Source organism: Tamandua tetradactyla, chromosome 9 (genome assembly GCF_023851605.1).
Source record: "Tamandua tetradactyla isolate mTamTet1 chromosome 9, mTamTet1.pri, whole genome shotgun sequence".
Taxonomy (NCBI): Eukaryota; Metazoa; Chordata; class Mammalia; order Pilosa; family Myrmecophagidae; genus Tamandua; species Tamandua tetradactyla.
In genome coordinates, this window is record NC_135335.1 from 15995876 (window position 1) to 16067964 (window position 72089).

Sequence of the window (72089 nt, forward strand, 5' to 3'; positions counted from 1 at the left end):
AGGGGGACTGGGGGGATGGACCCAAAGGGGGATCTTGAGCAGATGGAGACAGTGGGAGGGACTTGTGGAGATGGTTAGGTGGGTGCTTGGGGACAGTGAGGGCTGCTGTTAGTGCAGCAGAACAGCCCTGCCCATGGAAGTGGGTTGTCTGGGCCTTCTCACGTTGGTCAGATGCCAGGATACCCCTGCCTGACCTGAGAAATAGGATCTGTTGTGACAGATGGGACCCTAACCCCCCACACTGCAGTGCTGGCTTGTCCCCTGGCTGCTGTGGTTGGAGCCTGGTTCCCTGTCCCTGAGCTCTGGTTGGGGGAGACTTTATGGGGGCAGGGGATGTCCCCAGGTGTCCTTTCAACTTTTAGAAGAACCCTTAGAAGAAAATGTAGGGAAATAACTTTTAGATGTGGATTCCTAGATCTTGTACCCACAGCATGAGCATTGAAAAAGAAAGAAAGAAATGGGAACTGCTCAAAAGTAAACACTTTTGTGCATCAAAGAACTTTGTAAAGAAAGCAAAAAGGCGGCCTCCACAGTGGGAGACAATATTTGGAAATGACATATCAGATAAGGTTCTAGTATCCAGAATCTATCATAAAGATGTTGTTCAACACAACAACAAAAAGACAACTCCATTACAAAATGGGCAAAAGACCTGTACAGACACTTCTCAAATGAGGAAATGCAAATGGTTAAAAGGCACATGAAAAGATGCTCAATTTCCTTGACTATTAGGGAAATGCAAATCAAAACCACAAGGAGATATCATCTCACACCCACCAGAATGGATATCATCAAAAGAACAACAAATGAGAAATAGTGGAGAGGATGTGGAGAAAGAGGCACACTACTCCAGTCTTGGTGGAATGTGAAATGGTTCAACTGCTGTGGAAGGCAGTTTGGTGGTTCCTTAAGAAGTTAAGTATAGAATTGCCGTATGATCCAGCAATCCCATTGCAAGGCATCTGCTCAGAGGACATGATGGCAAGGACACAAATGAACATTTGCACACTAAAGTATATAACACCATTATTTAAGATTGTCAAGAAATGGAAACAGCCCAAAAGTCCATCAACATATGAGTGGCTAAACAAGCTGCAGTAAATACATACGATGCAATTATATGTAACTGTAAGACATAATGAAGTTATGAAGCATGGAACAGCATGGATGGATGTTGAGGATGTTATGCTGAGTGAGATTAGCCAGAAACAAAAGGACAAATAGTGTATGGTCTCACTAATAGGAACTAACATTAATGAGTGAATTTGGAGAATTTCAGTTGAGAACAGAGATTATCAGGAGATAGAAATAGGGTAGAGATTGGGTAATTGGAGCTGAAGGGATGCAGATTGTGCAACAGGACTGATTGTAAAAGTTCAGTAATGGATAGCACAGTACTACCTGATTTTGGCAAATAATGTAAGTATGCTGAAGGAAGCTGAATGTGAGAATGATAGAGGAAAGAGGGCTGGGGGCACATAGGAAACCAGAAGGAAAGATAGACAATAAACACTGAGATAGTATAATGTAGAAATGCTTAGAGTGGACAAAGATAGTGACTAAATGCACAAATTAAAAAGTTTTTGCATGAGGAAAAAAGAAGTATTCTTTCTACTGGGCCTGGTGATTAGAAATGTTAGGCATGGAGGAAATGCTGTGAAGTAGGCATGTTTGTTCTGAGAGGATTCCCCAATTGCAATATTTATTTCCAGTAATGTTTTTGCAGTGGTAACCACAGTAATCAAAAATCAATGTTGTGCTGGTTTAAAAAGACATATGCCCCCTAGCAAAACCACATTTTGATCAAAATCTCATTTCATAAAGGCAGAATAATCCCTATTCAATACTGTATGTTTGAAATTGTAATCAGATCATCTCCCTGGATGATGTGATTTAGTCAAGAGTGGTTGTTAAGCTGGATTAGGTGATGACATGTCTCCACCCATTTGGGTGGGTCTTGATTGGTTTATTGGAGTCCTATAAAAGAGAAATGTTTTGGAGAATGGGAGATTCAGAAACAGTAGCACCACAAAGCAGAGAGTCCACAAGCCAGTGACTTCTGGAGATGAAGAAGGAAAACACCTCCCGGGGAGCTTCATGAAACAGAAAGCCAGGAGAGAAAGTAGCAGATGAAGCCTTGCTCACCGTGTGCCCTTCCAGCTGAGAGAGAAATTGTGACTGTGTTCGCCATGTGCCCTTCCAGATAAAAGAGAAACCCTGAATATCATTGGCCTTCTTGAACCAAGGTATCTTTCCCTGGATGCCTTTGAATGGACATTTCTATGGACTTGTTTTAATTGGGACATTTTCTTGGCCTTGAAACTAATAAACTAGCAATTTATTAAATTCCCCTTTTTAAATGCCATTCTGTTACTGGTATATTGCATTCCGGCAGCTAGCAAACTAGAACAGTTGTTAAAACAGAAATAGTCTTGGGGCTGGGGGACTTGAATAAGATCTAATTGTCAAATTTCCATTCAGTAAAAGAGAAGAACTGTCCTTGAAACCTACGTAAATTTTTCCTGGATTTATTCTTGGAAGAAATAAAACAATTGTATATTTTCCAGAGCTTGATGCTTCTGAAGATTTTGAACAAATCTTCAGATATTGTGCAAAAAAGCGATTGGATTTACTCTGACTAGAAGACAAAGGATCTGTGCCATATCAGAATAAAATTGCTTGTTGAGGTTTGGGTTGACCTTATCATCCATTAATTTAGAAGACTTTTTGTAGTCACTTCCGTTAAATAAGGAACCAACTATTGTGTCCCAATAACCTATTTAACATGGTGTTCAAACTTGACAACTTTTGACATATTTTGCCCACCACAAATCAAACCCTAAAGGTTATCTTTTATTTAAAACTGCTACAAAGGATTTGTTCCTATTAATATTATTTTTCACTTGAACACCAGTGTTTATGGCAGCATTATTCACAATAGCCAAGAAGTGGAACACAGAAGTCCATCCAAAAGTGAATGGGTCAGCAAAATGAGTCCATGCACACAACAGAATGTCGTTGGCCATGAGAAAAGATGAAGTGATGAGATGTGCTACGACATGGAAAAATCCTGACATATCATGTTCAGTGTGACAAGGAAGACACATAGGGACAAAAACGCTATGATACTTGTAAGTGTTTACTAGAAATGGTAAATTCACAGAGATAACAGATTCCAGATGACCGGGGGAGGGTGTGATGGTGGGATGGAGAAGGGAGGATATTTGCAAATTTAAAAAAAAAATTAAGTTGATAAATCCGTTCCATGTTCACTTAACATTTCTTTGTGGGCAGAACCTATTTATTGAGAATTAAAAGTGAAATAGAAATGAAAGTAATCAGTATCACTAGGGTAAAACACCCTATTCCCCCTCTTTCTTCTGTACTGTACCAGGTTTCAATAAATAGAGTTGCTATTCTCACTTGGGTGTAGACCTTATTCCCACCTCCATCCTCTGTGCTTTTCCATATATCAATAAAGAAGTTTCCATATATCAATGAAGAAGTTTCCCCATATATCAATAAAGCACCACACTCCATTAGCCAGCCCCAGCCTCCGCTATTAAACAGGGCGCTGTCCTGCCTCCAGGATATACACAATGTCACACAGTTACAGTCTTTACGCTCTGAGGGGACATCACTCTTGCCACCTGCCCATGCCCTTGCCTAAATAAATGTGTAAATACTGCCCAAAAGGGAAGCTGAAGCAGACAGCACCAGTGTGCCCACCGGTGCCTCTGAGAGGGGTCATCTGAGCCCCTGATGATAAAGAATGAATCCACCCCTCTAAATAGGGGCTGGGTGAGTCCCTTCTTCTAAGGTGACAAATTGGTAGTTCTGAGCATGAGAGTTTATGTGCTGAAGACTTCCATTTATTCCAAAAAGACAGATTATGCTCATTCTGTGGTGGGAGGAAGCCTACTGCTCATCCCCATTAATGCTTGAGGTGCACGTCAATAGCGATTCTACCTGGAGATTCAAAGGCCTGACGTCATCAAGCAGGTTTCTACAAGAGAATGTCCTGCCTTCTCTTTCTATACATTTTTTTTTCGGGTTTTTTTGTTTGTTTGTTCATTTATCAAACATTTTTTTCTATTTTTTATTTTTTTGTCTTTTTTTTCCTTTAAATTTTCTTAGAACTAAATATTCATAGCCGAGAAATGAAAGCATGGTCCTATCCTGGCCAAGGTAGCAAGGGGTCTAAGAGGCTGAAGGGAGACCCTGAGGGGCCCCACTTTGCTACTCCAGAGATAAAGGGTGTTAGGAAAGGGGGTCAGGAAAGGGGGTGGGGAAAGAGTGTTAGGCATAAAGTGGGGGGCCAGAGACAGGCTTAGATGAGCAGAACCTTCGCTTCTTCATACTTCTCAGCCTGGTAGAAGAAGGGGATGCAGGAATTATCGCCCAGGCCATGGTGATGCTGGGGGTATTGCGTCTCACGTAGCAGTTGCATTTTCTGCTGGGCAGTGGGAGTCTCGGGAAGAGTTTGGCCTTGGAGGGCCTCTCCCTGAACAGATCCCACATCATTTGCCAGGTGCCCCTCGGGAAGGTCCTGTCCATTGTCGGCTCCAAGCTCCTGGGGGGCTGGGGCCGCTGTTGTGTCCTGACCAGCAGGGTTCTGGGCAGCTGGCAGAAACATGCCGTGCTGTCCTTTGCCCTCACCGACAAGTGTTTTGTTGAGCTCCTGCATCTCGAGCAGTTTCCCCGTCGTGTCTTCCTGGTCATTTGCTGAGCAGCTAATGTCCTCCTTTACACGGTGATGCTCCTTCAGTACTGCCCTGTGATTTTGGTAGAGGGCAATGCACCCACCAGTTGTGTCTATCTCTCCAGATAGCTGCAGGCAGCGATGCTCCAGCTCTTCCATCCGATCCTTCAAATCTAGTTGATCTTGCATAATTTCAGCCAAGCAGTGCTGCAGCTTCTTCATAGCCCCTTGCAGAGCCTGATGAATGTCCCCTGATACACTTTCCCCACCGGTCCCGGAGGGAGGGGACGCCTCTGGCTCACACTGAGATGAGGTCACCTGACGAGCCAGGTGCCGGCAGCGTAGCTTTTGCTCCTTGAGCTGCCTGCGAAGACGTGCCTCCTGTTCTTTCGCACTAGCTAGGGCCGATTTCAAAGGTGCCACCATGGCCTCTCGACTGTCTAGGTCTTCAGGGATGCTCAGCTGTGGACGCTGCTCGTCTTCATCTGCTTGCTCGCTCTCTACGGCACTTCCTTCCCCAGGCAGGGTCATGAGGCCCAGCTGGGCCTGCAGTTGTTGGTTCTGTTGGGTGGCAGCGTCCAGGCGCTCCGGAGTCCCCTGCAATTCCTGGCACATCATCTCAGCCGTAGCCTTGCTCTGAACTTCCTCGTACTGCAGCTTTTCCACTCGCTGGGTCTGCAGCAGTAACTGCTTTTGCAGCATCTCCCTCTCGGTGGCTAGCTGCTGATAGGCAGCCACGAGCTGCCGACAGGCAACTATAGACTGCTGCAGGTGGCTGAGGTACTGGTCACGCTGGTCTTGCAAAGCCTGAGCCTCTTTGCTCTTGAATTCCATGGTCTCTTTGAGTTCTGCCAGGTGTTCCTGCAGCTCTCCCAGCTTCTTGGCCAGCTCTTTCTTAAGATACTGTTCTGAATGCAGGGCACTGGTCACCTCCATGTTTTCATTGCCCAGCCTGATCAAGCCAGTCTGCAGTTCTTCCAGCTGCTCCTTGAGCTCACGGTTTTGGGACAGAGCGCGTCTGATGGTGACGCGGTCACTCTCCATGGTCTCCAGGATGTGTTGGCGATGTGCCGCCTGCTCTTCCCAGAGCTTGGCTTCCCGCTCCAGCTGCAGCAGCCTTCAGCTCCTGCTCCTGATTCAGACGACTTAGGCCCTCATTGTCCTTCACCTGGGCCTGCAGCTGCCCTGCTAGGTGCTCTAGTTTCTTCTGCAGCTCGCTAGCCTCGGCTTGCAGCCGCTGTTCCATCTGGGAGGGCCCGGCTGGGGGCTTCTGGGGTGGGGTTGCCCGCTCCTCCGGGGTCTGCCGTAACTGCTGGTTGTCGTTAAGATGTCCAGGTTGCAGTGGTGGCGGTTTTGCAAGTTCTCTCATCTGCAGCTTCTTGTGCAGCTCGTCCATCCCTCGCTGCATGGCTGACTTTTCCATGAGCAGGACCCGAAGTTTCTCTTCTAATTCTGAGTTACGTTGCTTCAGGGCCTCATTGCTTTTGCTTTGTGTCCAGAGCTCTCCTCTCAGGTTCTCATGTTCTTCAGTTAGCTCTTGGCTGGTCTTGTGTGCCTGCTTCTGCTGAGCAGAGACAGCACACAGTGTCTGCTCCAGCTCACTTACCCGTCGCCTTGAAGACTGCAAACGATTTCCAAGATCCTCTGCCTCTCCTGCTTTCTGTCTGAGAGCCTGTTGAGTGTGCATAAGGGCTGTGTGTAACTCAGAGTTCTCAGACGCTGGCGTCCCAATTGTCTGAGTGTGTTCTTGCAGCTGTTGAATTAGAGCTCCTTGCTCCTTGATGAGGTTTTGTTCGAACTCTTGTTTGACGATCTCCAGTTGATCCAAAGCATCTTGTTTTTCTTGGTTCAACTCTTGTATCTTCTTTGTGAGTTGATTGTGTGTAGGACTGCTGGACTCCAGGCCTGGTGATAGGTCTTGGTATCGGCTCTCCAGATTCTTCATGTTGGATGAGGACTCAGGCAGGAGCCCGTGAAGGGGTCGTGAAACCTGTTGCAGGCTCTCAGTAGATGACACGGTCTTGCTTTCCCCCGAGGGAAGAGGACTACTTTCGGCATCATAGTTCTCAGGTGATGCCATGCCACTAGTACATGGAGAACTAGCACAGGCGAGATGGGCACTGGCAGGAGGGGTGGTGTCATCGGCAGGTGAAGCAGGAGTGGCGCTGTCTTTGGGCGCATCCTCGGGCGAGTGGCCACCAGATGTTGGTGTTGCAGGGCCAACTTTGGCCTTTTTTTTCTTCTTGGCTCTTGGTGGAACGGGGAGATTGTTTCTCAGCTGAAATTCACGTAACATTTTTCTGGCCCTAGCCAACTTCTGCTGTCGGGTTTCTTCCGACATCTCGGGAAGGGGAGTCGCGCGGAACTCTTTTCCGAGCGCCGCCAATTTCTGCCGTCGGGCTTCTTCCGACATCTCGGACAGGGGAAAGGGTCTTGGGAGCTCCATCATCTAATCCAGCAACCACTGTGGACTTGCATCCACTAGCTACGGCAGCGATGTGGCACTGAGCCAGGGGAGGGAGGGACCAGGGGGGTGCTAGGCAGCATGGAATGTGGGCGTGGCCTCACTCTCCCAGCCTATTGGGCGATGAGAAGATGGATAGGGAAAGGGGGCGGGGCCTGGAGTGTGAGCTCACAATGAAGGCCACCTGCAGAGTCGTCTCCGCCCACTGTGGGGTGAGGGCTGGGACCCTTGTCTCTGCACACCTGAGGGGTGGGGCCAATAGCTGTTACCTCCCACCCCAGTGGCGGGGCACAATCGCTCCCTCCTCCCATTCCTGGGTGGGCTCCCCTCAGGATGGTTTCAGTCTCCATCTTGGCGGCTCTTCATTTCCCATGCTGGGTGTCAGTTTCTCCACAGACCTGAGGCCCTTCTCTGCCTCTCTCCCTGGACCCTCCTCCACCTCAGACTTGCCCGAGATGGGGACCACGTCCTGGATCCGGAGGTAGGCGGTGATCGAGAGAGGGGAAGGTTCAGCCCTGCACAATCCTTCTCCTACATCCGCAGCAGATCCAGCCTTTCTTGCCCATCCCCAGCCCCGCTCCACCCTCCGCCTGACTCTCCCTCCCAGTCAGAAACCCTTCCTCAGGGGGTCCGCACTGCCCCTCATCCCTGGGGTGCATCACCACCCATCCCGGCTGCATCCAGTGCCCGCTGTTTCATCTCCCCACCATCTCACAGCTCCCCTTTCTCCAGCGCAGACTTGAGGCCTCACTAGCTGTTCTGGTTTGCTAGCTACAGGAATGCAACATACCAGAAATGGAATGGCTTTTAAACAGAGAATTTAATAAGTTGCTCATTTGCGGTTTTAAGGCCGAGAAAATGTCCCAGTTAAAGCAAGTCTACTGAAATGTCCAATTTAAGGCAGCCATGGAAAGATACCTTGGTTCAAGAAGGATGATGAAGTTCAGAGTTTCTCTCTCAAGTGAGAAGGCACAGTGTGAACACAGTCAGTGTTCCTCTGTCATCTGGTAGGGCTCATGGCGAACACAGTCAGGGTTCCTCTCTCATCTGGAAGGGCACATGACGGACATGGTGTCATCTGCTGGCTTCTTCTCCTGGCTTCCTGTTTCATGAAGTTCCCCGTAGGCATTTTCCTCCTTCATCTCTGAAGATCCCTGGCTGTGTGGACTCTGCTTCTTGTGAGTATGTCATTCTGCTCTGCTCTCTGTGAATCTCCTTCATTCTCCAAAATGTTTCCTTTTTAAAGGACTTCAGAAAATAATCAAGACCCGTGTGAATGGGTGGGGACATGTCACCACCTAATCCACCTTAACAATAACTCATGATTTAATCCCATCTCCAGGGAGATGATCTGATTCCAGTTTCAAACATACAGTATCGAATAGGGATTATTCTAACTTTATGAAATGGGATTTTGATTAAAACTAGACTTTTCTAGGGGGCTTACATCCTTTCAAACCTGCACAGTCGTGCAACTAGGGGAAGGAAACTTCAGGACTGTATGTTTACTGAAATGTCAGAAACAAAGACAAGTCACTCATGTGGACTAACCATAATATACAAAGTTGGTGAACTGAAGTGGAGAACTTGGATTATCACATTAGGGCCTACGTAAAGAGTCCTAGATTGTAAGCTCTTACAGCACTCACATCTAGTCCAAAGGTGCAATTGTTGTCTCTAAATTCTTAGATACTGAGCTGTTTGTATATAACCTGTTCATTCCCAGAAACATTGGGTATTTATGTGACAACTGAGACTCAGAGTTAGAGCTCTGAAGCTAGGAAAGTCAGCACTACCCCATACAGGAACTGTTTAAAAAGTTGAAAAAGGGATCAGACTTCATCTAGAGATATGAATGAAGCTGATCTGGATAGGACTAAGGTGAATCAGAATGCAGGGGAAAGGATCACATCACCCACATTTTAAAACTTCAACTTCTATGTGAGAGGAAAGGGAGAGATGTTTATTTGGTGCAAAATTTATATTTTGAGGGGTGCATGGGTGGTCCAGAGATAGAATGCTCGCTTTTCATGTGGGAGACCCAGATTTGATTCCCAGATCATGCACCCCAAAATAAAAAAATTTCCATTATATTTTGTGCAGTGCATTACCTAATTTAACTTGTATGTCAGTTTAGCAGAACACCATAAGTACATGGAATCTTGAATAGGGCATGGGATGTCATTGGTTTGTCCAGGTTAGTGTGATGCCCCAATTTATCCCACAGTAATTTCAGCAGTAAATAAAGTAGTATTTGCAAAGTCCCTTCAGGAAATGTGGAGAAACGGGAAAATTCAAATTCACCATTTGGAGAATTCCTGATACTTTTGCAAGCAGTGGGAACAACCATATCAATAGGCCAAGCCCTTAATTTTGGGGTTCATCCCTATGAAGCTTAGTCCTGCAAAGGATAGGCTGAGCCTACTGATATTTATGACTAAGAGTCAGCCCAGATTTTTGTTTGTTTTGTTTGTTGCTCAGATGTGGCCTCTCTCTCTAAGCTGATGTGGCAAATGAACCCATTTCCCTGGCCCTCTACACGGGACATGACTCCTAAGGGTATGGCTCTCCCTGGCGATGTGGGACAAAAATCCTGGGATGAGATGGGACCTAGCATCAAGGGATTGAGAAACCCTTCTCAACCCAAAGGGGGAAGAGAGAAATGAGAGAAACTAAAGTGTCAGTGTCTGAGAGATTTCCAACAGAGTCGAGAGGTTTTCCTGGAGTTTATTCTTATGCATTATATAGACATTCCTTTTAGTTCATGGAGTATTGGATTGGATGGAAGGAAGTACCTGAAACCATGGTGCTGTGTCCCAGTAACCATGATTCTTGAAGAAGATTGTATAAAGATATAACATTTAAAATGTGACTGTGTGATTGTGAAAGCCTTGTAATCTGATACTCCTTTTTTTCAGGGTATGGACAGATAAGTAAAAAATATAGATGCCAAATATATAAAATAATAGGGTAGATATGGGGTAAAACAAATTGGGTAGATGAAAATACTAGTATTCAATGAGAGGAATGGGTAAGTGGTTTGGGTTTTTTCTTTTTTCTTTTTATTTTTATGGAGTGATGCAAATGTTCTAAAAATGTTCATGGTGATGAATACACAACTATATGATGATAATGTGAACCATTGATTGTGCTCAAAGTAATGAAGGTTTGCATGTGAAGATTTTTCAAAAAAAAAAATTAGAAAACAAACCTTGAAATGTTCAAAAATCAGAAAAACTCCAGGAAGGCTGTCATGGTCAGGTTCATGTGTCAACTTGGCCAGGTGGTGGTACCTGTTTGTCTGGCTGGGCAAGTGCTGGCCTGTGTGTTGCGATTAGGACATTTCATAGAATTAAATCATGATCATGTTGCTGCATCCACAGCTGATTCCATTTGTAATCAGCCAGGGGGAGGGTCTTCTGCAATGAGTGATGCTTAATCCAATCACTGGAAGCCATTTAAGGAGGATTCAGAAGAGACAGGCTGTCTTCCTGCTTTGGCTGGTCAGCCTCTCCTGTGGAGTTCATCCAGACCCTCCATCGGAGCCATCAGCTTCACAGCCTGCCCTGCAGATTGCGGAGTCTATGTTCTCACTGCTACATGAGTCACTTTTATTAATTTTATATTTACAAATATTTCCTGTTGATTGTGTTTCTCTGGAGAACCCTAACTAATACACAGGCCCAAATTTTCGTGGAGAATTAGAGGCTACTCCCTGTCGAACAGAGCTGCAACTTCACACCCAGCACCCCATGTCCACGTGCCCAGCATCCCATGTCCACGCACCCAGCACCCCACGCCCTCCCGCCAGCAACCCATGCCCTCACGCCCTGCACCCCCCCACACCCTCGCGTCCTGCACCCCATGCCGTCATGCCAGCACCCCGCATCCACGCACCCTGCACCCCATGTCTACGTGCCCAGCATCCTGTGCCCTTGAGTGCACCAGCCCACGCCCTTGCACCCAGCACCTGGTGTACATGCTTTGAGCACCCCGTGTCCACGCGCCCTCGCCTGGCTGACGGGCAGGTGGACTCTGCTGCTGAACTTACCCTGGCCTGAGGCCAGCCACACCCAAGGAGGAGGCACTGCCCGAGCTGGGGACGGGCTGGAGGTGGCTGGCGCTCCCCACCACAACTCCCTGGGGCCTTCTCATTCTTCTTGAGATTCCGGATGCAAACTGTGAAATGCCAAGCCGGGGTCCCCAAGGGCCGCGTAAGAACCTCCTCGCCCGAGCAGCAGTAGTGTGCCCCTAAGACTCCCAGCTCCCCCGTGCAGCCCAGGACCCATCACCACCCCCACAGGGGAACCCCCCCAGGTCCACCGGGTACTCCTGGGCCCTGAGCGGTCAGCACGAGGACAGGCTGAGAGAGCCGATGCTGGAGCCCCTTCGCCGAGGACCCCAGCCCCTCAGGCCTCCTCAGCTTTGGACTCTCTTCGCCCAGCTCCCGCCAGCGCCGGGGACCGCCAGGGACGGGCCATGAGCCTCCCCTGCATGGGACGGTAGGCCCCAGCGGGGTCTGCGGGCAGCACGTCCCCGCAGCAGCCGCCGGGTGCCCAGTGCCCCAACATGGGCCCCAGGGCCGTCACACCCGCAGCCCGGCCCTGCGCCTCGGGCCTTCGAGGTGAGCGTGCGGGCGAGGGTCAGCCGCCCCCAAGTCAGCCTCCGCGGGGCCAGGCTGGGCGCGCTCCCGAGAGGCAGGCGGCCGAGCCCAGGGGCCCGAGGGTGCTGGCCGGGGCAGCGGAGGAAAGCCGGTCCCCAGGCAGGTACCACGCACGCAATAGGATGGGTCAGGGAGTGCTGTGCTTGTCATGTCCCCAAGCCTGTAGATCGGGGTAGAGCGAGCTCTGACCTCTAGAATATCCAGGAATTTTGCATCTGGATGGTCTGCAATTTTCCTTTTTGGATCATTTTCTATTTTCCAGTCAAGGTTATGCTAGCTTCAGAAAGAGAATTGGAACTTTTTCTTTTCATCAGAATAGCTTATATTGCATGAGAACTGCTTATTCCCTAAATGTCTGAAAGGATAACCCATGGAACCATTATTTAGAGGCAACTCTCAGGTAATACCAAAAAACAAAAAACAAAAAACAAACAAACAAAAACCCTAGTTATTGTCCTGTTTATTCTTGCTAGTTTTCTTGAGTCAATTTTATTAATTGATACATATATTTAAAATATTTTTATTGGGATTTTCATATTTTAAACACCATGTCTGTTGTATTCTACTCTTGCTTAGTTATACTTTCTTTCATTTTCTTGATTCTGTTTGCCATGAGTTTCTTTACTGATTACCATTTCTTTTCCCCAAAAAGACCAGCAGTTGGATTTATTGATCAATTTTGACGTTTTTTATTTTCAGGATGATCAGCTGTTTCCCCAGGTGTGTTTTGTATGTCATGCACTTTGACCAAAGCTGGATAGTTAATTCATGGATTTTCATTCTGATTTAATGACAAATTTACATCCACCAGCCTGCCTCTGGAGCGGTTCTGGACACATCCCGGAAGCTTTGCTGTGTATAATGTTCATTTTCGTTATTTCCTGAACACCTGTGAGCACAACAGTGCCAGCCTCTTGGGCCCAGTGGCTGTTTCATGAGATTTATTTCAAATATCTATGGGCTGAGAGCCTCTCTATGAGTGACACGGGTGGGTAGCTCAGCAGGGCAGAGGAAGGCCCTGACAGTGCCTGCCCATCCTGCCTGTCACTCGTCCTGCCTTTTACCTGTCCTGCCTGTCACCATTTCCTGCATGTCATGCGTCCTGTCCATCTGCCTGTTAAGCCCATCACCTCTCTTGCCTGTCACCTGTCCTGTCCATCCTTTCCTTGCACCCATCCTGCCCACCATCTACCCTGCCTGTCAACCGCCATGCCCATCACCTGTCCTGCCCGTCACGCGTCCTGCACATCACCTGTCTTGCCTATCACCCTGTCCTGCCTGTCATGTGTCCTGTCCATGCTCCTGTCCTGCCCATCACCTATGTTGCCCATCATCTGTCCTCCCTGTCACCTATCCTGTCCATGGGCCCATCCTGTCACCACTCTTGCCAATCACCTGTCCAGTCCACCACCTGTCCTACATGTCACCCATCCTGCCCATCACCTGTCCTGCCTGTCACCCATCCTGACCATCCACCCGTCCACCTATGGCCTCGCCTGGGTCTGGAATGAGCCACTGGACTCTCTGGCCTCTGCCTCCCATCCGAGGGCGCCTCACTCCCCATTGTCGGGGTCAGTGTGAGTGAGTGGCCCCACTCAGCATGCCAGTCCCCTGATGTGTGGTGACCACACTGCGCTGCCTCATTTCTCATTTGTCTCATTCACATAAAAAAAGCGTGGGCGCTACAAGAACCAGTTTTTGGAATTATTGCGGTTTTATTAAGGGCCCTAGTACATGAACAATTTTGATGAAGATTTAATGTATGCTTGCAAGAAAGTGTATTCTATATATGATACAGTATCTTCCAGGCCACCTTGTCCAAACCTGGTGTTAAACTTGTTCTACATCCTTCATCCCGCAGAATCATGAAATTCCCCTCAGCAGTCCAAAAGATGTTTGTCTTGTTTTATTTTTTATTTTATTTTATTTCATTTTTCAAAACCTGCAGCACCAGACTTTTATCCTTCCCGGTGAAGCCAGGCCCTTTCTTCCCTGGCGCTGTGCCCCTGCCCACGGCAGCCCCCTCCTCTTTCACAGGTTCCGGCTCCTTATTTTCTTCTGACTCTGGTGGATTTCTGGATTTCCTTCCCACTGCTGTGGCACATCGGGTCCCCAGGTGTCTTCTCGGAGTCTAAGCACCGGAACGGGGCCATGGCTTCCCTGGTGAGGGACCCCCCCCTTCGAGCCCTGCGGGCACGTGTGTGCAGGTGTGTGTGCGCGGGGTGTGCACAGCGTGCTGCCCTCTGGGCTCCCACCCATCCGCCGCGTCCCGCCGTTGGCGCCCCTCGCAGGCCGCACGCTGAACCCCGCGGGGCCCACCGGGTCCCCCGGGCGGGGCGGCCGAATGAATAACGGCGAGCGGACCCCAGGGAATCGCGACCGCATCGGTCCAGGGGCAGCGGGCTGGGAGGCTAAGCCGCACGGCCTCGCTTCCACCTCGCCTATTTCTGTGCCGAGATCGCCGGGTCGTGCAGCTGGGCGGTCGCTGGAGCACTGGAAGACCCCACGAGCCCGCTCCGTTGCCCCTTCCCCACCCGCGTCCCGCCGAGAGGGGCTCGCGCCGGGCGGGGAAAGAGGTCCGGGGACTGAAGGGCAGGCGCCGGAGCCGCAGCGGAGCCAGCGGGTCTCAGGTGCCCGCTGCACGCGGCCCCTGTAAGGGGAGTCTACGGAGCCGGGCAGTGACGTCAGGGAGGTGCTGGGGGCGGGGCCTGTGCGGCGCGAGCCAGGAGGCGGGGTGGGGCGGGGCGCGCGGGGCGGCTCGGCCTGACTGACAGGCGCTCGACCCAGGACGACCCCGCCCGGAGGGTCTGGGCGGCCCGACCCCAGAGTGCTACGCGCCGCGGCACCCCCCGCCCGTCCCGGCTCGCGGCCGTGAGGGGCGGGACTCGCCCTCTGCACGAGGCGGCGGCGGCGGTTGCGGGAACTTTGCGGGCGGGTGTCTAACGGCTGCGCGGGTCGCGCTGAGGGCCGGCGGCGGCGAGGAGCGCGCGGGGCTGCAGGAGCGAGCGAGGTCGCGCCGCCGGCCGGCCCGGCCCTCCGCCCAGCGCCCCGCGCCCCGGGGCTGTCCCCCGGCGCGGCTGAGGCCCCGCGGCCACCGCTGAGACCGGCCTGGCGGGGCCGAGGAGCCTTGGCGGGACGGTCGGCCGCCCCGGAGCCGCGGTCCTGCCGGGCGCCGCCACCGTGGGCTGCGGCTCCTCCAGGTGAGTGCCCGCCGCGTGGGCTGGGGACGGGGGGCGCGGGCTCCGGACCCGGAGCTCCAACCCCGAGTCCGGACCCCGAGGGCCGCTGCCCCGCCCCGAACTCTGGTCCCCTGTCCGCCCCGGCCCGGAACCCGTGGCCCCGGATCCTGAACACTGGTCCTGAATCTGGCCCTGAAACTGGACAGGTCGGGGCCCCTGAACCCTGGGCTCGAATTTTCAGCCAGTTTTCCCCAGTTCCTTCCCCACATCCTAGTCCTGGCCTCAGGACTCCGAATCCCGACCTAAGCAACCACCCCTGGTCTCTGACCCTTGACCACAGCTCCCGACCCCTGGGACTTGGGTCAGTCTGGGTCTTGAACCCCAAGTCTGGTGGCCTGGATTCCAATCCCCAGCCCAAGACCTTACTCTAACCCTTGGCTCCCGACCCCACATGCTGACCCCTGACCTCTGACCCCTGCCTCCTCCTAGCTGCATAACCCCTCTTGCCCAGCTGGCTGCCCAGCCTCCCAGACTGAGCAGTGTCCCAGGGGGAGGGCGCTGCTGGGCCTCATCAGGCCCATCCTGGCTACCATGGGGCGGGGACAGTCGGTGTCCAGAAGCACATTTCCGCAGGACCCTGGCAGGGGCGTCCTCACTTCACCCTTCCCACATCTGGTGGTAGCTGCAGTGTCCCGTGGGGTCAGCTGGTCCTCCTGCTCGTTCTTCTAGGGACATAGGTTGTATTCTAAACAGTGTCCTGAGTCAGGGATGAAGCATTAGCACCATATTGAACTCAGGGGTGGAAATAAACGTGTTTTAGGTTCAGCCACTTAGATCCTCTTGGCTTATCCTGGATGGTGTGGGTGGCTGCAGGCGAAACTACAGTGGGGGCAGCAGGCCTGGGCTGAGAGCGGTCCAGGTCGGTAGAGTCAGGACATCTGTTTCGCCTCCTTGCATCCTTAGGAGTCCTTTCTCAGGTGGTTTGGCAGTGCGCCTGCCTGGCAGTGAGGACAGAGAAGGCTCCCGGTAGCTCTGCTGGCCATCGCGGCTCCCTGCACTGGTCCTGTGGCCACCTCTGCTCCACGTAAGAATGGCAGGAAAGCCTCCTGATGCCATGTGAAGTGTTTGTCTGATGAGTGCTTGATTTTAATTACTCATTACTTCTTAAATTTTTCCAGATTAAGATCTTGTCATTTTAATAACTTAGTTTTCATATGAAAAGTGCGACTTTATATGTTTAGCTTACAGTTGTGCTTGGCCTCTTAAGTGGAAAGGGTACAGGCTTTCTCTTTTTTTTTGACTTTTTAAAATTTTTTATTAACTTTTAGAAAAGGTATTACAAGAAAGAAATTCAAATATTCTTAACATATGCTTATTCCATTCTGCATATATAATCAGTAATCCACAATGTCATCACATAGTTGCATATTCATCATCATCATCATTTCGTAGAACATTTGCATCAATTCAGAAAAAGGAGAAAGACAACAGAAAAATAAAATGAAAACAGAAAACAAATTATACATACCATAGCCCTTACCCCTCTGTTTCATTGATCACTAGCATTTCAAACTAAATTTATTTGAACATTTGTTCCCCCTTTATTTATTTATTTATTTTTGACTGCCAAAAATCTTTAATTTGTTTATTTTTTATTTTTTTACTGTCATTTCCTATGATTTTTTAATTAATTTTTTAAAAAAAAGTCACAAGAAAGAAATGCAAACATTCTTAACATATGCTCATTCCATTCTCTATATATAATCAGTAATTCATATTATCATCACATAGTTGCATATTCATCATCATGATCACTTCTTAGAACATTTGCATCAATTCAGAAAAAGAAATAAAAAGAAAACAGAAAAAAATTTATACATACCATACCCCTTACCCCTCCCTTTCATTGATCACTAGCATTTCAAACTAAATTTGTTTTAACATTTGTTCCCCCTATTATTTTACTTTTATTCCATATTCCTCATCTGTTGACAAGGTAGATAAAAGGAGCATCAGACACAAAGTTTTCACAATCTCACAATCACACAGTCACATTGTGAAAGCTGTATCATTATACAATCATCTTCAGGAAACACGGCTCCTGAAACACAGCTCCACAGTTTCAGGCAGTTCCCTCCAGCCTCTCCATTTCATCTTGACTAACAAGGTGATATCTATTTAATGGCAGCCAGAGTTTGTTTCCTTTCTGAATCGTGAATCTAATGCCTTTCTCATCTTAAGCACATGAATCCTGATTATTTACAATGTGAAATTCAAGCCCAAAAGAGTGACTTAAAAAATATTCCGCAGCCAGGCTACCACCAACAAGGCTTTTGAGCCACATTTCCTATCCTGATGCATATAATCTGGCCTCATAAAACTCCCTGGAGTTCCTAAAGTACTTGGACTCTCATGCCCCTTGTTCTTGCTCATGGCTTTCCTTCTGCCTAGATTGTGCTTCTCTACTCTAATGTCCTTCATTGCTTGATGGGATCCCACCCACTCATTCTTTATGGCCCATTTCACATGTTCTCTTCCCTGCAACTCCTTTCCCCATTCACCCTACTCCACAGTGAAAGTTAGTGGTTTTCCTAATACTCTGATCAAACGTCCTTAAAGGTTTCTTCTTATACTGTGGTTTGGTTTGTTGTGTGTGTTTGCCCTGGCACTGTATTGTGTGCCTCTCACTACCTGATATGTAGTAAAAACTGAATAAGACTTATAAAAATGATTTCCCCCAATGTTGCTTTTAGATAAAGTAGTAGGCCTTGATTTAGGATTCTGCATGATTGTCCAAGTGGAATTTATTTAATGAGTGCCTATGATGTGGTAGTCAGGAAAGACAATGCTACAGAAAATAAGGGAATCACAGTTCCTGTCCTTATGGAGTTTCCGTTCTGATGGGGGAGAGGGAAAAGGCGAGTGAACAGACGCATTACTGTGTTTACCTATCTAGGATGGTTAATTGGTGTTTCCAGAATGTTTTGACCTCTTTTTTCCCTCTCTTTCTCAGTGTTAGAGATTGATTTTATGGAGCTAACCCTGGAAGAGATTATTGGCATTGGGGGCTTTAGACAAGTCTATTGTGCTTTCTGGATAGGGGATGAGGTTGCTGTGAAAGCAGCTCACCATGACCCTGATGAGGACATCAGCCAGACCATAGAGACTGTTCGCCAAGAGGCCAAGCTCTTGACTATGCTGAAGCATCCCAACATCATGGCCCTTAGAGGAGTGTGTCTGAAGGAGCCCGTCCTGTGCTTGGTCATGGAGTTTGCTTGTGGAGGGCCTTTGAATTGAGTGTTATCTGGAAAGAGGATTCCCCCGGACATCCTGGTGAACTGGGCTGTGCAGATTGCCAGAGGGATGAACTGCTTACATGATGAAGCAATTGTCCCCATCCTCCACCACGACCTTAAGTCCAGCAACAGTGAGTATAAAGAGCTGGGGCTGTAGGAGTTAAGAGCAGTTTCAGACTTGGTCCATGGATGCAGTTGGAGTGGATTCCAAGTGAAATCCTAGTGGATTGTAAAATTCCTTACTTCAAAGCATTCCATCCTTGAGTTGAGATGTAGGGGTAGAATGGGTACCAGGAAAAATGGATTTAGGAAGAAAGGAATAAAACACCTGAGGAAGTGGGAGAATTCTAAGCTCATAATTACAGGCAATACTGGGAATGTGTAATTCTGATGTGCTATGCAAGAAGACATGTAGATTTATTTTTTCACTTGAGAGGAGTGCATCTGTAATCACAAAAGGGATTTCCCTCTGGGGTACAACAATGGGTAAAACAACCCCATACTACCTGTTTCTATTTCTATATAAGGGTCTCAAATTGTACCAGTCAGAGGAGGCAGTATAAGAAGAGGAGATTGTGAAGCAAACCTCAGGTAATGATGCCAGTTTGGAGAGCATGACCTGGCTGGTAGCCCAGGGATGATATTAATTGATTCCCATAACTACCTGGTGGTTAATCGCAGGGAATTGAGAAGTAACTGTTTCACGAACACCCAGAACTCATAAACTGGATTGTAAAACAGGTTTTAGACGTAATTAAATGGTGAGATTGTATAAAGTTCAGTGTCCCACCATGGCTGAATCAGAGGGATTGGGAATATGCTTCTTTTGTGTGATAATTTGTGCCCTCTCTCACCTAAACTGAATGGCAGGGAGGATACAGTTGCTTCTGGTAGATGCTTAAGATCACTATGAGCAATCTTTCCCAGAGAAAAGGGCATTTGAGTTGAATGAGTTTGGGGGTGGCAGGGGCCCCAGGGATTTCACTCTCTCCAGATCCTTTGCTTTGAGCTGAGAAATCCTTCAGATTGGTTTCATTATGAGCTATTTCTGTTGATGCTGTTGTGAATCTATTTACTTTAAAACATATATAGTATTGTGTTTTCTTTGTTAGAGAATTTGTAGGTTTATAGAAAAATCATGCAGAAAATATGACTTTTCTATATAATCCTCCCCCAGCACACAGTTTTTCTAATTATTAACACTTTGAATTAATGTGGAAACTTTATTATGATTGGTGAAACATTATTGTTATAATTTTGCTCTTAACGGTAGCCCCTAGTTTACATTATGGTTCAGTGTGTTGTACTTATTCTAGAAACTTATATGTACTCTAAAATTTCCTCTTTTATCCACATTGAAACATATGATTCAGTAATGCTAATTAATTGCATTGATGATGTGCTGCCATCACCACCATCCATTACCAAAACTTTTCCATAGTGCTAACTAAAAACTCTATACTAATTAAGCAGTAACTCCCCATCCCCTACCCCGTGGACCTTTTGCTTCTTTATTCTCTTTTTCATTTATCTCTGCCCTAATCTTTGTTATTTCTTTTCTTTCACTTGCTTTGGGTTTAGTTTGCTCTTCTTTTTATAGCTCCTTCATTTGTGAGGTTGGATCTCTGATTTGAGGTCTTTGTTCTGTTTTAATGTAAGCATTTAGAGCTATAAATGTTCCCTGTCAGCATTGCCTTTGCTGTATCCCATAAGCTTTTGTATGCTGTGTTTTTGTTTTCATTTACCTCAAGATATTTCCTGATTTCCCTCATGATTTCTTCTTTGACCCATTGGTTGTTTAAGAGTACACTGTTTAATTTCCACATATTTGTGAATTTTCCATTTCTCACTTGGTTATTGATTTCTAGCTTCATTCCATTGTGCTCAAAAAGATGCATTATATGATATCAGTGGTTTTGAATTTGTTGAGACCTATTTATTGAACTTTTGTGACCTAACATATGATTCTATCCTAGAAAATGATTCAGGTGCATGAGAGAAGAATGCATTTTTGGCTGCTATTGGGTGAAATGTTCTGTGTAAGTTTATTAGGTCTAGTTGTTTTATAGAATCATTCAAGTCTTCTATTTCCTTATTGATCTTCTGTCTAGATTTTCTACCCATTATTGAAAGTGTATATTGAAGTCTTTTACTATTAATGTAGAACTGTCTCTCTCTCCCTTCAAATCTGTCAATTTTTGCATCATATATTTTCATCCTCTATCATGAGGTGCATGTATATATTTATAATTGTAATGTCTTCTGATTGAACTGACCCAACTATCACCAGTATAGTTGTGCTGATTTGAAACTGTTATATATCCCGGAAAAGCCTTGTTCTTCTAATTCTGATTCAATATTGTAGAGAGGGACATTTTGATTAGGTTGTTTCCATGGAGATGTGGCACACCCAATTGTGAGTGTGACTTTTTGATTAGATGGAGATGTGAATCCACCCATTCAAGGTGGATCTGGATTAACTTATTGGGGTCTTTAAGGGAGGTCATGGAGAGGGAAAGAACTCAGAGCCCACAGAGGCACTGTTCTAGTTTGCTAGCTGCCAGAATGTGATATACCAGAAACAGAATGGCTTTTAAAATGGGGAATTTATTAAGTTGCAAGTTTATAGTTCTAAGGCTGTGAAAATATCCCAATTTAAGCAAATGTATAAAAATGACCAAGTTAAGTCACCAAGGAGAGGTTACCTTCACTTAAGAAAGGCTGATGAAGTTCAGGGTTTCTCTCCTAATTGGAAAGGCACACAGTGAACATGGCGGCATCTGCTAGCTTTCTCTCCAGGCTCCTGGATTCAAGAAGCTTCCCTGGGGTCATTTCTCTTCTTCATCTCCAAAGGTCTCTGGCTGTGTGGGCTTTCGTGGTTCTCGTGGCTGATGGCTGATGGCTCTTGTGCTGGTTTGAGAAGATGTATGTCCCCTAGAAAAGCCACGTTTTAATCTAAGGCCCATTTCGTAAAGGCGGAATAATCCGTATTCAATACTGTATGTTTGAAACTGTAATCAGATCATCTCCCTGGAGATGTGATTTCATCAAGAGTGGTTGTTAAACTGGAATAGGTGATGACATGTCTTCATGGCATTTGGATGGGTCTTGATAAGTTTCTGGAGTCCTATAAAAGAGGAAACATTTTGGAGAAGGAGGAGATTCAGGAGAGCAGAGCAGAACGACATAGCCATGAGAAGCAGAAGCCACCCAGCCAGCAGTCCTTGGAAATGAAGAAGGAGCATGTCTCCCGGGGAGCTTCATGAAACAGGAAGCCAGAAGAAGCTAGCAGATGATGCCGTGTTCACCGTGTGCCGTTCCAGATGAGAGAGAAACTCTGACTGTGTTTGCCATTTGCCTTCTCCCTTGAGAGAGAAACCCTGAACTTCAGCAGCCTTCTTGAACCAAGGTATCTTTCCCTAGATGCCTTTGATTGGACATTTCTTTAGACTTGTTGTAATCAGGACATTTTCTTGGCCTTAGAACTAAAAACTAGCAACTTATTAAATTCCTGTTTCATGAAGCTTCCCCGGAGGTGTTTTCCTTCTTTAATTCCAAAGGTCGCTGGCTGGTAGACTCTCTGCTTCTTGTGGCTATGTCATTCTTTGCTCTCTCAGAAATCTCTCGCTTTCTCCAAAATGTTTCCTCTTTTATAGGATTTCCATAAATTTATCAAGACCCACCCAGATGGGTGGAGACACGTCTCCCCTAATCCAGTTTAACAAGCACTCTTGATTAAATCACATCTCCAGGGAGATGATCTAATTACAGTTTCAAATGTATTTCAGTACCCCAGTACTAAATAGGGATTAGAAGAAATGGGTACCTGTACAAAATGGGATTAGGATTAAATCATGGCTTTTCTAGGGCACATACATCCTTTCAAACCAGCACAGGTAGTATTTTAAATGTTGCTGTCAAAATGATTGATAACTAGAAATGTGCATGGTCCGGAGGACTGCGTGGTTGCTGCTGCTGCTGATGACAGCTGCTGTAAATCCCACAGAGTGTTGCATTGGCTCCAGACATTTGTCTGTGGATGGGTGTTTGACTGGGATTGTATATGTACAATATGAAGATCAATGACACCATTATTCTTATTCCACTGTGTGTGTTACTTGAGCATCATTTTAGATATATTGTGACACTTTTTGCCCTTTGTCTCCAGCTTGGGAGTTTTAACTTCTTTGTGGTTTGTAGACTTGGGACATTGTCCTTCCTTCCTTGATCTTTCAAGAGAGTTGAATTTTGTTCATCCATTTGAGGACGTGATACTAGGAATTATATGTGTTAGTTGACTCTGAACTAATTGAGGAAAGAGTTTGTATATATGGTCTCCATCTTACTTCTGCCTTCCAATTGAGTGCATCTAATTGGCAGAACCAATTTGAATCTTGAATCCTAGAGGCAAGAGAGTCTGAGAAGTGTAGTTTTTAGCTTTCTGGCCTTTGTTCCTCTAAAAGGCATGCTAGAAAGCCTTTGGAATGGGTGATTATATACTTATAAAAAGCCCGTGCTTATAAAAATTGATTGATGCGTGTCTGCTCCGTCAAACTGGGGAAGACCAGTTACTTGATTGTGAGCTAAGGAGCTAGTAAAAGATGGTTTCTTAGTGAAAGATTGTTCTTTTGCAGTGAGGCAAATAAATTGGGGGATTTTGTATAGTAGGTAGCTTGGTTTGAAGGCATGGGGCAGATTAGCAGTTAATAGTGGTGATCAGAACATCCATTAATGTCAAATAAGGTGATAGAAAAGAGCTTTGGAAAATGAAAAGCCTTACCCAAAGTGAAGGTAGTGTTATTACTCTTATTCTTCTTCTAAATAAGTACTTTCCTCCTTGTAGAAAATGCAGAAGAGCATAGAGTAGAGAACTGTTTCTGTCTTTCCATTTTCTTACTGGGCATTTGCTCATGTTTGCTTTCCCCTAAATAGCATTCTAATAAACATATTGCTTGTTGTGTACTTTTTTCCTCCACTTGTCAGTATTCCCCAATAGGCCACTTTTTTATGTAAATAAATATTCTCCTACCACAATATATTTAAAGGTTGCCCAGTATTCCATTTTGTTAGCTAAGCCAAACCCCTCCATAACCATAATAATAGCTAATGCTTCTCTCGAGTGCTGTCTATGGGTCAAGTACTGTCTAAGCATTTTACATGGATTCTTATTTAGTCCTCATAGCAACCCTAGAGAGTAAAGAGTATACGTCTCCATTTTACAGATGAGGAAAGCAAAGCTCAGAAAGAATCAGTCATTTCTCTCAAGTTTCACTGCCAGTATGTTTCAAGGCCAGAGTGTGAACCCAGGTCTGACTCCTCAGCTTGTGTTCTATTCACTACACTCTATTGCCTGTACACTCCTGTTTTACAGCTGGGGTCTCTCACTATGTTATTTGTACGGTCCAGTGGTGCTTTTAAAAAAGTTGTATTGTGATAGATTATACTAAATGTAAAATTTACCATGAGTGACATTTAGTACATTTACAATGTTGTGCAACCATCACCAAGTTCTAGAACAGTTTCATCACCCCAAAAGGAAATCCCATACCTATAAAGCAGTCATTTCTTATTCATCCCTCCCCTAGCACTAGGCAACCACTAATCTGCTTTCTGTCTGTGTGGATTTGCCAGACTCCAGATGTTTCATATAAATGGAATCACGTAATATGTGGCCTTTTGTGTCTGGCTTCTCTTATGATGCTTTCATGGTTCATTCAAGTTGTAGCATATATCAGTACTTCACTCTTTTTAATGGCTGATATTCTGTTATATGTGTATACCACATTTTGCTAATCCATTCATCAGTTGATGGACATTTGAGTATTGCTTTAGTTTTATATGATTAACAATAATATTACTCTGCCCATAACACTCTAGCAGTCATATTTCATTAATATGTGATTTATCTCCTGCATATACTCTCTTTAAATTTCAAGCAACTGAATTTTATGACTGGAAGAGTACAGTTGAGTGGTAAAATTGTTTCTTAGGTAACCTCCAGTATGTGTGGAGCATATAAAAAACAATGTGTGAATTGTTTTTATATTAAGCACATGACCACTTAAAAGGTATGGGGTTTCCTTTTAGGGTGATGAAACTGTTGTGTAACTTGGTGACAGTCGCACAACATTCTGAATGTACTAAATGTCACTCATGGAAAATTTTATGTTTAATGTAGCCTATACAATTCAGTTTTTGTTTAAAGCACTGCTGGACCGCAGAAAATACAAATACAATTTGAAAAGCCTTCCTCTTTTCAAATATCAACTCTTAAAAGTTCTCACGAGGTGTCTTTGCTTCTTTAGCTCCCTCCTCTTCCTTTAGGGATACTCTTCCCATATGCCAAACTGGTTTCCCCTTTTCCTCTAAAGTACACAGTCTGTACTTTAGAGCCATCGTGTCTGTGTCACACTCACCTTTGCTATAGGAATACCCTTGCTTGTAGGGCTTCCTTAGCCTCACCTCTCTGCCTGTCTACACCCTACCATCTTTCTGTGCTCAACTCAGTCAAGCCTGGCTACTTCTCTTTCCTAGTAGCCCATCCTTTGTCGTCACTGTAGGTACTCATTCATTGCTAAACACTTATTACCTGATAGAATTTAGAAGAATATTAGAGTGACAAGGCTGTAGAGTCTGAAGTCCAGCAGTTGCAAACTCTAGTGCCTCTCAGCCAGTGTAAATAATTTGTGAATAACAGGCATCAGACAATAGGGCTTGGTGGGAATGTTGAAGTGAGTGCATGCTCCACCTAAAGGCATTCACAGGCCGGTGAAAAATGCAACAAAGCTCGGTGCTGGCCTGCATTATCAGGTTGCATGTATTGGTCTCCTCTTTTTGTTGGCTGTGATTTGAAGAACATCCCCTGTGGTCCAAACAGATTTGCATCTTCAGCGTTGAACATAGTTCTGGGTACGTAGTAGGGCCCTCAATAAATGTCTGTAGAATGAATGACTAGAAATGAGTGAATGAAATATCACTTGAGGTGGTCTACTTATGGCATCTCAAAATATAAAAATTCTCCTTCTCTTATCTTAGAATGTGTCTCATGCCTCAGTTGCATAGAAGTTGCTTTTCATCCTGATTATAATCCCCAGGCCCTTGATCTTTCCTGACTGAGTTCATCAACTGTTTGGGATGCCAGAACCTAGCATTTCAATAGTGCATTTGTTACCAACCTTGAATGCCCCTACCCCGTTCTCTCTCAGCACCCTTCCTGGATGCCAGCCCTAACTAATTCTCTCTGGCTGCTGTCTCTACTGCTGTTGCCTGGCTGCCAGGTGTTGCCGGATTAGGCCACTCCATGGTGTTGCCTGGGCCCATTACCAGTCTCTTCCATCCAACTCAGTGCACCTTTTGTTCCCAACTTGTACCTTCCCCGATATGCTCCACACAGTGCCCCGCTTAGTTGAGTTGTTTGGTTGGTTGTTATGCTCATGTTCAGAGACCCACTTAGGGCTCTGAAGGTGGCTTTTGCATCCCCCTTCTTAATTCTGCACTCAAATGTGCTTTGCGCCTGTCTCCAATCTTCTCTTGGAGTGCCTAAGGTTAGGAAGACTTTCTTTCTTGGAGTCTGAGAAGGACAGTGCTTCTACCCTTTCCTTGGCCTCAGGCAACAATGTTCTAAGGTCAGTAGTAAATTTTGGCTGAACTCTGACCAAAGCCCCTCTTCTAGTTTGCTAGCTGATAGAATGTAATGTACCAGAAATCGAATGGCTTTTAAAAAGGGGAATTTAGTAAGTTCCAAGTCTAGAGTTCTAAGGCCTTAAAAATCTCCAAATTAAAGCAAGTCTATTAAAATGTTCAAACCAAGGCACCATCAAGAGGTTACCATCCCTCAAGAAAGGCCGATGAGTTCAGCATTTCTCTCTCAAGTGGGAAGGCACGTGGCGAACGTGGCAACAGTCTGCTAGCTTTCTCTCTTTGCTTCTTGTTTCATGAAACTCCCTGGAAGGTGTTTTCCTTCTTCATCTCCAAAGGTCACTGGCTGGTGTGTTTCATACCCATAACTGATTGAGTCACATCTCTGCAGACAACCCTATCAAGTTTCCAACCTATAGTACTGAATAAGGATAAAAAAGTGATATCTATTTAATTAGTAAGAATAACCTCCAGGATAACCTCTTGACTGTTTGGAATCTCTCACCCATTGACATGTTATTTTATCTCATTTTGCTCTTCCCCCTTTTGGTCAAGAGGGTTTTCTGAATCCCTTAATGATGAGTCCCAGCTCATTCTAGGATCTCTGTCCCACATTACCAGGAAGGTCCACACCCCTGAGAGTCATGTCTCATGTAGAGTGGGGGAGGAGGGCAGTGAGTTTGCTTGTTGTGTTGGCTGAGAGAGAGAGGCCACATCTGAGCCACAAAAGGGGTTCTTTTGGGGGTGACTCTTAGGCCTGATTTTACGTAGGCTTAGCCTTTGCTTTGTGAGGTTAAGTGTCATATGAACAAATTTCAAGATTGAGGGCTCAGCCTATTGCTTTGGTTGTCCCCACTGCTTGTGAGAATATCCAGAATTCTCCATTTGGGGAAGTTGAATTTTCCCTCTTTCTTGCCATTTCCCCAATGGTACTTTTCTGCCATCTTTCTTAAGCCATCTGACCAACTAATCTAAACAAAATCATCTTTAGTATGCAATTCTATTTCTAAAATTCCATTTCCTACTACTGAACCTAAACTTTTCTATTTTTGCTTACAGCAGAGGGTCTGAGATGCTCAACTAGTGTCATGAAACTGTGACCCTCCTATCCTGTCTGCCACCTGGAGGTTTGGGATGCCAGGGAAAAGGAGTCACTCTGAATCTTTGATTATAGAGGGAGTGCTGGGTTTCTTTAGTGTTACTTGCCCAGCAATCTGAGTGCCTGCCTGTCTTTTGTCTTTTCCTGGAGACAAGAATAGGAAGGCAAAGAGGAACTGGACAGATTTTTTTTAAATAGATGAGATAGAGAAAGGATATTTTTGTTGTTGTTGTTTTAATCAGCCCAAGCATTTGAAGGACCAAACCCATTCAGGATGCTGGAAGCCCAGGGTGGGGAGGGGTGTATGGGGGGAGTAGGGATGAGGGTGTGGAAAAAGGAAGATTTGTCCATTAGATTGAGGGAGTGGCTGGCAGTATTTTCTTTTGTGCCTCTAGCTCTGTAGCTGCTTGTGATCCCTCTTTTTTGCTGATTTTCTGAGAAGCATGTAGGACATAAAAGACCTTTAGCTCATGTCCTTTTGATTTGTAATAATTCAGTAGCCGTGAGCAGGGGACATGCGAAAAGGACTGCGAAATGTGGCTTGAGGAACCTGCCAAAAGTCTCTCCCCTAAAATGCCCCAAAAATATCTTTGTGGTATCTAAAGTACCACTGTCACAAATTGCTTTCTTTAGATAAGGGAAGAGTTTGAGCTATCAGGGAATCTTCTTAAAAAGCAAAAACCTCTGAGACATAAAATGAAAGCCTATTAAGAGTTCCTCAGTGGAAGGAAACGTAGAACCACCTGAGGGTGGACAAAACCCTAGTCAGAAACCATGAGGTAACGCAGTAACAAACAGGGCTCAGAACTCATTTGAGTGTTTTCTTTTAACTGTTTGCCTAGACGAAGGTGACGGTGGAACTAAGGCAACATTTTTCTAGTTGCTCTTCTGTCTTCAGGCGATTCCTTTTTCCACATTCTTCATCTGGACTTGAATGGCAGGGGTGAGGAGAAAATCTTTCTTTCTTTTCTGCAGTCCTCTGTACAGAGCTCTCTGAATTCCGGGTGACTCAACGTCTGGCCCAGAAGAGGTTGTTCTTGCTTGGGACATTGGGAACCATTTGTGAAAACGGAGGCTTGGCCTTCACATGTCCAAGTCATCAGCTAGCTGCTCAGTCAGGCGGAGCTCCTTGGCTTAGCTTTCAGCACTTTATTCAGTTAGTGTTCTTGCTCCCACGAAGGTGCGCTTTTTGCTGGGATTGTTCTGGGGGTGAGGGGCTGCCTCAGCTGCTTCCTGAGAAAGCCAGGATGGCTCCCACGTTATAGAGCTTTGATGTGAGAACTTGGGAGACAGGGCCCAGGGCCTAATTAGTCCTAGCTTCTCCTTCCTGGGATGTGTTCACAGAGAACATCAGGGATGTGAACACGTGTGTGCCCTCTAACCTCACCAACTTGTTGGCCAATTCTCAATGAATGAAGGTGAATTCCTGGGTTAAGGAGAAGTCTCTGTCCTCAAAGGACATTCTTTCTTCCTTTTAAGAAATATTAATTTTTTTGAGGTATCACTTATATACATAAGAGGTATCCATTTCAAGTGTACAATTAATTCAAGATATTCCTTTATTAAGAGCTAGGTAAAATAACATTGAAAATCTGCCATGCCCTCCGCTCCCTGTGGTTGGTGAGGAGTTACAGCTCTGGGAAACCCTGGCAGACAGGAAGCCTACACGGTCACTCCTCACAAGGGTAAGCTGTGATCTCATAGCTCTTCTGGAATCAGGCGGCCTGGTTTCCAGTCATGGCTTACTGTTTGTGACCTTGTGAAATTTCACAGCACTGTATTTCGGTTTCCTCATTCATAAAATGAAAAAGGCAATTACACCAACCTCATAAGGTTTTTGTGAAGATTAAAGAACATAATGCAAAATAGTTGGCCCAACACTGAATCTCTTGAGTCTTTAAGAAATGATGGCTCTTGTCATCAGTCACGGAGATGAATAATGGAGCTCATAGTGAGGGCAGGAGGATGACAGGAGGGCTTGATAGCTAGTGGTTTCCTTGTTATTAATGCAGCCTCTCTGATTTCTTCTGTATTCTTTTCCCTGCCCAGTGTAGATCCTCCAGAAGGTAGAGAATGGAGACCTGAGCAACAAGATTCTGCAGATCACTGACCTTGGTCTTGTTCGGGAATGGCCCCGGACCACCAAGATGAGTGCGGCAGGGATGTACACTTGGATGGCCCCTGAGGTGATTCGTACCTCGATGTTTTCCAAGGGCAGCGATGTGTGGAGGTAGGGCCTGGAGGTGCAAGCACAGGGTTCTCGTGTCTATTTTAGCTGTGCACACACTTGACAATTTGAAGAATTTGAGGTCACAAAGGATCCCACCCCCAAATAGGTCTAAGTGACCTGAACTACTCAGATCAGTCTGTGCTAATAACCACATTGCCTGGCCACAGTTCCCAGTGCTTTTACCTACAACATTTCCTCCATTGCTGTGGAAAATGTGACCTTTACACAGGCCTCAGTGTTGCTTTCTGGGAAAGACCCGTGAATTCCAGGGCAATGTGTTTTCTCATCTCTGGCCAGCAGGATAGTGAGAGCATCTTAACACTCCTGGAGATCCTCACCAGGATTGGCCTGGCTTGCTTAGCAGCAGTACTGAGTTTTTAGTGGCTGTAACTGTTTTTAGCGACTTGGGAAAGGGATCAAGTAAATATCCTCACTGTAAGCTCTTGGGCACAAGACAATTCTTTTTGCCATTTCTTTTTACTTGGTGAGCTAATTAATTTTCCTTTCTTGTTATCCAGTTAATCTTTTAGTCAAGGCTCTGTTGGACATTGATTTAGAAATGAGAAAAAAAAGGTTCCAAGCATGCACCAAGGACTGTAGAATTACAGACTAGAAGTGGCTAACAGTCCCCCTAGTAAATGCAGCCAGAGGTCACGAGGACATGAATCTAAAGAATCTTGTCGCCACTGCTAGGACGAAAAGCTAACTACAGAATAAACATTCTCGTGGCTATGAGACTGTCACATCGCCTAGGCAAATAAAGGAGAGATGTATAGATGACCACTGAATTTCAGTCTCTGAAGTTGACGCTTCCTGATGTTGCTTCTGTGTGTGTATGTATGTGTATAAATAAATTATATATAATATAACAATGTAAGTATAAGTAAATATATATGATATAAAATATGAATATTTATTTTAATGACAGGTTTATTGAGATAATTCACATGCCATGGAGTTTACACTTTTAAAGTGTACAGTTCAGTGGTTTTTGGTATATTCAAAAGCTTGTGCATCAGTCTGCCACTATCTAATACCAGGTTATTTTTATTACCCAGGAAGAAACCCCATACCTTTTAGCAGTCACTTCTCACTCCTCACTGCCCATTAGCCCCTGGCCATATCTAGACTACTTTCTGTCTATGGATATGCCCATTCTGAACCTTTTACCTAGCATGTTTTTAAGGTTTATCCATGTTATAGTTCATGTCAGAACTTCTTTCCTTTTTATAGCTGAAGAATAAATATTTCATTGTATGGCTGTAACATTTGGATTACTTCTACTTTTGGCTATTATGAATAGTGCTGCTGGGAACATCTTGTACAAGTTTTTGTGCAGACATATGTTTTTAGCTCTCTTGGTGTTCTAGTTCACGATATACCATTCACATTACCAGCTTTTAGAAAGGGGAATTTATTAAGTTGCAGGTTTATAGTTCTAAGGCCATAGAAATGTCCAAATTAAAGCAAGTCTATAAAATGTCCAAAAATGAATCTAGGGGATACCTTGGTTCAAGAAGGCCAATGAAGTTCAGGGTTTCTCTCTCAACTGGAAAGGCACATGGCGAACATGGCATCGTCTGCTAGCTTTCGCTCCAGGTTTCTTGCTTCATGAAGCTCCCCCAGTGGCCGTTCTTTCTTCATGTTCAAAGGCCTCTGGCTGTGTGTGCTCACGTGCTTCTCATGGCTCTCAAGCTTTCTCCAAAATGTTTCCTCTTTTAAAGGAGTCCAGTAAGCTAATCAAGCCCCACCTGGAATGGGTGGAGTCACATCTCCCTCTAATCAAAGGTTAGTACCCATGATTGAGCATACCATGTCTACAGGGAAATAATCTAATCCAGTTTCCAGTCTGTAGTGCTGAATAGAGATGAAAAGAAAGGCTATCTCTACAAAATGGATCAGAATTAAAACATGGCTTTTCTAGGGTACCTCATCCTTTCAAATCAGCACACTTGGGTATGTACTTCATAGCAGAATTGGTGTGATATATTAACTGTATTTGTCTTTTTGAGAAAATACCAAACTGTTTTCCACAGTGGGTGTACCATTCTCATTTTACTTTCTTATCAGCAGTGTTTAATGGTTCCAATTTCTCCACATCTTTGCCAACACTTATTTTTGTCTGTCTTTTTGATTATACCCATCCTGGTGGGTCTGAAGTGGTGTCTCGTGGTTTTGATTTGAGTTTCCTTAGAAATTGATGATGTTGAACATCTTTTCCTGTACATATTGGCTGTTTGTGCATCTTTGAAGAAATGTCTGTTCAGATCATTTGCCCATTTTTAATTTTTTTGTCTTTTTTTATTGTTAAATTGTAGTAGTTATTTATATATTTTGGATATAAGTCACTTATCAAATATATGATTTGCAGATCTTTTCTCTCATTTACTGGCTGGCTTTTCACTTTATTGATACTCTTCTTTGAATCAGAAAAGTTTTTTGTTTTTTTAGCTTTTTTTTATTGTATAGTATAGCATTTATACAACGCAAAGAAATAAAAAGCAGTAGTTTTCAGAGCACTCTTCAAAAAGTGGTTACAGGATGGATCCCAGAGTTTGTCATAGGCTACCATATGATCCTCTCATATTTTTCCTTCTAGCTACTCCAGAATATAGGAGGCTAGAGGGCTTAAATACTTTTTTATCATCGCAGTTGACTTTTTTTTTCCTTCTACTTCTGTGAACAATAACATATATACAAAAAGTTGTAAATTTCCAAGCACAGCACCACAATTAGTTGTAGAACATGTTTCAGACTTTCACATGGTTTGCAACTTCACAATTTTAGGCTTTTTACTGCTAGTTACTCTAAAATACTGGAGACTAGAAGAGATATCAATTTAATGATTTAGCATCCATATTCATTTAAGTCCTGTCTGCTATATATAATTCCACCATCACCTTTGATCTTTCCAAAACTCTCATTGGGGTAAATTTGGGCTATGGCAATTCTACATTTTTGATATTGGAAGGGTCTGTCACTCATATGGGGTAGGGAGATGGAACTGTCTCATGCTCTGGAGAGGCTTGGCTAGGTTTCAGGACTTATCTGGACCAGGGACCCATCTGGAGATTGTAGGTTTCTGGCAAGTTACTCTAGTGCCTGTAACCCTTGTGGGATCTTATAAGTTGCCCTACGTGTTCTTTAGGATTGGCTGGAATGGTCCTGATTGGGGGTTGGCAGGTTATGATAGGTAGCAAGGTCTTCCTGAAGCTTTCATAAGAGCAACCTCCAGAGGAGCCTCTCAACTGTATTTGAGCTCTCTCTGCCTCTGATACTTTTTTAATTACACTTCTTTTCCCCCTTTTGGTCAAGATGGAATTGTTGATCCCATGGTGCCGGGTCTGGATTCGTCTCTGCGAGTCCTCTCCCATGTCGCCAGGGAGACATTCACCCCTCATGTCATGACCCATGTAGGGTGGGAGGGCAATGATTTCACTTGCAGAGTTGGGTTTAGAGAGACTGAGGCCACATCTGAGCAACAAAAGAGGTCCTCCAGAAATAACTCTTAGGCATGCCTGTAGGTAAACTTCCATACTACCTACATAAGCTTCACAAGAGTAGCCTTATGATTGAGGGCTTGGCCTATTGATTTGGGTGTCCCTAAAGTTTGACACAGTATCAGGGGATTCCCTGATGGCAAGGTTTAATAATTCCGTAGTCTATCTCCCCTCCCTCAGAGGACTTTGCCAATACTTTTTGATTATCTGGTTAATATACTCTAGGATGTTTCCAGGTGTTACCATAATCTACACAGGATTAAAGGACCTCTTTCTCATTCTGTGCTCCCTGTGTTTCAGTTGTTCAAATGAGCTATACACATAGGTTGAAGTAGAGTATGCGCTACAGAAAATTTCAGTTCCAGATCAGATAAACCTTTCTTCCACTGGTCTCAAAGAGTATGTGTGGTTCTAAAGTACAGACACTGCCTTCCTTACCACTATGTTCTGAATTACTTTAACCCCAACGTGTTCGGCTTTGTTCGTATCTCTAAATGTCAAATTATATATATAAAACAGCCTCTCAAAATCCAGATATAATAATCACCACTCCAGACTTAACATGTCTGCTCTAAAAGCTTAGAATCTAGGCCCCTGTTTTGAATCAGAAAAGTTTTTAATTTTGATGAATCCCAGTTTATCTATTTGTTTCTTTGCTTGTGCTCTTGTTGTACAAGGAACTAATATATGGCCATGAAGGTCATGAAGATTTACTCCTGTGTTTTCTTCTAAGAATTTTTATAGTTTTAGCTCTTATATTTAGATATTTTATCCATTTTGAGTTAATTTTTGTATATGATGTGAGATGGGAGTACAACTTCATCCTTTAGCATGTGGATTTCTAGTTGTTTCACCACCATTTCTTGAAGAGACTGTTCTTTCCCCTTACATGGACTTGATGCCCTTGTGAAAAATCAATTGGCCAAAGATATTTGGGTTTATTTCCGGCAGTGTCAATTCTGTTCCATTGGTATATATATCTATTATGCCAGTAACAAATTGTCTTTATTATAGCTTTGTAATAAGCTTTGAAATGAGAAAGTGTGAGTTCTCCAACTTTGTCTTTTCTTTTCAAGATTGTCTTGGCTATTTTGGGTCCCTTGCATTTCTGTGTGAATTTTAGGATCACTGCAATTTCTGCAAAAATGACAGCTGGGATTTTGATAAGGGTTGTGTTTGAATCTGTAATCAATTTGGGGAATACTGCCGTCTTATGATGTTAAATCTGGTCAAGGAACATTTAGATTTATTTAAGCTATTAATTTGTTTCACTGATGTTTTTATAGCTTCCTTATATTGACTCTTACTTTACCACACATTAATTACAGGGGGAAGTAGCTCACGTAAAGAAGAGAATTTTATGTTTTAAAAAATTTCTGACCTTATCTTGTTGGGTTGAGCCATATACTGATATTCAGTAGCTTTTTATTTCCAACACCAACAGTTTTTTGTACTTCAACTTAATACTTTTATTGCTTAGCCATATACGAATGAAATTAGTGAATGTGTTAATTAAGCAAAGTTGCTACTCTAAGGAGACCCACAGATATGGTGCTTAAATTAGATAGAAGTATGTTTCCTTTTTCAAGAGTAGTCCAGTCAGTGCAGGCTGGCAGGGCAGTTCTGTCCCATGCAGTCATCCAGGAACCCAGGTTTTTTTAGTTTTTTTGCTCCATCATTCGTCCTTCAGTGCATTGTACATGTCTACGTGATTAAATCTCAATAGCTGTTACTTCTGTGTTCCAGCCTGCACCAAAGGGGAAATAGAGCTTATCCATAGCATCCAGTTTGTCTTTAATTCAGATATGACGTAGAAGGTGTACATATTTCCTCCGTACACATCCTATTGCCAGTAATCGGTTTTGTGGGCACACCTAGCTCCAAGGGAGTTAGACACATGAGCGCCCTAGCTGGCCAACTCTTAGCTAAACTCAGCTAAAATTCTTACAGTAGAGGAAAGAGAGAATATATTTGGGGGAACAGTTAGCCATTTGCCACACTAAAGTTTAGTTTACCCTTCTTTTTGGGAAATCATGCTGCCTCGGTAACATGGTCGTTTTCTACTCCCTATATTCTGCTAGGCAAAGCCTGGCCCTGGAATCCCTCAGGTTTTATTAGCACCCACTCCAAGGGTTTCTGCTGTCTCGGTGATTTGGACCTAGTTGTCTCAGATATCCAAACACATTCTTAGAGGGGAAGAAGAGCCAAAATGCCTAATGTAGGGTCTCCTCATGGTGACAGACATAGCAGGCAGGGAAGGGCAAGGCTGTTGCAGTGTCGACTCTGGTGTCGGAGGAACAGGGCAGGGTCTTTCACTTTTCCTGAGTGTCCTGGTTCCAAAGATGAACCTCCAGTCTTTGCCTTTAAGCAAGATCCTGAGATCAGCTTAAGGAGCCTCTGAGGAGAAGCATTTAATGAAGTTATTCTGCTCTCTGAAGGGAATAGCTTGGAGGTAAACTCCAAGTCAACAGCTGTTGGATGAAGTATCTTGGAAATTGTTACAGGGTCGGTAGTGAGTCTCTAATTTAGAATTATTCCCAGGACTTAAGCCTCCTGATCCAGCTTGGTTGATGAATGTAGTTTGAAAGCATAATTCACCTTGCTGCCTTTAAGCTTTCTTAGCATCTATACTGCAGGATTTCCTTCTTAGACAGAATTTATTGAGCCCATTAGATAGGCTTTTTAATCTCTCAAGGCTACTCATCTGCATGGCTTTGAATGATCTCACATCTTTGCCAGAGGCACAAAGATGTGCCTATTGCTGTACAATAAAGCAATACACATACACCTGTAACAGTACCTACCCCCTACAGATGCTTAAGGGCTGAGCTCTATGTGAAATGCTGTAGCCCTTTTATGTCATTTCCCCCCAACAGTCCCCCAAAGTTGTATAGTATTATTTACATTTTACAGAAGAGGGAACTGAGGCTCAGAGAGTTTGTCATGTGGTTGTGTTTACCCAGGTAATAGAGGTAAAGTTAAGATTGGGGCAAGATGTGCATATCTTGAAATTATGTGCTTGGTGCATGTCACTGTCTCTCTGCTCTTGATCCTGTGCCTTGAGTAGCCTTTTCCAGGACAGTCAGCCCACCATGCCTGGGACGGACCCAGCAGGATGTCCCAGAGAGGGTCAAAGCATGTCTGAGAACTTGGGACAAAACTGATTCTCAATTTGATTTGTCATTCCTTTATTCATTCATGAAATGTGACTGAGTGCTTACTCTGTGCTGGGTGCTGGGCTGAGTTGCAGTACTCCATTGTCCCTTTCTCGCCTGGAACTCATCCAGGGCCCTAGTGCTCCAGGCCTGTCCCCTTGCCAGGTGCCCAGGGTCAGCTGAATTTGTTTTCTTTCATCACGGTTCTCACAGCCTCCTCCACATCCTGTGATGGAGGGTGAGGTGATATCCTCAACTACATACATTTCTGAATTTACTTGTATTGGAAATTGCCGTGAGAAGAGTAATTGCAGAAATTTTTCCCTGTGGTTGTGCTGTTTGGGTACAGCCACAGGACATCATCCCTCAATGCCGTCCTGCCTGTTGTGTGTGGGATGATGTGGAGACCTTTTGTTAATAATTTTAGCTTTAAAAAATTAGGTTAGTAAAACATTGTTCAGAATAGGAAAAAAAAAAAGAGAAAATATGGCTAAACAAAATCACCTAAACCCATGTGTAAAGATAATCTGTATTGATATTTTGGTATGATTTCTCCTCCTGTTTATTAAGGATAGGTCATTCACCTATCCTTAAAATGGGATCATTTTGGTTTGTAAGCTGCTTTTAAAAATATTATAGCACAGACATATTCCCATGTTAATAAACATACTATGTTTATTGTATTAATAAACAGTTGTATTATTAATACAGTAATTTTATTGTATTATTCCTATATTAATAACACAAAAATATATTAATGTATTCATAGGTTATTAAATATATCATCATTTTGAATGAGGGTTCTGTTAACAAGAATAATAATTGTATGTTACTTTACAACTTGCAAAAGTGCTTTCCTATCATTAGTTTGATTGATTTTACCAAAGTAAAGCCACAGTCAGTGTTGTTCCTAGAGTATATATAAGCAAGTATTAGAGATTCTCCAGCCTACTCCTTTCAAAAGTGACCCTTCCGTTTCAGAATGAAGGACCCTGAAGTTGACAGTCATAGGGATAGAGCAGGTTAATTAAAAAAAAAGAGTTCTGGTTCAGCACAGATGAGGAATTGCTGTGCCTTTGGCCATGAAGGGTTTTAATCTATTGGAATGCTTTTTCTTACTTTGAAAAAATAAGAGTCCCTCCTCCCCCACCTCTGACCCTACCAAATGGTTACTGAACCTCTGGGGGCGGTTAATTATTTTTTTTCAGGTCCTCTGGGTGGTTAATAATTGACACAAGTGCACATTCCCCCAGGGGTTGGAGTTAAGCAGTGAGCACTCCTGGGAAATTACTGGTTGCACTGTGGGACCCCATGGTTCCTTTGTTGGGGGTTGGACTCAGAGGCAGTGATTTTGGTGAGTTTGTCCTTCCAGGCAGCTTATAAATGGTCTCAGAAGGTTCTCTTGATCTTCTCAACTGTGGGTGGGGTTGGCGGTGGGCAATATGTTGATTTCTACTTCCCATCTATCTCTGGAGCGTAGATGCATTTAACTTCTGTTTCTCCAGTTTCCTTCTTGAATTCTCTTCAGGCCAAAGAAATACCAGGTCTTCATTTATACCCCCCACCTTTTTTTAAAAAATATTTTTTCACCGAGACATCTTTATACACATACAGTCTATGCAAAGTGCACTATCAATAGTCCACAACATCATCACATAGGTGTACACTCATCACCACCACCTCGTCCAGAACATTTGCATCTCTCCAAAAAAAGAAACATAAAGAAAAACACATATATCCCATACCCCATTAATCCCCCTCACTGACCACCAGTATTTCAATCCACCTAATCTTCCCTCCCCCCTCCCCCCCATTATTCACTTACCCCTTGTCCCCACTTTCCCACTCATCTGTCCATACCCTGGACAAAAGAAAACACCAGACACAAGGCTTCCACAATTGCCCAGTCACAGTGAAAAAGCTACACAGTTTTCCAGTTGTCTTCAAGAGTCAAGGCCACCGGAACACAGCTCAGCAGCTCCAGGCACTTCCCTCCATCCACTCCAACACACCACAAACCAAAAAGGGACATCCTTACAATGGACAAGAGCAACTCCCAGGATAACTTCTTGACTCCACTTGAAATCTCCTAGTCACCAGAACTTTACTTTGTCTCATCTCTCTCCTCCCCTCCCTGACCAAGAAGTCCTCTTAGTTCCATGATGCCAAGTCTCAGCCCATCCCCAGGAGTCATGTCCCACACAGCAGGGAGGGCAGTGAACTCACCTGCTGGGCCAGCCCAGAGAGAGAGGCCGCACCCCAGCAACTTGGCTCCCAGGCACAATTATAAATAGACTTAGTCTATCCTCTGCAGGAATAAGTTCCATAGAAGTGAACCCCAAGATTGAGGGCCCAGCCCACCAAATGAGTTGTCCGCACTGCCTGCGAGGACATCAGGAACTCCCTAGGCAGGAAAGTTTGACATCTCCTTTCTCCCCAGTTCCCCAAGGGGACCCTACAAACACTTCTCCACTCTGCCCAAGTTACTCTGTATAACCCCTGCCTTCTGTTATAAAAACAAAGAGGAATGTTGGCAGAGGGAAACTGAAGATTGGTCCTCCCCTGAAGGGCAGAGCCTCTTCTCTGAATGCCCATATCCCTCAACAGTGCTCTACGTAAACCTCAACACATACTTATTTCAGACCCTTTCTAAGGGGAAACTGGCAGTGTTTGCCAGTCATGGTCATTTCTGGATGTAGAGTAGCAATTACTATTATTTATTCCTTGTAACTGCTCTATGAGGGAGGCATTGCTGTCTTTGTTTTAGGGATAAGGACACAGGTTTAGAGAGGTTAAGTTGCTTTTTCAAGGTCATCAACCAGTAAGCGGTAAAGTTGGCATTTGACTCAGTCTGTCAGAATCTTACTTGGATGCTTACCCCCTCTAGAGCAGCACTTCTCACATTTCTCTTAGCTGGATGCAGAAAAAGGAAACAAGTGAGATAGAGCAGAGCTTCCCTTGGTGAAGGGGGTTGGGCGGGAGAGTAGACTTCCTGGCTCCTCTTCTTCCAGGCTACCTGAGCCATCTGCATGGGACACCAGGCATCGTGGGCTCACGTGTGGAGGCTGTCACAGAAGGGATGCGGGAACACAAGCAGGACGCATGTTTGAATCTTTGAAACACTCGACCATGTTTCCAAGTAGTTAGTACTCAGATACACCCCGTCTTTGCCTACATGGAAGAAAGGAGTTCCCTGGGAACTTTGGTTTTTATTCTGCAGGGAGGAGGGCATTAGCCAAAGAAAGGCAGATATGGGTGAGAGTTGGCCTCACTTGGAATATGGCCAGCAGTGCTGAGGGCTTTTAGAGGTCACTTCATAGAAGCTGCACAGCATGACCATGTTTGGATAAGTCATATTAAAGGGCTGGTAGGAAGTGTCAGAGTCAGCATGTGATTCTTGCTAGTGTTTGGGGCTTACACTAGGGCACCAGGACAGCCTGCAGGACCATCTGGCCATGCATTCCTTCCCATATCCACCCACTCACACACTATATGAAGTCCTGCTCTGTACCAGAGACTGTACTAGGCCCTGGGAATGCTCCCTACCCTTTAGGAACCCATAGGTTGGGAAGCACACTAGCTACAACACATGCAAAGGTTCAGTAATACCTGGGGATATCAAGGAAGGCTTCTTAAAGTGTCCAGCATGGTTCCTGTCAGCTTCAGATTAAAACCCAACTACTTGTCTGGTTGCAAGACCTGCAACCATCTCCCAGGCTTTTTTTTTTTCTGTTAAGGCACAGAGAGAAAACCAGAGCTTTGGGGGAACTTACTGGGCAAAGCCATCATCCAAAGAAATGGGCCAGGCCTCTCCAAGGGTCCGTCTTCAGCGCTGGCGCGTTAGTTGGCATACTGCTCTGCGTTGGCCATGCCAGACTACATAGAGTTGTTTGAGGGCTAGTCCATTCTCTTGATCACTTGCCTTTCTTCATACCGACCCCTCTTTCTGGGGCACGGGCCCTTCCTCCTTTACTTAGCTAATTTCACCTTAGCAGTTAAGGTTTGGTTCAAGGGCCATCTCCTACTCTTAGCCTAGACTGGTTTAGGTGACCCTCCTTTCTGTCTTCAGTATCTCTATCATGACTCATCACTCTCTATTCTGATTGTCTTTTCTGTCCCTCTCACTAATTTCTTTGTGCATAAGGACTGTATGTTTTTTATCCTGTATTCCAGTGCTGGACATCAAACTTGAGGCATAGTAAATATTTGATAGATATTTTGGTTGAGTGAATGAATGAATGAACGAACAGTGGGGCATTTTTTTTAAATACCGAGAAACACCAAACAAATGCAAACATTTGTAACTTTTGATCATTCCATTCTACGTATGTAATCACTGATTCACAATATCATCGCATAGTTGCATATTCATCATCATGATCATTTCTTGGAACATTTGCATCTATTCAGAAAAAGAAATAAAAAGAAAACAGAAAAAAATTCATACATACCATTCCCCCCACTCTTCCCCCTCACTGATCACCAGCATTTGAACAGTGGGACATTTGAGTTGGATCGTGAAAGACAATTAGAAGTTTATCAAGCAGGGAACTTTAGGAGGGCATTCCAGGCAGAAGGACTTGAGAATTGGTCCAGGGTTTACCATGACTTACTCTGTGTATGCCCTTAATTTATGCTGCTAAACCTTTCTAAAATTTGCTTTCGTCATCTGAAAAATAATGTGATAGTATTTATCTTGCAGGTTTATTATGGGAATTAAAGATGATATTTGCAAAGTGCCTTAGCACCTTGCACATACATGTTAACATGTTAAATAGATGCTGGGTATATTATTATCATTTTTAAAATTAATATGACCTTGGGTGGGCCAGTGTTGGTCTGCAGGCAGAGTTCTCGCCTGCCATGCCGGAGACCCGAGTTTGTTTCCCAGTGCTTGCCCATGTTAAAAAAGAAAATATGACCTTTATTACTTATTGTAAACTATTGATGAGTATTATGAGAACTTTGAGATTTGAGTGGAAAATATAAAGAAAACCACTCTTCTGATTGTTCCGAACTTTATTTATGGTTTCTTGTTGTGGCTTATTCTTGAAATAATTGAACACTACATAATTTTGCCTGGTTCTGAATTTGTAGAATAATTATTCCACAAAGGTTTGTAATTCCCCATTCTCTGACTCATACGATATGAGAAAAGAAATTCTCCATGTGGATTTGAAAAGCAGGGAGGGAATAATGAGACTCTCCAAGCTGACATGCTACTCAGCTCTACTGATGTGGTCTGCCCTTGTGAACCTTTCTTTTGTTCCGTAGACAGAGTTCTCTGTTAAGGACTTGCTCATTCTGATTTACGTGGAGAAATCTATTCAACTTAGTGAGCATTTAAAGAAATATTTTATAGGTGTAAAATTCATTTGTTTGGGTGGCCGACTCTATGTTTTTTTGCTCAAAAAAGAAGAAAAGGGATCTATGACTAAAGCTGAAGTTTCCTTAAAGCTGAAAATATGTGATGCTTGAGAATTTGCCTTTTCACCTAGTTTGCAACATCAGCAAGAACAATTGTGGCCTAACTGAGCATGCACTTTGTGCTAATTTCATGGGAGACTGGTCATGTTATTTATGCTTTACAGATAGAAAATTTGAAGCTTAGAAAGATGTAGTAACTTGCCCAAAGTCACACAACTAAGGAATAGTGGAATATGGCTTTGAAATCAAGTACACTTGAGTCAATAGTTTCTGCTTTTAGCTAGTATGTGATATAGCCCCTCTTTTATATCATACCAGTACATCTATTGTGTTCCTCTTCCTTTGTGTTGGGAAGAATATAGGATGCTCAGTTAAGTCTCATAAACTGTTTTATTGAGATTGTAGTTGTGGTTTATTACGTGGCCTCTGTCCTCTTCCTCTCCTTAGCTATGGGGTGCTGCTTTGGGAGCTGCTGACTGGTGAGGTGCCCTTCCAAGGAATCGATGGCTTAGCAGTAGCTTATGGTGTAGCCACGAACAAACTCGCCCTTCCCATTCCTTCTACGTGCCCAGAACCTTTTGCCAAACTCATGGAAAGTAAGTGGCCCGTGGCCTGAGCAAAAGTTGGAGAGTTTGCTTTCCTACTAGTACTTAGTGGATTTGGGCCAGTTGTACAGGATCAGTTACTAAAAGAGGAAATACAGTGTTAGTCACCTGAGGAGGAATCCTATGGGCAGTTGGTAGAGTTACTTCAAGATGATGTCTGCATCCTCCTATGTTAATGTCACAGTTGTCCCTTCTACCAGTCTTCAGTGACTGCATAAGCTAGCTTAGTCACTGAGGCTCATCGTCTAGTATATTATTCTTTAATTCAAAATAAACAGGCATGAGTGCTTTTATTTCAGAACCTCTAATATCTTACATATAGAAATGAACATCTGAGAAGAAAGGAACTCTAAAAGTCATCTAGTCACTCCATCATCTTGTAAGGGCATACTCTAAAGCCAAAAGAAGTTAAGTGATTAGATTGTCACTCCACTAGTTGGTGGCCAAGCCGGGATTAGACAGAACTCAGTTTTCCTGACTCCCACAGTAGTGCTTTTTTTTTTTCATCCTTGCCTTTATTTCGTCCCATTGAGGTGGGGACGAGTAGCTCATTTATTATAGGAAACTGAGGCCCAGAGGGATTGGAATTAAGTAGTTACATGGTAAATTGTGGTAGTAATACTTTACCCAAGAAAACTCTTTGGGCTTGCTTTTCTTATATTTAATTAACAGTCAGAATTGGACGGACACTGGGATTGCTGCATTTTATTTTCTTTTTCACTCCTGACTAATGGTTGTGACTTTGGCCACTTACTTTTCTTCCTGAGTCCTGTTTGGGTTTTCTAAATTCCAATCTCTGTTTCTGGAAGGATAGTGAGAGGTTGTTTTCTGGTAAATGAGGTCACTTAATACCCTAATTCTTAAATTTGCCTCTGTCTATTCATGCTTTCTGTCTACTCACATGTTCCATTCAGACTGCTGCAATCCTGACCCCCATTCGTGACCATCTTTCACGAATATCCTGGACCAGCTGAGTACCATAGAGAGTCTGGTTTCTTTGAAATGCCCAAGAACTCCTTCCACTGCCTGCAGGATGACTGGAAACATGAGATTCAGGAAATGTTTGACCAGTTCAGGGCCAAAGAAAAGGTAAAAAAACATGAAAAGAAAAAAAAAGCATGCATTCAATCAGTGGACCTTCTCCACTGGACCTCTGGACTGAGTTTGCCTAACCGTCCTGATTCTAACTGCAGTGCCTTCCTGCCTGGTTTGATTTAACAGTGCAGCTGTTTCCTTCCAGGTTTTATGTGGAGTGAATTCCCCAGGCCTCAGATGTGATCTATAATGATACAGACCTTTTCTTTTCTTTTTGGGGATGTTGCAGGCATAAGAAGAAAAAGTCATCAGCCCAAACGTCTCTGTAAAAATTATTTACTTAATTGTCTAAACCCAAGGAGGAGCACCATTTGGCAGTTACCACTAGAGTGTATTACCCCACTGGCTGAAAATACAAGAGGCTTCAGGAAAGGTTTCACGGTTCTATATTGGACTACTAGATGATAGTTGACTGGATAGAGGATTGCTCCAATATTGAGAAGAATAGTTATCATAATATCCTGCTTTAGTCTTTTGGTATCAGAATCAGAAGCAGAATATGAGCTAGAAAAAAACATAGGTCTAAAATGGACATTTTTCATGATTTCATGAAAAGGCCTAGCCCAGCCAAACATGAGAGTTCAGAAACGCCTAGCCTACGCCTGCCTTTTTGTTTTGTTGACCATTCCCTGACTAGTTCTAGTTCTTAAGTCCCTTGGTGTCTAGCTAGCAGTCAGCAACTACACAGGTGAAGCTAATCACATGCAATTACATTGCTCATGTTTCAGGGGCAGGTGAGACCATAGCTGGGGATTCAAGGGATGTTCATATAGATGTGGCTAGCCTCCTCTTTTCCTCCTCACTCCCCACTATGGGAATTTAGTAAGCTAATAGCACTATAGTAATATTGGTTGTTAAAATTGTATATGGCTTTATGGTTTGCCATTCCTTTCACTTGAAAGGTCTCTGATTCTTATGGCCACCAATATGTAGGGCAGATGTCATTCTGCTTCTGTCTCGTAGCTGAAGGCCAGTGACTTTCCTAACACTGTATCGCTAGTAAGCGAGGAAGCAGAGCCTCACACCTGGGCCGTCTGATTCCAAATCCTATGTTCTTTCCAGTAGGCATTGTCATTCCCCTAACAAATTGTTTGAAAGTAATTTCTGGAGCAGATTTGAAGAGATGAGACTCATACACCATAGCAGTCCTACACACAGGTCTCTTTTTCAAGTTGTGAATATCCTGCGGGGGCTGGAGTTGAGCTTATAATGAATCATTATGGGTCCTGGTGGGTGGACCTGTACTGACTGTTGAACAGAATGATTCATTCAAAGAGATTGTTCCTATCTCTAGTACTATTCCAACTAGAAGAACCCCCTGATTTGATGACTTTTTTTTTGTTGTTGTTAATTGCTGAATCACTGATTCTTGGTTACCTTTCTTTTGATAAGTGAATTTATAGGGAAACTAGCCAATAAGAAAAGTTGGATTTTGTTACTAAGTACTAGGAAAAGTCAAATCTTTTCTCACTATAGCTAACATTAGTATACTATGTGCTATTTTCTAAGCATGTACTGTATAGGTTATGCTCGAAGTAATTCTTATGTAATGAGTTAATTATCTTATGTAATGCAACTGCTGTTTCGGTGCTGTGCATTTCCTATGACATATGATTCTCTGATTAATTTGCCCATGACCACACAGTTGATGATAGTGAAGCTGGGACCTGAATTCAGGCAGTTTATTCCAGAGCTCTTGCTAGGATGTTTTTCCATTATAAGGCTTGAAGTTGAACAAACGAGAGTGAGATATATATGACCTTTCTCTATAGAAAGGAACCTCTTAAATCATTCTATATATGGGAGATGTGGTTTGCATACTATTGACTCCCATTTAGGTGTTTCACAAGTATGGAGTTTACCATGTTTGAAGGTCTTCTAGGTATATCGTGCCATAGACGAGTACTCCAGAAACCTCCTAGTTTACTGTGTGATTCAGCTTATTCTTCAGCTTGGCTCAAACTACTGCTTCTAAGTATTGTGAGAATGCATTGGTCTCTGGGCTGGGTTTGAGCTTATTGAGGAAAAAGTCTAGTTAGAACCAAACCACTATCCCTTAGACTTGAGTACATGGGAGAGGAGAACTTTGGAACGTTGAGATTAGCTTGAACTTTTCACCTTCTCTGTTAGGCAACAAAATCATCCAACTAAGAATAATTTTTCCTCATCTTCCGAATGTTTTCATTCTCAATGGTGAAAGCAGGGAAACCGAGGATTTGGAGGGTGTCCTGCCTTTATTGAAAGGAACATCTTGCTTTTTAGGTGTGGGTCTCTGGTTAATGACATTAAGTCCTCTTAAGACTTAGCCTCCAACTACCATCTCACTTCAGTCCCACAAAGGGGAACTAGTGCTAATAGTTTGTATTCTAGGTTTTAAAATTTTATACACATCCTTTGTTCTCTTTCCTGTTTTCTCTCCTGTTTTCGTGATTCCATACTCCCCACCCTCTTGCTGAGAACCAGTGCTGTGTTCGTTTATAAATTCATGCAGAAGGATAAAGGAGAAACTGAAAAGAGCATCTTCCCACCTGTATGCTTCCACCCCCATTCTCAGAGCAGAGTGGAAAGGAGCATTCTTGGCTCAGAATATGGGATTCCAAATGCGATTTTTGCCCCACTTGTACTCCTCCAGATTTCTGGCTCCTGCTCTCCTTCTGAGAAGAAAAAGAGAGTTCTTTGTCTGCAATTTTTGAGATTCTCTGTCTGGCTGTCTTGAATTGCTGCAGAGGCACAGCCTGCTCTGGATGACATCTGACATGTTCATTGAAGGTTCATTTCAGGGGTGTGTGGTGGCACAGCAGGTGAGTTTGGTTTTGGCAAAGACTTCAGAGAATGTTCTCTCTTCTTGCTGTGCTCTCACAATCTTTCCAGAGCAAATTATTATCCTTTCGGACCAGATGAAAGTTAAAACCACGTGCCTCAGTGGACTTATTCACCAAATAAACAAAGATTTAGATGGCATGCCTGACATACTTCTTGAACAGCCACCCTGAAAATATATTTGTTTTTATTTGAATGTTAGGCGATGCCTGGAGGGTGAGTCATTTGCAGTGGGCATATTTTAAGTTAAATCACATTAATTTTGCCCTGGTGTCTTTTTTTTAATCCTTTATAAAATGAAAAAAAGTAAAATAGAACTAAGACTATGGAGTTAAAATACATGACTATAGTTTTCAGCCACAGGCAGTTTTAAACAAGTTTCAAGGAGTAGCTGGGAACTTGCAGCTTCCCTCTCTAGGGGTTGGCCTGTGGCTTTCACTACTCTGGCTGCATCCTCAGTGTGCCTGTGTTGTGCCTTCCTTTCCCCACCATCCATGTTGGTTGGGGGTCATTGATCAGTTAAGTACCTGCCTCCTCTCTCCACTGGAGATGTGGAGCATGGAGCACCTAGTATAAGTTCTGCAGGGCCTGGCCAGTCCCTCAGGTTGCCATGAGCACTTGCCCTCTGGGGCTCTCTGGCCTTACCCCCTAACTGCTGTGCAGTCAGTGTCACACTTCTCTCTGATGGTTCCCACCTGTCCTGTAGGAGCTCCATACCTGGGAGGAGGAACTGACGTGGACCGCGCTCCAGCAGAAGAACCTGGAAGAGCTCCTGTGACAGGCAGCAGGAGCTAGCTGAGTGGGAGATCGACATCCTGGAGTGGGAGCTGAGCATCATCATCCACCAGCTGTGCCAGGAGAAGCCCCGAGTGAAAAAACACAAGGGCAAGTGCAGGGAGAGCCGGTTGAAGCTCAAGGATGGCAACTGCATCAGCCTTCCCTCTGGTCAGTGGCCAGGAGCCTGCTGGATGTGAGAACAGAGAGCCTGGTTGTGGGGTGGGGCAAGGGCTTGGTGTGGGCAAGGATCCCTACCTACTCTGTTCCAATAGTGGAGACTGAGCTTTTGGAAACATAAGACCTAGGTTTTGAAAATGGACCTTTGTTGAAATCGGCCATTCTGTTCCATAGAAAGACGCTGGCCTGCTGAAAATCTTGCCCACTTTAGGGGCTTTAGTGACTGTGACAGAACACAGAGAGTGAACTGATAGGTGAGTATGGTCCAGGCTGCTAGAAGCATGGCTGCTCACATAGGCACCTTCCCTTCTAGGCAAACTTGGAGAAGGAAGCTTGTGACTGGGTGGGGTGGGGTGGCAGTTTGCAGATTTCAAGGTGTGTATGTGTGAGACAGGAGAAATCTTGGCTTTGCAGAATAGCTCATGTCAAGGTTTATTTAAATGACTAGTTCTCTGAATGCAGTTGAGTTCATGTTTGACTCATAGGACTTTTTTTTTTTAATTAATTAAAAGAATTAACTAACACAACATTTAGAAATCATTCCATTCTACATATACAATTAGTAATTCTTAATATCACAGATGCATATTCATCGTTTCTTAGTACATTTGCATCAATTTAGAAAAAGAAATAGAAACACAACAGAAAAAGAAATAAAACGATAATAGAAAAAAATAAAAAAAAGAAAAAAGAAAAAAAAACTATACCTCAGATGCAGCTTCATTCAGTGTTTTAACATAATTACATTACAATTAGGTAGTATTGTGCTGTCCATTTCTGAGTTTTTGTATCCAGTCTTGTTGCACAGTCTGTATCCCTTCAGCTCCAATTACCCATTATCTTACCCTATTTCTATCTCCTGATGGTCTCTGTTACCAATGACATATTCCAAGTTTATTCTCTAATGTCGGTTCACATCAGTGGAACCATACAGTATTTGTCCTTTAGTTTTTGGCTAGTCTCACTCAGCATAATGTTCTCTAGGTCCATCCATGTTATTACATGCTTCATAAGGTTATTCTGTCTTAAAGCTGCATAATATTCCATTGTATGTATATACCACAGTTTGTTTAGCCACTCTTCTGTTGATGAACATTTTGGCTGTTTCCATCTCTTTGCAATTGTAAATAATGCTGCTATAAACATTGGTGTGCAAATGTCTGTTTGTGTCTTTGCCCTTAAGTCCTCTGAATAGATACCTAGCAATGGTATTGCTGGGTCATATGGCAATTTTATATTCAGCTTTTTGAGGAACCGCCAAACTGCCTTCCGCAGTGGTTGCACCATTTGACATTCCCACCAACAGTGGATAAGTGTGCCTCTTTCTCCACATCCTCTCCAGCACTTGTCATTTTCTGTTTTGTTGATAATGGCCATTCTGGTGGGTGTGAGATGATATCTCATTGTGGTTTTGATTTGCATTTCTCTAATGGCCAGGGACATTGAGCATCTCTTCATGTGCCTTTTGGCCATTTGTATTTCCTCTTCTGAGAGGTGTCTGTTCAAGTCTTTTTCCCATTTTGTAATTGGGTTGGCTGTCTTTTTGTTGTTGAGTTGAGCAATCTCTTTATAAATTCTGGATATTAGACCTTTATCTGATATGTCGTTTCCAAATATTGTCTCCCATTGTGTAGGCTGTCTTTCTACTTTCTTGATGAAGTTCTTTGATGCATAAAAGTGTTTGATTTTGAGGAGCTCCCATTTCTTTCTTTCTTTCTTCAGTGCTCTTGATTTAGGTTTAAGGTCCATAAAACCGCCTCCAATTGTAAGATTCATAAGATATCTCCCTACATTTTCCTCTGTTTTATGGTCTTAGACCTAATGTTTAGATCTTTGATCCATTTTGAGTTAACTTTTGTATAGGGTGTGAGATACGGGTCCTCTTTCATTCTTTTGCATATGGATATCCAGTTCTCTAGGCACCATTTATTGAAGAGACTGTTCTGTCCCAGGTGAGTTGGCTTGACTGCCTTATCAAAGATCAAATGTCCATAGATGAGAGGGTCTACATCTGAGCACTCTATTCGATTCCATTGGTCGATATATCTATCTTTATGCCAGTACCATGCTGTTTTGACCACTGTGGCTTCATAATATGCCTTAAAGTCAGGCAGCGTGAGACCTCCAGCTTCGTTTTTTTTCCTCAAGATACTTTTAGCAATTTGGGGCACCCTGCCCTTCCAGATAAATTTGCTTATTGGTTTTTCTATTTCTGAAAAATAAGTTGTTGGGATTTTGATTGGTATTGCATTGAATCTGCAAGTCAATTTAGGTAGAATTGACATCTTAACTATATTTAGTCTTCCAGTCCATGAACACGGTATGCCCTTCCATCTATTTAGGTCTTCTGTGATTTCTTTTTTTTTTTTTTTGCCTTCTCCGACTTTCTTTTTTTTTTTTTTTTTTTTTTTTTATTAACGGAAAGAAAAAAAAGAAATTAACACAACATTTAGAAATCATACCATTCTACATATGTACTCAGTAATTCTTAACATCATCACATAGATGCATGATCATTGTTTCTTAGTACATTTGCATCAGTTTAGAGGAACTAGCAACACAACAGAAAAAGATATAAAATGTTAATATAAAGAAAAGAAATAAAAGTAGTAGTAATAGTAAAAAACAACAACAACAAACAAACCAACAAGCAAACAAAAAAAAAAAACCCTATAGCTCAGATGCAGCTTCATTCAGTATTTTAACATGATTACTTTACAATTAGGTATTATTGTGCTGTCCATTTTTGAGTTTTTGTATCTAGTCCTGTTGCACAATCTGTATCCCTTCAGCTTCAATTACCCATTGTCTTACCCTGTTTCTAACTCCTGCTGAACTCTGTTACCAATGACATATTTCAAGTTTATTCTCGAATGTCCGTTCACAACAGTGGGACCATACAGTATTTGTCCTTTAGTTTTTGGCTGGATTCACTCAGCATAATATTCTCTAGGTCCATCCATGTTATTACATGGTTCACAAGTTTATCTTGTCTTAAAGCTGCATAATATTCCATCGTATGTATATACCACAGTTTGTTTAGCCACTCTTCTGTTGATGGAGATTTTGGCTGTTTCCATCTCTTTGCAATTGTAAATAACGCTGCTATAAACATTGGTGTGCAAATGTCCGTTTGTGTCTTTGCCCTTATGTCCTTTGAGTAGATACCTAGCAATGGTATTGCTGGGTCGTATGGCAATTCTATATTCAGCTTTTTGAGGAACCGCCAAACTGCCTTCCACAGTGGTTGCACCCTTTGACATTCCCACCAACAGTGAATAAGTGTGCCTCTTTCTCCGCATCCTCTCCAGCACTTGTCGTTTTCTGTTTTGTTGATAATGGCCATTCTGGTGGGTGTGAGATGATATCTCATTGTGGTTTTGATTTGCATTTCTCTAATGGCCAGGGACATTGAGCATCTCTTCATGTGCCTCTTGGCCATCTGTATTTCTTCTTCTGGTAGGTGTCTGTTTAAGTCTTTTTCCCATTTTGTAATTGGGTTGGCTGTCTTTTTGTTGTTGAGTTGAATAATCTCTTTATAAATTCTGGATACTAGACCCTTATCTGATATGTCATTTCCAAATATTGTCTCCCATTGTGTAGGCTGTCTTTCTACTTTCTTGATGAAGTTCTCTGATGCACAAAAGTGTTTAATTTTGAGAAGCTCCCATTTATTTATTTCCTTCTTCAGTGTTCTTGCTTTAGGTTTAAGGTCCATAAAACCACCTCCAGTTGTAAGATCCATAAGATATCTCCCAACATTTTCCTCTAACTGTTTTATGGTCTTAGACCTAATGTTTAGATCTTTGATCCATTTTGAGTTAACTTTTGTATAGGGTGTGAGAGATGGGTCTTCTTTCATTCTTTTGCATATGGATATCCAGTTCTCTAGGCACCATTTATTGAAGAGACTGTTCTGTCCCAGGTGAGTTGGCTTGACTGCCTTATCAAAGATCAAATGTCCATAGATGAGAGGGTCTATATCTGAGCACTCTATTCAATTCCATTGGTCGATATATCTATCTTTATGCCAATACCATGCTGTTTTGACCACTGTGGCTTCATAATATGCCTTAAAGTCAGGCAGCGCGAGACCTCCAGCTTCGTTTTTTTTCCTCAAGATGTTTTTAGCAATTCGGGGTACCCTGCCCTTCCAGATAAATTTGCTTATTGGTTTATCTATTTCTGAAAAATATGTTGTTGGGATTTTGATTGGTATTGCATTGAATCTGTAAATCAATTTAGGTAGGATTGACATCTTAACTATATTTAGTCTTCCAATCCATGAACACGGTACGCCCTTCCATCTATTTAGGTCTTCTGTGATTTCTTTTAACAGTTTTTTGTAGTTTTCTTTATATAGGTTTTTTGTCTCTTTGGTTAAATTTATTCCTAGGTATTTTATTCTTTTAGTTGCGATTGTAAATGGGATTCGTTTCTTGATTTCTACCTCAGCTTGTTCATTACTAGTGTATAGAAAAGCTACAGATTTTTGAATGTTGATCTTGTAGCCTGCTACTTTGCTGTACTCATTTATTAGCTCTAGTAATTTTGTTGTGGATTTTTCTGGGTTTTCTACATATAGTATCATATCGTCTGCAAACAGTGATAGTTTTACTTCTTCCTTTCCAATTTTGATGCCTTGTATTTCTTTTTCTTGCCTAATTGCTCTGGCTAGAACTTCCAACACAATGTTGAATAATAGTGGTGATAGTGGACATCCTTGTCTTGTTCCTGATCTTAGGGGGAAAGTTTTCAATTTTTCCCCATTGAGGATGATATTAGCTGTGGGTTTTTCATATATTCCCTCTATCATTTTAAGGAAGTTCCCTTGTATTCCTATCTTTTGAAGTGTTTTCAGCAGGAAAGGATGTTGAATCTTGTCAAATGCCTTCTCTGCATCAATTGAGATGATCATGTGATTTTTCTGCTTTGATTTGTTGATATGGTGTATTACATTAATTGATTTTCTTATGTTGAACCATCCTTGCATACCTGGGATGAATCCTACTTGGTCATGATGTATAATTCTTTTAATGTGTTGTTGGATACGATTTGCTAGAATTTTATTGAGGATTTTTGCATCTGTATTCATTAGAGAGATTGGTCTGTAGTTTTCTTTTTTTGTAATATCTTTGCCTGGTTTTGGTATGAGGGTGATGTTGGCTTCATAGAATGAATTAGGTAGTTTTCCCTCCACTTCGATTATGTTGAAGAGTTTGAGGAGCGTAGGTACTAATTCTTTCTGGAATGTTTGATAGAATTCACATGTGAAGCCGTCTGGTCCTGGACTTTTCTTTTTAGGGAGGTTTTGAATAACTAATTCAATCTCTTTACTTGTGATTGATTTGTTGAGGTCGTCTATTTCTTCTTGAGTCAAAGTTGGTTGTTCCTGTCTTTCCAGGAACCTGTCCATTTCTTCTAAATTGTTGTATTTATTAGCGTAAAGTTGTTCATAGTATCCTGTTATTACCTCCTTTATTTCTGTGAGGTCAGTAGTTATGTCTCCTCTTTCATTTCTAATCTTATTTATTTGCATCCTCTCTCTTCTTCTTTTTGTCAATCTTGCTAAGGGCCCATCAATCTTGTTGATTTTCTCATAGAACCAACTTCTGGTCTTATTGATTTTCTCTATTGTTTTCATGTTTTCAATTTCATTTATTTCTGCTCTAATCTTTGTTATTTCTTTCCTTTTGCTTGCTTTGGGATTAGTTTGCTGTTCTTTCTCCAGTTCTTCCAAGTGGACAGTTAATTCCTGCATTTTTGCCTTTTCTTCTTTTCTGATAAAGGCATTTAGGGCAATAAATTTCCCTCTTAGCACTGCCTTTGCTGCGTCCCATAAGTTTTGATATGTTGTGTCTTCATTTTCATTTGCCTCTAGGTATTTACTAATTTCTCTTGCAATTTCTTCTTTGACCCACTTGTTGTTTAAGAGTGTGTTGTTGAGCCTCCATGTATTTATGAATTTTCTGGCACTCCGCCTATTATTGATTTCCAACTTCATTCCTTTATGATCCGAGAAAGTGTTGTGTATGATTTCAATCTTTTTAAATTTGTTAAGACTTGCTTTGTGACCCAGCATATGGTCTATCTTTGAGAATGATCCATGAGCACTTGAAAAAAAGGTGTATCCTGCTGCTGTGGGATGTAATGTCCTATAAATGTCTGTTAAGTCAAGTTCATTTATAGTAGTATTCAGGTTCTCTATTTCTTTATTGATCCTCTGTGTAGATGTTCTGTCCATTGATGAGAGTGGTGAATTGAAGTCTCCAACTATTATGGTATATGTGTCTATTTCCCTTTTCAGTGTTTGCAGTGTATTCCTCACGTATTTTGGGGCATTCTGGTTCGGTGCGTAAATATTTATGATTGTTATGTCTTCTTGTTTAATTGTTCCTTTTATTAGTATATAGTGTCCTTCTTTGTCTCTTTTAACTGCTTTACATTTGAAGTCTAATTTGTTGGATATTAGTATAGCCACTCCTGCTCTTTTCTGGTTGTTGTTTGCATGAAATATCTTTTCCCAACCTTTCACTTTCAACCTATATTTATCTTTGGGTCTAAGATGTGTTTCCTGTAGACAGCATATAGAAGGATCCTGTTTTTTAATCCATTCTGCCAGTCTATGTCTTTTAATTGGGGAATTCAGTCCATTGACATTTAGAGTTATTACTGTTTGGATAATATTTTCCTCTACCATTTTGCCTTTTGTATTATATATATCATATCTGTCTTTCCTTCTTTCTACACTTTTCTCCATGTCTCTCTCTTCTGTCTTTTTGTATCTGACTCTAGTGCTTCCTTTAGTATTTCTTGCAAAGCTGGTCTCTTGGTCACAAATTCTCTTAGTGACTTTTTGTCTGAGAATGTTTTAATTTCTCCCTCATTTTTGAAGGACAATTTGCTGGATATAGGAGTCTTGGCTGGCAGTTTTTCTCTTTTAGTAACTTAAATATATCATCCCACTGTCTTCTAGCTTCCATGGTTTCTGCTGAGAAATCTACACATAGTCTTATTGGGTTTCCCTTGTATGTGACGGATTGTTTTTCTCTCGCTGCCTTCAAGATCCTCTCTTTCTCTTTGACCTCTGACATTCTAACTAGTAAGTGTCTTGGGGAACGCCTATTTGGGTCTAATCTCTTTGGGGTGCGCTGCACTTCTTGGATCTGTAATTTTAGGTCTTTCATAAGAGTTGGGAAATTTTCAGTAATAATTTCTTCCATTAGTTTTTCTCCTCCTTTTCCCTTCTCTTCTCCTTCTGGGATACCCACTACACGTATATTTGTACGTTTCACATTGTCCTTGAGTTCCCTGATACCTTGTTCAAATTCTTCCATTCTTTTCCCGATAGTTTCTGTTTCTTTTTGAAGTTCAGATGTTTCATCCTCCAAATCACTAATTCTATCTTCTGTTTCTTTAAATCTGTCATTGTAGGTATCCATTGTTTTTTCCATCTTTTCTACTTTATCTTTCACGTCCATAAGTTCTGTGATTTGTTTTTTCAGTTTTTCTATTTCTTCTTTATGTTCAGCCCATGTCTTCTTCATGTCCTCCCTCAATTTATCGATTTCGTTTTTGAAGAGGTTTTCTATTTCTGTTCGTATATTCAGCATTAGTTGTTTCAGCTCCTGTATCTCATTTGAACTATTGGTTTCTTCGTTTGACTGGGCCATATGTTCAATTTTCTGAGCGTGATCCGTTATCTTCTGCTGGCGTCTGGGCATTTAGTCAGATTTCCCCGGGTGTTCGACCCCACAGGTTGAAAGATTTTTCTGCGCAGTCTCTCGGTTCTGTTCTTTCTATCCTGCCCAGTAGGTGGCGCACGTGGCACACGGCTGTCTGTGGGTTCCACCAGCGAAAGTTGCTGTGGGTCCCTCAACTCTGGAAAACTCTCGCCGTAGGGGAGGTTCGGCAACCGAAGCGTCTTGGAAGAATGCCAGCCGGCCCGGGGTTCCAAACGCGGGGAGGGTCGCCGGCTGTCGCAGCACAGGAGAGCGTCCGGCCAAATTAGCTAGTCGGCCCGGGGCACCAAGCGTGGCGGGAGGGCGCCAGCTGTCGCAGCCCGGGAGAGTGCACTGTTCCCAGCCGACGGGGGAGTCACGTGTTTGGAAGGGATCCCCTGGTCACTGTTCTCCGCAGTCTGGGGATTTCCGACCCAACTATCTCAGTTGTTCCGGGGGGCCTCGTGTGGTGGGGGCACCAGCCGCCGCGGCCTAAGGGGACCGCCTGTCCAATTCTACCAGCTGGCCTGGGAAGGTGGAAGGGAGGGACTCCGGTCGCTTGCTGTCCCACCCAGGAAAGCCCGTGCCCCTTGGTGATCTCACCGGAGCTGGTTCTCCCAGATAGTCAGCCGTTCCAGGATGGGGTACGCTGTCCCTTTAATCTCCCTCGTGGCTCCGGGAGCTGCTCTGTATTATCTCCACTCCCCCAGTAGTTGTTCTGGAGGAGGAAAGGTGAGGGCGGCAAGGCTGTCGAGGCTGGTGGCGGGGGAGCACGGTGAAGGCGGGGGAAGAGGGCACCGTGTTGGTTGGAGAGCAGCCGGAGCAGGAGGGGGAGGAGGGGGGTAGGGAGGTCGGGCGGCTCGGCTGCTGCGGGGCGCGTGCGCCGCGCGGCGGGCCGGCGGAGAAAGAGAGGTGGTAGGGAGGTCGGGCGGCTCGGCTGCTGCGGGGCGCGTGCGCCGCGCGGCGGGCCGGCGGAGAAAGAGAGGGGGTAGGGAGGTCGGGCGGCTCGGCTGCTGCGGGGCACGTGCGCCGCGCGGCGGGCCAGCGGAGAAAGAGAGGGGGTAGGGAGGTCGGGCGGCTCGGCTGCTGCGGGGCACGTGCGCCGCGCGGCGGGCCGGCGGAGAAAGAGAGGGGGTAGGGAGGTCGGGCGGCTCGGCTGCTGCGGGGCGCGTGCGCCGCGCGGCGGGCCGGCGGAGAAAGAGAGGGGGTAGGGAGGTCGGGCGGCTCGGCTGCTGCGGGGCGCGTGCGCCGCGCGGCGGGCCGGCGGAGAAAGAGAGGGGGTAGGGAGGTCGGGCGGCTCGGCTGCTCCTTCTGTGATTTCTTTTAACAGTTTTTTTATAGTTTTCTTTGTATAGGTCTTTTGTCTCTTTAGTTAAATTTATTCTTAAGTATTTTATTCTTTTAGTTGCAATTGTAAATGGATTTCATTTCTTGATTTCCCCCTCAACTTGTTCATTGCTAGTGTATAGAAACACTACAGATTTTTGAATGTTCATCTTGTAACCTGCTACTTTGATGTACTCATTTATTAGCTCTAGTAGTTTTGCTGTGGATTTTTCAGGGTTTTCGACGTATGGTATCATATCATCTTCAAACAGTGATAGTTTTACTTCTTCCTTTCCAATTTTGATGCCTTGTATTTCTTTTTCTTGTCTAATTGCTCTGGCTAGAACCTCCAACACGATGTTGAATAACGGTGGTGATAATGGACATCCTTGTCTTGTTCCTGATCTTAGGGGGAAAGTTTTCAGTTTTTCCCCATTGAGGATGATATTAGCTGTGGCTTTTTCATATATTCCCTCTATCATTTTAAGGAGGTTCCCTTATATTCCTATCCTTTGAAGTGTTTTCAACAGGAAAGGATGTTGAATCTTGTCAAATGCCTTCTCTGCATCAACTGAGATGATCATGTGATTTTTCTGCTTTGATTTGTTGATGTGGTGTATTACATTAATTGATTTTCTTATGTTGAACCATCCTTGCATACCTGGGATGAATCCTACTTGGTCATGATGTGTAATTCTTTTAATGTGTTGTTGGATACGATTTGCTAGAATTTTATTGAGGATTTTTGCATCTATATTCATTAGAGAGATTGGTCTGTAGTTTTCTTTTTTTGTAATATCTTTGCCTGGTTTTGGTATGAGGGTGATGTTGGCTTCATAGAATGAATTAGGTAGTTTTCCCTCCACTTCGATTTTTTGAAGAGTTTGAGGAGAGTTGGTACTAATTCTTTCTGGAATGTTTGATAGAATTCACATGTGAAGCCATCTGGTCCTGGACTTTTCTTTTTAGGAAGCTTTTGAATGACTGATTCAATTTCTTTACTTGTGATTGGTTTGTTGAGGTCATCTATTTCTTCTTGAGTCAAAGTTGGTTGTTCATGTCTTTCCAGGAACCCGTCCATTTCATCTAAATTGTTGTATTTATTAGTGTGAAGTTGTTCATAGTATCCTGTTATTACCTCCTTTATTTCTGTGAGGTCAGTGGTTATGTCTCCTCTTCCATTTCTGATCCTATTTATTTGCATCCTCTCTCTTCTTTTTGTCAGTCTTGCTAAGGGCCCATCAATCTTGTTGATTTTCTCATAGAACCAACTTCTGGTCTTACTGATTTTCTCTATTGTTTTCATGTTCTCAATTTCATTTATTTCTGCTCTAATCCTTGTTATTTCTTTCCTTTTGCTTGCTTTGGGGTTAGTTTGCTGTTCTTTCTCCAGTTCTTCCAAGTGGACAGTTAATTCCCGAATTTTTGGCCTTTCTACTTTTTTGATATAGGCATTTAGGGCAATAAATTTCCCTCTTAGCACTGCCTTTGCTACGTCCCATAGGTTTTGATATGTTGTGTTTTCGTTTTCATTCGCCTCGAGATATTTACTGATTTCTCTTGTAATTTCTTCCTTGATCCACTGGTTGTTTAAGAGTGTGTTGTTGAGCCTCCACGTATTTGTGAATTTTCTAGCGCTCTGCCTATTATTGATTTCCAACTTCATTCCTTTATGATCTGAGAAAGTGTTATGTATGATTTCAGTCTTTTTAAGTTTGTTGAGACTTGCTTTGTGACTCAGCATATGGTCTATCTTTGAGAATGATCCATGAGCACTTGAGAAAAAGGTTTATCCTGCTGTTGTGGGGTGTAATGTCCTATAAATGTCTGTTAAGTCTAGCTCATTTATTGTAATATTCAAATTCTCTGTTTCTTTATTGATCCTCTGTCTAGATGTTCTGTCCATTTTTGAGAGTGGGGAATTGAAGTCTCCAACTATTATGGTATATGTGTCTATTTCCCTTTTCAGTAATTGCAGTGTATTCCTCACATATTTTGGGGCATTCTGATTCGGTGTGTAAATATTTATGATTGTTATGTCTTCCTGTTTAATTGTTCCTTTTATTAGTAGATAGTATCCTTCTTTGTCTGTTTTAACTGTTTTACATTTGAAGTCTAATTTGTTGGATATTAGTATAGCTATTCCTGCTCTTTTCTGGTTGTTATTTGCATGAAATATCTTTTCCCAACCTTTCACTTTCAACCTATGTTTATCTTTGGGTCTAAGATGTGTTTCCTGTAGACAGCATGTAGAAGGATCCTGTTTTTTAATCCATTCTGCCAGTCTCTGTCTTTTGATTGGGGAATTCAGTCCATTAACATTTAGTGTTATTACTGTTTGGGTAATACTTTCCTCTACCATTTTGCCTTTTGTATTATATATATCATATCTAATTTTCCTTCTTTCTACACTCTTCTCCACACCTCTCTCTTCTGTCTTTTCATATCTGACTCTAGTGCTCCCTTTAGTATTTCTTGCAGAGCTGGTCTCTTGGTCACAAATTCTCTCAGTGACTTTTTGTCTGAAAATGTTTTAATTTCTCCCTCATTTTTGAAGGACAATTTTGCTGGATATAGAATTATTGGTTGGCAGTTTTTCTCTTTTAGTAATTTAAATATATCTTCCCACTGTCTTCTTCCCTTCATGGTTTCTGCTGAGAAATCTACACATAGTCTTATTGGGTTTCCCTTGTATGTGATGGATTGTTTTTCTCTTGCTGCTTTCAAGATCCTCTCTTTCTCTTTGACCTCTGACATTCTAACTAGTAAGTGTCTTGGAGAACGCCTATTTGGGTCTAATCTCTTTGAGGTGCGCTGCACTTCTTGGATCTGTAATTTTAGGTCTTTCATAAAAGTTGGGAAATTTTCAGTGATAATTTCTTCCATTAGTTTTTCTCCTCCTTTTCCCTTCTCTTCTCCTTCTGGGACACCCACAACACGTATATTTGTGTGCTTCATATTATCATTCAATTCCCTGAGTCTCTGCTCATATTTTTTCATTCTTTTCCCTAGAGTTTCTGTTTCTTTTTGCATTTCAGATGTTCCATCCTCCAGTTCACTAATCCTAACCTCTGTCTCTTGAAATCAACCATTGTAGGTTTCCATTGTTTTTTTCATCTCTTTTACTGCATCTTTCATTGCCATAAGTTCTGTGATTTGTTTTTTCAGACTTTCCATTTCTTCTTTTTGTTGATCCCATGCCTTCTTCATGTCCTCCCTCAATTTATTGATTTGGTTTTTGAAGAGGTTTTCCATTTCTGTTCGTATATTCACAATTAGTTGTCTCAGCTCCTGTATCTCATTTGAACTATTGGTTTGTTCCTTTGACTGGGCCATATCTTCAATTTTCCTGGTGGGATTTGTTATTATTATTATTTTTTAAACTTTTTTTATTGTATAGTATAACATATATACAAAGCAAAGAAATAAAAGAGCAATACATTTTCAAAGCACTCTTCAAAAAGTGGTTACAGGACAGACCCCAGAGTTTGTCATGGGCTACCATATGATCCTCTCGTATTTTTCCTTCTAGCTGCTCCAAAACATAGGAGGCTAGAGGGCTTAAATACTTTTGTATCATCACAATTGAATTATTTTCCCTTTTCTTTTTGTGAACAATAACATATATACAAAAAGAGCTATAAATTTCCAAGCCCAGCACCACAATTAGTTGTAGAACGTATTTAAGACTTTGTCATGGATTATAATTTCATAATTTTAGGTTTTTACTTCTAGCTGCTCTAAAATACTGGAGACTAAAAGAGATATCAATTTAATGATTCAGCATTCATATTCATTTGTTAAGTCCTATTTTCTCTGTATAATTCCACCATCACCTTTGATCTTTCCATAGCTCTCATTGCGTTTGTTTGGGCTATGGCGATTCTAAATTTTTGATATTGGAAGAGTCTGTCACTAATATGGGGTAGGGAGATGGAACTATCTGATGTTCTGGAGAGGGTGGGCTAGGTTTCAGGACTTATCTGGACCAGGGACCCATCTAGAGGTTGTAGGTTTCTGGCAAGTTACTCTAGTGCCTGGAACCCTTGTGGAATCCTGTAAATTGCCCTAGGTGTTCTTTTATTTTAATTTTTTTTTATTAATCAGAAAAAGAAAAGAAATTAACACAACATTTAGAAATCATTCCATTCTACACATGCACTCAGTAATTCTTAGTATCATCACATAGATGTATGATCATCATTTCTTAGTACATTTGCATCGATTTAGGAAAAGAACTAGCAAAACAGCAGAAAAAGATATAGAATGTTAATATAGAGAAGAGAATTAAAATAATAATACTAATAATATATATATATATATAAAGGAAAAAGAAAAAAAACAAAAACAAAAGATACAAACACACAAACAAACAAACAAAAAACCATATTTCAGGTGCAGCTTCATTCAGTGTTCCAACCTAGTTACATTACACTTAGGTATTATTGTGCTGTCCATTTTTGAGTTTTTGTATCTAGTCCTGTTGCACAGTCTGTATCCCTTCAGCTCCAGTTACCCATTATCTTACCCTGTTTCTAACTCCTGCTGGTCTCTGTTACCAGTGATATAGTCCAAGCTGATTCTCGAATGTCGGTTCACATCAGTGGGACCATACAGTATTTGTCCTTTAGTTTTTGGCTAGACTCACTCAGCATAATGTTCTCTAGGTCCATCTATGTTATTACATGCTTCATAAGTTTAGTCTGTCTTAAAGCTGCATAATATTCCATCGTAGGTATACGCCACAGTTTGTTTAGCCACTCGTCTGTTGATGGGCATTTTGGCTGTTTCCATCTCTTTGAAATTGTAGATAATGCTGCTATAAACACTGGTGTGCAAATGTCCATCTGTGTCTTTGCCCTTAAGTCCTTTGAGTAGATACCTAGCAGTGGTATTGCTGGGTCGTAATCCATTCTGCCATTCTATGTCTTTTGATTGGGAAATTCAGTCCATTAACTTTTAGTGTTATTACTGTTTGGATAATATTTTCCTCTACCATTTTGGCTTTTGTATTATATATATCATATCTGATTTTCCTTCTTTCTACACTTTACTCCATACCTCTCTCTTCTGTCTTTTCATATCTGACTCTAGTGCTCCCTTTAGTATTTCTTGCAGAGCTGGTCTCTTGGTCACAAATTCTCTCAGTGACTTTTTGTCTATAAATGTTTTAATTTCTCCTTCATTTTTGAAGGACAATTTTGCTGGATATAGGAGTCTTGGTTGGCAGTTTTTCTCTTTTAGTGATTTAAATATATCATCCCACTGTCTTCTAGCTTCCATGGTTTCTGCTGAGAAATCTACACATAGTCTTATTGGGTTTCCCTTGTATGTGACAGATTGTTTTTCTCTTGCTGCTTTCAAGATCCGCTCTTTCTCTTTGACCTCTGACATTCTAACTAGTAAATGTCTTGGAGAACGCCTATTTGGGTCTATTCTCTTTCGGGTGCGCTGCACTTCTTGGATCTGTATATTTAGGTCTTTCATAAGAGTTGGGAAATTTTCAGTGATAATTTCTTCCATTAGTTTTTCTCCTCCTTTTCCCTTTTCTTCTCCTTCTGGGACACCCACAACACGTATATTTGTGCGCTTCATATTGTCATTCAGTTCCCTGATTCCCTGCTTGAGTTTTTCCATTCTTTTCCCTATAGTTTCTGTTTCTTTTTGGAATTCAGTTGTTCCATCCTCCAGTTCTCTAATTGTAGCTTCTGTCTCTTTAGATCTACCATTGTAGGTATCCATTGTTTTTTCCATTTTTTCTTCTTTGTCCTTCACTCCCACAAGTTCTGTGATTTATTTTTTCAGATTTTCTATTTCTTCTTTTTGTTCAGCCCATATCTTCTTCATGTCCTCCCTCAATTTATTGATTTGGTTTTTGAAGAGTTTTTCCATTTCTGTTCGTATATTCAGCATTAGTTGTCTCAGCTTCTGTATCTCATTTGAACTATTGGTTTGTTCCTTTGATTGGGCCATATCTTCAATTTTCCGAGCGTCATCCATTATTTTCTGCTGGTGTCTGGGCATTTGATCAGATCTCCCTGGGTGTGGGACCCAGCTGGTTGAAAGGTTTTTCTGTGGAATCTCTGGGCTCTGTTTTTCTTTTCCTGCCCAGTAGGTGGCGCTCATGGCGGTCGTTTGTCTGCGGGGCAGTCGGCCCGGGAAACCGTGCGTGGAGGCGGGGGTCGCTGGCCGTGGCTTGGTGGAGTGCTGGTCCAAATTGCCCAGCTGGCCTGAGACGCCAAGCGTGACGGGAGGGCCCCGCTATCCAATGTTCCCAGTCAGACCGGGGAGCCACGTGCGTGGAGGGGACCCCAGACGCCAGCCACCCCAGCCGGGAAAACGTGCACCCCTCGGGTATCTCACCGCAGTGGATTCTCCCTACCCGTTCAGCCGTTCCAGAATGGGGTACGCTGTCTTTTTTGGTCTCTGTCGTGACTCCGGGAGCTGTTTCGTATTGTTTCTGTTTCTTTAGTTGCTTTTCTGGAGGAGGAACTAAGACCCGTGCGTCTTACTAAGCCGCCATCTTCTCCGGAAGTCCCGCCCTTGTAAACTTTTGAAACACTTCAAAATTTATGATGTAACTTTTCTGATTCTCAATTCGTATTGACATAAAATTGCAAGTAAAGACCTCTTTAATTCCAAAGGTTTTTGAGAACCTCAGGAAGATAATGTTTATATTTTAGTATCTGTCAACAGAATAAAATATGTAATGCCAAAGGGTATCTTGAATTCAGTAATGTTAACTGAATCTGTGTTTTGTGAATCTTTGTGTCATAGCCCTTTTTTAAAAATAGTGCATATTGAGGAGGAGCCAAGGCGGTGGCTTAGCACCATGTGGGATTTAGTTCATCTTCCAGAAATAACCAGGAACAGTACAGAATAGTTCCTGGGGCCACATCAGTGATCAGACACACAGCACACCCCTATACCAGCCGGACCGGCTGCGAGTCCCCCCAGAACCGTGAGTTCCCAAGCCAAAGTGGTTGGCACCCCTCCCCAACAGCCTGCTTCCCAGAGGGGAAAGGAAAGGGACTTTATAGCAGCAGGGTCTGAGCACAATTTAGCTTCAGATGTGGAATTAATTCGCAAATTCTGACTACTAAAAATGGGTCCCCAGCTCAGGTGAGGCTGGTCAAAGCCTAGGTCACTCATTTTTGCCCCACTGCTAAGGGGGCAGGGCTGATGGAAAAAAAAAAGAAACAGAGGTTTTTGTGCTCTGTTTCTGTGGAGGCTTGGCTGCCTTTGGATACAGCAACAGGATTTCTGAGGCTGCAACTGCCCCAGGCATAGGCAGAAACAAGCTTCTTTAAGAGCTTGTCTGGAGCTGGTACCTTCCGCAGGGGAGGGGTGAGGCCCAGTTCAGGTGGAATCCCTCCCTCAAGGAATTTGGACCCCAGGGCTTGGTAATTTGAAGCCATTAAGGTCAGCCTCCTCTGTCTCCTCTGTCTCCACCATGCCCCTAGCAGCAAGAGTCTGCCAAAGTTAAAGTAGTGCATCACCTTATGCTGATGGCATTCACAGGCAGACAAACACCACATACTGGGCAGGATAAGAAAATCAGAGTCAGGAGACTTCACAGGAAAGTCTTTCAACCTGCTGGGTCTCACCCTCAGGGAGAACCGCCGCGGGTGACTCTTTCTTCCTAACAGGAGGCCAGTTTGGTCTTGGAAAATCTAGCTGAGGTCTCTAATACCAAAGTAGACTGTCCTAAGGGTGGCGGGGGGTGGGGGGAGGTACCATACAGACAGGGTAAGAAACAAGAAAACAAGAACTGAAAAATTCTCCTCTGTTAAATAAGACCTAAGCTAGAGGTCCAGAAAAAGCTGAATTGAAGGTCAAAGAACAGATAGGCAACAAATTCATCCAAGAAGATGACCCTAGGTAAAAGAAGTGAAAACAATCTCCAGAATAAACTGATTAAGGTAATTAAATTCCTACATGCCAGCAAAAAATAACAAGTCACACTAGGAAAATTGAAGATATGGCCCAGTCAAAGGAACAAACCAACAATTCAAATGAGATACCGGAATTGAAACAATTAATTCAGAACATACGAACAGACATGGAAAACCTCATCAAAACCCAAATCAGTGAATTGAGGGAGGATATAAAGAAGGCAGGGAATGAAGAAAAAGCAGAAATCGAAAGTCTAAGAAAACATATCACAGAACTCATAGGAATGAAAGGCACAGTAGAAGAGATGAAAAAAACAATGGAAACCTACAATGGTAGATTTCAAGAGCCAGAAGATAGGATTAATGAACGGGAGGACGGAACATCTGAAATCCAACAATAAAAATAAAATATAGGGAAAAAAGGAAAATTCATTTCCCAGGGACTCAGGGAATTGAATGACAATATGCAGTGCACGAATGTATGCGTTGTGGGTGTCCGAGAAGAAGAAGAGAAGGGACGAGGAGGAGAAAAACGAATGTAGGAAATTATCACTGAAAATTTAGCAACTCTTATGAAAGACTTGAAATTACAGATCCAAGAAGTGCAGCATACCCGAAAGAGAATAGATCCAAATAGATGTACTCCAAGACACTTAGTAATCAGAATATCAGAGGTCAAAGAGAGAGAGAATCTTGAAAGCAGCAAGAGAAAAGCAATCCATCATATACAGGTGAAACCCAATAAGACTATGTGTAGATTTCTCAGCAGAAACCAGGGAGGCGAGAAGACAGATGATATATTTAAATTATGAAAAGAGAAAAACTGCCAACCAAGAATTCTACATCCAACAAAATTGTCCTTCAGAAATGAGGGGGAAATTAAAACATTTTCAGAAGTAGAGAAAGAACAGCAAACTAAACCCAAAGCTAGCAAAAGGAAAGAAATAATGAAGTTTAGAGCAGAAATAAATGAAATTGAGAACAAGAAAATAATTGAGAAGATCAACAATACCAGAATCTGGTTCTATGAGAAAATCCATAAGATTGATGGCAAGATTGAGAAAAAGGAGAAGAGAGAGGTTGCAAATAAATAAATAAGATCAGAAATGGAAGAGGAGACATAACCACTGACCCCACAGAAATAAAGGAAGTAATGATAGAAAACTGTGAACAACTTTATACTAATAAACATGACAATGTGGATGAAATGGACAACTTTCTAGAAAGGCATGAATGACCATCTTTGACTTGAGAAGAAGTAGATGACCTCAGCACACCAATCACAAGAAATAAAATCAGTCATTAAGAAGCTCACCAAAAAGAAAGGTCCAGGACTAGATGGCTTCACATGTGAATTCTACCTAATATTTGAGAAAGAATTAGTGCCAATCTTGCAAAAACTCTTCAAAAAAATTGAAGAGGAAGGAAATCTACCTATCTCATTCTACGAAGCCAACATCACTCTTGTACCAAAGCCAGACAAAGATATTACATTAAAAGTAAACTACACGCCAGTCTCTCTAGTGAATATAGATACGAAAATCCTCAACAAAATTCTAGCAAATCGAATCCAGCAACACGTTAAAAGAATTATACATCATGACTAAGTAGGATTCATCCTAGGTATGCAAGGATGGTTCAACATAAGAAAACCAATTAATGTAATACACCATATCAACAGATCAAAGCAGAAAAACCATATGATCATCTCGATTGATGCAGAAAAGGCATTTGCAAATAGTATTTTTTAAGGTGTGACGTTTTGTTGTATTTTGCAGTTCATCCACGCTAACTGACCGAGCTAGCAGATGCATGCAGTGTGCATACTGGAAAGCAGACTCTGCATCAAGGTTTCTTTTGATGGGAGTGGGCCCAAGCAGATGTGTTTGCAGGCATGACCCTGGATGCTGAGTTGTCTACAATAAAGCAAGTCCCTCCTAATAGGAAGAGTCATTGAAGGTGAGTCTTGTGAACATGGGGTCTGTCTTATGACTGTGTGTACCTTTCTACATGCTGGAAACTATTTAAAAACTTCGGGTGAGGTGGATGCCCTTCAGGCTGATTGTTAGGTCATGAAGCCGTCCCGTCCCCACTGTTCCCAGGGGTCACGGGTCTAAGGCCCTGTGGCCTCCAGGCTGTTAGGAGATTCTTCACAGGGCTCGGCTTTGCGGGAAATACGGTAGGGGAGTTATGCAGAACATAAACGCTGCTTCTCCCGGTTTCCCAGTATGTCACATACAAGTGATTCAAGAAGATAAAGTACAGTGGAGGTCAATTTTGAGAATCACAGGTAATGTATAGATATCTCCATAAGGAGCCAGTTGAAGAAAGAAATAAAGAATAAAGTATCTTTTAAAAATAGAAATATTGCTGTAATCAATTTTCCTTTTCCATTTTCTCTCCTAACCTATTCATTCTTAGTTCTGAAGTGTGCCAAGTCTCAAGGCTGTGAAACTGCACCCCTTTCTCTGCTGGCGGGGCAGCCCTGGTGCTTCCGTCCTCCATCCCCTTTTGTCTCACCATCTCCTCTGGGGCCCAGGTGGATGCTCTGGCCTTGGGTTGGGGCAGCACAGGGTGTGGCTGATATGCCTCATGATGGGGAGACCATGCCATCCACACTGTGTGTCTTGAGGGCCCCTTGCCCTCCTCACCATGTTCACTGCCCTCCCTCACGGCCCCAGGACTGTGAGCGTGAAAGTGTGAGTGTGAGTCCTGCTGTTGGAGCTCGGGTGTCTGCATGGAGCCCAGATGTGCACCGTGAGGCGGTGCCCACGCTGCACCCCTGGTAGGGTCCTCCATCTTGGGGGCTGTGACGTGACCAGGGTCCCTGTGACTGGTGCCCAAGGAGATACCCCAGCTGCATCCCTGGCATGGTCCTCCATCTCGGGGGCTGTGGGGTGACTGGGGGGCTCTGCACCCAGCACCTGAACATACACAGGCTTGCCGGCTCCTGTCCCGGCTGTCAGCATCCTTCACTCATCCCTTCCTCTGCCTCGTGGGTGTCAGGGTGTGAAAGTGTTGGAACCATCACTCATGTACCCACAGAACGGTGAGTGCCTAGGTGGGTTTGCATTAAAGAGTCACCTTTTCCCTTCCAGAGAGCTCCTGTTCTGTGACGTGATGACGGAGTTCATCAGGGCTTGTGTCTACCTGCATGAGACTAGGAGTCCCAGGAGCACTTCATGGTAAGCCCTCGTCAGCATGGGGCCCCAGGGTGAGGCCGCAGGGGCTGGATCTGTGTGCTTTCCCTGGTGAAGTCCATCGCCTTGGTCTGAAAGCTCTCCGTCCCTCGCAGAATGCGATGGCGCTTTAGGTGAAGACCCAACTGCATCTCTACAGCCCTTAAATGGTGGGGTGGAGCCTGCAGTGGGAGGAGCCTGCTGTGTGGAAGGAGCCTGTCATATGTGGTGAAGTCTGCTGTGTGGGTGGAGCCTGTCATATAGGGTGGAGCCTGCTGTGAGGGTGGAGCCTGCTGTGAGGGTAGAGCCTGTCATATGAGGTGGAGCCTGTCATATGGGGTGGAGCCTGCAGTGAGAGGAGCCTGCTGTGTTGGTAAAGCCTGCTGTGTGTGTGTGGAGCCTGTTGTGTGGGAGGAGCCTGACATATGGTCTGGAGCCTGTCATATGGGGTGATGCCTGCTGTATAGGGCAGAGCCTACCATGTCGGGTGAAAGGTGGAAAGCCCAGAGGGACACGGTGCACGCAGGTGACTCTGGGACTTGAGAGGAGTGTGGCACCTTCTGCAAGGCCGTGTGTGGCCACTTGCGATTGGCAGAGTCTGGTGGGGGCCAGCTACGGACAGGCCAGACCGTCTGCTCAGGATAGGTGGAGGCACTTCTGAGCAGAAGCCGCTTGAGCAGGGGTCTGGAAGCTGGTTGCTGGGTGGGAACATGATCGTGTTAATACTCCTCCTGTAGGGAAGCCCCAGCTTCCCTCACAATGGACCGTTTCCTCACCTCTCCTCCCTGCCTCCCCACCCTTGCAGTGTATGCAGCACCCGTGTGGGATCTGTCTTTCTCATGAGGCCTGGTCTGTGTTGTTTGCTCAACCTTGAGCCCAGCAGAGGACTTGACACTGGCAGGAGCATGGCCCCATCTGGGACTGGATGCAGTGATGGACACGAGTGCCAAGACCAGGGTGGGGAAAAGCCTGCTTTTTGGAGGGTGCACAGGGACAGAGGTCCCGCCTTGGGTGCTGGGGCAGTTGGGAGTGGGCCAGGGTTTTCAGTGTTGTTAAATTGGGACATCTGTGCTGGCCATGCAAGGAACTGTCCTCACCCTTCCTGGCCCCCAATCCCAGCCTCACTCGGCCTCTCCCCCTCGTCTGGCCTTACCCCTCCCAGTGCTGAGGCACAACCACAGCGCCCTGGCCTTGGGCAGAGTGCGTCCAGTGCATGGGGCTCGGGGTACATGGACAGGGGCAGTGCCCAGAAGTGCTCCACCTCTTTGTCTGGAGCTCATTCGAGAGTCCGCCCCTCCGCCTGCTCCCTGCTCTGCCGTGCAGCCCTCACCTGCCAGCCCGGCGCTGTCTGTCTCGTGCTGGACGTGGTGAAGTGGATCCTGCACTCCAAGGCGTCTGGGAGGGCTGGGCCCCACTGGCCCTGGTGGTCACCCTTCCCACCCCAGCCCACTGGCCTCTGCCTATCAGAGGAGGGAAATTGAATTTTTATAAAACTAATGGTGGTGGAGCAGTGTTTTTTAGCTGAGTCTGATTCAAAGAATAGGCCGTTAATTGAGAGAGAAAATTGAAATGCATTTGTCTTGTATGTAAATGCCGCCACACATATGAATGGGGTCAGTGTCCTGACCTGTTCCCAGAATGAAGTTGACTCTTCAGAGGCAGCAGGTGGGGTGGGGGCCCTCACCTGAGCCCCCAAGGCCAGGCCCTGCACGGTTTTGGCCCCCACTTTGCCAGGAGGTTGCACCAAAGCTGTGCTCTGGCCCCGAGTCCCGGTCATCGCACCGTAAGTGACAGGGCGAGTCTTGTTGTCTTGTGGGTACCTGCCCAGGGCCCCCACTCACCTCCCTGGCCTGTGAGCTTGCCAGGCACCTGCCGCCTGCATGTCCCTGGGAAGCCCGACACTGCGGGGGTCAGGGGATTTCTGCAGCCATCGGGACAGTGCACCAAGGCCTAGTTTAGACCATGTGGTGTCCCCCGTGGCCCCCATCCCCAAACGGTGGCGAGGAGCAAGCCCATCAGCCCTGGCCCCTGAGAGCACCTGCAGCCACCCTGTGGGGGGTAATGGAGCAATGCTCATGGACTGGCGTGGAGGGTGCTTTCCCCTACACGGCTCCATGCTGGATGGCCAGCTCAGCCTTGGGAAGATGAGCCTGGGAGGCCCAGTTTGGGAGAAAGGAAGATCTTTTGGGGGGTGTCAAGGAGGGAAGGGGCCCAAGGGGTGGGGAGGTGGGGCGAGGCAGTGCTGCTTGCGTGGCTGGGTCTGTGAAGCTGAGGGGCCTCCTGGGGCCGCCATCCTTTCTGGGCTGGGTCTCGGGCCCAGTTCAGCCTCCTGATACTCACCCGGACCTTCCCTTGTATGGCTTTTCATCAGATCGTGGAGCGCAGCCAGGCCTTGAGATGAGACCCTGAGCTCAGCGCTGTGACTGTGCTTTGTCAGCCACAGCTTGGGTGGACTTAGGTGAGGCTATGCATGTGGTGGGCCTGCCCGGGACAGCGCCAGCTGTGGACAGTGCCGAGTGTGGACAGCACCAGGTGTGGACAGGGCCAAGTGCTAGAACAATGCTGAGTGCTCAGGAGAGTGTGCTGTGTGGACAGCATTGGGTGCTCAGGACAGCACGGTGTGCAGACAGTGCTGGGTGCTCAGGACAGCGTGATGTGTGGACAGCATTGGGTGCTGAGGACAACACGGGGTGTGGACAGTGGTGGGTGCTCAGGACAGCATGGTGTGTGGACAACATTGGGTGCTCAGGACAGTGCACGGTGTGGACAGTGCTGGGTACTCAGGACAGTGTGGTGTGTGGACAGCATTGGGTGCTGAGGATAGTGCACGGTGTGCACAGTGCTGGGTTCTCAAGACACTATGGTGTGTGGACAGCATCAGGTATGGATAGCCCGGGTATAGACAGGACCATGTGCTAGGACAGTGCTGGGTGCTCAGTGTGGTGTTTGGGCAATATTGGGTGTTCAGTACAGCACGGGGTGTGGACAGTGCTGGGTGCTCAGGACAGTGTGGGGTGTGGACAGTGGTGGCTACTCAGGACACCACCGGGCGTGGACAGCACTGCATGTGGACAGTACTTGCGTGTGGACCGCACCTAAATGTTAGCTGCTGCTGCTGTCTGCCCTCCCCTCCAGGCGGCCTGTGTTTGCTGAGCCCAGGTCTGTGCAGCCCAAGGAGTCAGTCCATCTAGTTCTTGTCTGTTACAAGGAGCACTGGAGAGAGATGTGTGTTACTTCACTTGTTTTCAGCCAGTGCATCCAGTGGGCTTCACTGCTGGCCCATGGGGTGGACGATGGTGAAGGTGAGGAGTGGTGGTCAGCGGGGTCTGTGTCCAAGGTGGAGCTTCAGGGATCAGCCGAGGCTTAGGGGCAGTTGGAGCAGAGGCCCCGGCACCCATGTGGTCTGGGAGGTTGGGTCACCGAGATGGCACTGCACATAGCCTTTGGACCCCTGCTGGCCCTCTTGTCCCCCACCTGGCAGCAGTGAGCTCCAACGTGCCCTCTGCTCCCCAGCTCAGAATCTCCTGTAGCTCTCATTTCCCTGAGAAAATGCCCCCAGCGTGATACCTTCAGGGTCCTCCCAGTCTGGGCCCCCTTCCCCAGAACATCTCTGGTCCCACTTTGGTCCTGGGTCCCAGCCACACTGCTGGCTGCTGTGCAGTTCTTGGAATAACCTACATGTTCCTACCCCAGGGCCGAGCTTGAACCGTCCCTGGGACACTTCCTCACTGAAAGTGCGTGGACACCCCCCAGCTCCGCGTGGCCTCTGCAATGGTATCCTCTGGTCAGGGAGGCTGCTGGGTGAAGAATCTGGAGTAGCCCTTGTAGCCCCTCCACCCTTCTGGGACATTGTGCTCAGTGAATGGGTCCCACTCCCTGCAGATAGCTGGGAAGGAGCTGTGGGCCCTGTAAATCTGCTTCTGTGCCAGAACCTCCTGGGCAGCCTGGCGGACCTGAGTTGTGGGTGCTTGTGGTTGTTCAGGACCCTGTAGCAGCATGATGGGATGCCAGTCTTGTTTGTCTTGGGATGCTTTTCATTTCCAAGGCAACCTGAGTTTGGGGTTGAGCCCCCGGTGCACCATGCAAGTCCAAGCATCCTGGACTTGGAGAGTGTAGGTACTGCAGACCGAGGGAAGGAATTCAGGGTGCAGGTGCCAGGACAGAGGGAAGGAGTCTAGGGTGTAGGTGCTGGGACAGGGAAGGAGCTCAGGGTATAGTTCTTCAGAGGAAAGGTAGCTAACTTTCAGCTGAGGTTCTTTTCTTACATGGGTAGCCATGGGGAGGGGGTGGGTTGGGGGCTATCTCTGGTGGCCTTCTTTCCAGGCCTCTGGGTTCCAACAGCTTTCCCTGGGGTGATTCCTTTCTGCATCTCCAAAGGCCTGCGCTGAGCTGTGAGTGCTGAGGTGAGGTATGCTGAACTGCTTGGGTTGAGTGCTCTCATTTAAGCTTCCATCCAATTAAATGAAATATCATTCATTGCAGCAGACAGGCCTCTTTGCTGACTGCAGATGTGATCAGCAACAGATGAGCTTCACATGCCATTGTGAAGTGGCTCATGTCCACTGCAACAAAGCTAGGCATCTTCACCTGGCCAAGTTGACACCTGGACCTAACTACCACAGCCAGTTACATTTGGGGTTTCTCCCTCAGCTGGAAAGGCACATGGCCAACATGGCAGCATCTGCTAGTTTTCTCTCCAGGCCTCTTGCTTATTGAAGCTTCCCAGGATATGTTTTCCTTCTTTACCACCAAAGTTCGCCAGCTGGTGGACGTGGTTCTCTCATCCTTCTGTTGTGGTTCTTCGGTTCCCTCCTCATTCTCAAAAGGAACTCTCTCCAAAATGTCTCCTCTTTATAGGATTCCAGTCGCCTAATCAAGACCCACATAGAATGGGTGGAGATGCTTCTCCATCTAGTGAAATTTAAAACCCAGAACTCAGTGAGTCACATATCTGTGGACATAACGTAATCAAATTTCCCAGTGATAGTACTGAAGAGGGATTAGAAGAAATGGTTGCTCCCACAAGATTGATTAGGATTAAACCATGGCTTTTCTAGAGGACTTATTTAAGCCCTTTCAAACCGGCACACACCCCTACACAAGTCCTCAAGCAGAGATGTGAGCTGCAGTAAGAGAGCTGT

The 72089-nt window shown here is 44.1% G+C and overlaps 2 pseudogenes; one reads left to right on the forward strand and one right to left on the reverse strand.

Annotated features, from left to right (window-relative positions):
- Positions 1–3825: 3825 nt before the first annotated feature.
- Positions 3826–7398, reverse strand: LOC143646788 (golgin subfamily A member 2 pseudogene; annotated as a pseudogene).
- A 9422-nt stretch (positions 7399–16820) lies between these two features.
- On the forward strand, positions 16821–46902 carry LOC143646789 (mitogen-activated protein kinase kinase kinase 9-like; annotated as a pseudogene).
- The last annotated feature ends 25187 nt before the right edge of the window (positions 46903–72089 follow it).